Genomic DNA, 72,089 nt, shown 5'->3' with positions numbered 1-72,089 from the left:
TTTAATCTGATAATTAATGCAAAACAATAACAATATATACATGGCTGCTCATAGACAGATAATGATTTATGCTGCAGATCTTTCACAAAACAAATAAACAGATAAAAACACACATGAATGCAAACAGCGATCTTTTATTTAAGGCAAACCTACCATAATTATATTACGTTTAATTGTACAGTTAGTTATAAATTATGTTATGAAATAAAGTTAATAAAACCTCTGTGCGTCGTTTGACAGTCAGAAACATTTATCTTACATAACAGAACAAAACCAGCTCTTCGAAAATGAAAAGTATTGCATATTTGAGAGGTTTGTGTTTGAAAGAAGAAATCCCTGTGGACCTGAACTGACGCTGATCCGCATAATCAACAGAATAATAAAGCAATCTCCGCGTTGTATCTTGATGAATTATCACACAGAGGTACGCAAAATATAGGGAGGATGTTTCCCCATGTTTTTGATATACCACTATCGGCTGTTAAATTTGAAAAACATTAATTATATACATCTAGCCAAGTTTCGTATGTAAGTTTCCCTTACAGTCAATGCGAGCATCGCAAGACCGGAAATAAGTACGCACACACTCGCGTCGCCGAAGCTCACATGCGCCATCTTGTGCACCTAGCCCATTGTTAGTCCAGGTTAAGTCTCAATGTGGCGCTATTGTGATGTTTAAGGTGGTTGCACTCAGTATTAACAAATGTGAAGATATTTTTCATAATGTTAAACCGGATTTTTGTAATAATGTTATCCAGTCTGTGGCCAGTTACCGTTAGTGGTAGTCGAGTCACAGATGTACGCTGTACATCAATACTGATTCTAGAACAGTCTGCTTTGTGCTCTCGCTGTACTTTGACATCATACGCCGTTTAGTCTGAGCAGCGCTGTATTCATATTATGTATATTCAATCTATCCGTGTCCTTGTCGACGTTACACGACACCCACGTCGTAATCGACCTCTTTCCAAAGTCTGGAAAAGCAGTTTACATTAACAACTTCGAGATAAAATTCGACTATCCGAATATCACGTTGGTTTGTTGTGTGTGTGACCGAAGCGCCATTTGGAAGGCATTGTAAGTTCACTGACTACGCAATAGATGAGACTAACTGTTACTCGCGAAAAGAAGTTGAATTTGTTCGTCCAGCTTCGTACTTACACTCTTAAACTCTTTTTTTTTAATGGTATGTACATGTGAACAATTAACAAAACTATAAATCTGCTGAAACCTATAAATATTTCACCAATGACTGGGTACAGGATTTATTTACATTTTTACCAAACTGTAATTTTCTGTACGTTTTTCTCTGAAGCATGCTGTTTTCCAAAGTGAAGAGACTACGGTGTTATTTGCTGTACTTGCTTAAATATCAGTTTATAAAATTTGCTGACATTGACTTAAAGTACTCATTTGATAATATATTTTGTCTGTGTGTATCAATGCACACTATTTTAGTTAGCACTTTTGTAATTAGTTGTCACCAAATGATGTCTACAATGTCTTAAGCAGTAAACCTTAACCCATTTTGGTTTCCATAGTGTATGTAAGACAATAAAAAACATCACATTTATTATAAGTGGCATAATACATTATTATTCCTCATGCAAGGCTGGTCAAACATGAATTAGCGCAAATTATTTTCTGCATCAAATAAAAGGTATAATGAAATCGAAATAATAAAATGTATAAAATAAATATATAAATTGGAACAAGATCATTATCATGTTTGACATTAGTTAAAAATGTTGAAGAATATTACTATTTTAAGTGCAATACATTTTCAAATTGATTTTCAAATATGTTTTGAAATGAGGTTGTAACTCATTCATTTTTCTATTTTCCAGGATTATAAAAATACTTAATGCAGTGTAAAAACTGCAAATTCAGCATTTCGAGTGAAGACGTCCTTCTAAAGCACTATCGGCTGCATCACCCAAGCATTTCCAGCTGGCCTTGTATTCATACGGGGTGTGTTTGTGTCTTCAGGACAGCAGGTGCTTTAAAATCCCACCTATCTAAATCACACCAAAACGCCTATTAAGACAGTGTTTCTCAACTGCAGTCCACGTGACCCACCTACCACAATATTTTTTACAGGCCTACCTGTAAATATAAAATATAAAATGCAGGATTCAACTTATCAGTCTGTTAGTGTGTTAATTATGGAAACAGAATTGTCCATCTTTTACATAGAAAGAAAACAAAAATGTTCCGGGAGGGGGTCATGAGGACTGACTGTATTAAAGGACATCCTGACTGACTTGTGAAAACTTGACATTAGATTCACGCTGATATTGCTACAAGAAGTAGTGTTTCTGCATGAATAGTATTTCTAGTTTAGACAAATGGTTTTTTAATTCCGGTTTATGCTTTAAGTTTTGTTACTGTTACTACAATATGTTTTTGTTATAAACAGATTGCTGAGGAATTCTTCAGAATCATGAATAAAGACCTTCTTGATGTTTTTTACCTCTGTATGTTTTGAAGGTGAATGATGTTGTTAATCACAGAAGGACTACTGCTTTGAAAGGCCTGCCTTTGTTTCTTCGAGAGGATCCAAACGAGCTGTTCAAGACATGCAAAGTAAGTAGTCAATACTTCAAAAGGCTTACAGTTTTGAGATTTGATTATTTTTGTTCATTAGGTTTGTTTAAAAAAAGTGAATATTTACTTTAGGGGTGGGACGATACAGGTACCTCACGATTCAATTCTGTGGCGATATGTGGTCCACGATATGATAATATCACGATTCGCGATATCTACGATATTGAATATATTGGAAGAAATTTCATCAACGATATATCACGATATATGTGACTGAAAAGAAAAAGAAGGAATAAGGAAATTTTATGCATTTATTAATGCCAACATTTCCAACATTGTGCAAAGAAATATGCATTTGCATAATAACTCACTGACTCCTGGTCTTAAATGTAAACACTGTACATCTAGACAGATAAAAGTGCATGAACATTACAAAACAACATGAACATTAACATGTGTAAACCATAATACTGAAACGTCAGTAGTAAGTTACTGTAAACAGTGGACACATCAAGGCATATTCTTCTTGAGGAACACTAACTGATCAGCATGCTCAGCACACCTCTGAGCAGAGATTATGTCAAATAAATTTGGCGATGGATTTAGTGATACTCTGTGCCCTCGGCGACCCAAAGGGGAGCTTTGCTTTGAACGCAGTAGTGATTGTCGGCTGACTTGGTTTGCCCTCATTATCACCAGAGAGTAGTTCACCGTGATAGCGAACGAGGTGCATTTGCAGATTCGTAGTGTTGCTGTTATATTTCATCTTTGCAAAGCAGTTCTTGCAGATCGCATAGTCTTTATCCAGTGCCTTTCCGTCGACTGTCTCGTAAAACCCGAAGTGTCTCCACACTTTAGAGTGGAAACTAGCGGGTGGGTCTTTGATTTAGTTTTTTTTCTTTCACCATTCTTCTCGCTTCTCTTTTTTTCTGCAATTCTCTGTTGTTGTTAGTTAACTTGTGTTCTTCACCGGCCGCTGTTTGCGCCACTTTACCCCTATTTACTCGAACAGCGCGCCCCGCAAACAGAATGGTAGATATTGGGTAGTGACAGTGACACTGACAACGGGTAAATTAATCATTTTGTGTTGTAATAAAATATCGATATTGGGCGTTAGTGTATCGATTATTTATTGCGACAGAGAGCACAACAATATATTGCAATATCGATTTTTTTTCCCACCCCTAATTTACTTGTTCTAGTCTTATGTTTGTCAGTCTGCAAGTGTTGACTGTTTAATGACTATTACTATTATAACAGTCTATTATGGATAGAATGCAACTACAAAATATCTGTTCTAGTAGATTATTGTTTGTGTAACAGGACACCGAAGATGGGGCAAAAGGAGTGTCTATTGCCATTCTGTGTGTTTTGGCAGATGACACCCAGGCGACATCACCCGAGGTTGTAAATATTGCTGTTGTGTTGGAGCAGGTCGTCGTTTTGAAAGATCTCCCATGTCCTATCCTCAAGCTCTTAAGTACACTTTTGACACCATTCAGAATGTTTTCATAGAGCTGGGATCTTGATGCACCAAACGTGTACTTTCTCTGAAGAACAAACTGTTATAAAGAAAATCAGTAATCAGAAAATCAAAAATCAGTTGCAGTAAGCATGTCTGTTCTTATAAATGGTTGTTTAAAATTGAGGGATAGTTCATCCAAAAATGAAAACTCTTATTTTGTTACATTTATACAGGTTTGTAACAACATGGGAGTAACAAAATGACATGATTTTCATTTTTGGGTGAACTATCCTTTTAAATAAAACTGTAAAAAAGTGTTTTAAATGTGGTAATTTGAAAAGGTTTAGATTACAGAACATGTCAAGACATTAAACACATTTTATTGTTGGATACAAAGAAAAATCCTAAATTGATACCAACAAGTTTTATGCTGTTTTTGTGTACAGTTAAGTGATTTAATGAGAAATTGTATTGCACTGATTTTGTTGGTGTTTCTCAAAGACTTACTGTTTGTCAATTTTATTTGGGTAACACACATATTCTGAATGCCTTCGGCAGAATTTGAATGAGCAATTTTAATCTAGATTAATTTCAAGATCACAGTGAGATTAATCTAGATTAAAAAAAAATTAATCTATGCCCACCACTGATAAATATATATATAAATATATATATATATATATATATATATGTATATATATATATATATATATATATATATATATATATATATATATATATATATGCAAAAACTTTAAAATATAAAATTAATATTGATCTCATGTTGGTGCTGCACTGAAACCAAGATGGCTCATTTTTACCTCCTTTTTGCCTGCATTTAGTATTTTTGGGTTATACATTCTAGGGTTTTTTGCATCCCTTTACATGCCCCAATTTACAATTCTTATAATATCAAGAGAAATGCATGACAAAGAGTCATCATAGATTTCTCACCCAGGGACATGAGCTCATCCAAAAGGCTGATGCCCATCTCTTGTGAAGACAGTGTCTTAGAGGGAAATTCACAGAAAGACTGAGCTGAAGGAGAGATATCCAGCCCTGTCAGATCCAAGAGAGCAGTACTGCGGCCTATGGACACCATGTCCAACCATGAACTCTATTACACAAGAAATTCCCACGAGCCAAAAACCACAGAATAAATTTATCTTTAGACTTCACTGAGCTTAAGGAAGGCATTAGTGCTGTACCTGTGAGTCTGGCAGTGCTGCTGGTGTCTCCATTCACCTCCTCACCTTTCACCAGCTGTATGATTTATCACCTGATTTATCACCTGTGTTAGGCTGTCATTCGCCTGTAAGATCTCAGCTGAAGACAGACACAAAGCAAGCATCAGAAACTGACTAATTCAGTTTTGAGTCAAGTCACCTTTATTTTAATAGTGCTTTATACAATAAAGGCTGTCATAGAAGCTTCCAGAAATATGTGAGGCGCTCTCTTTGCTGTAATCTTCCAGTAACTGTGTGAGAAGCCCAACACTCTCCTTTACTTCCTGAATTGCATTCACTCTCTGTGACACCTTCTCCATACGCTTCTGATCCTGAAAACAAAATATATGAATTACACACTGCAGATCGTCAGAGCTCACACAGTAAAATGTACAAGTCACTGACTAATTCTTACTTAATGTATACATTTTCGATACTTTGAAATTCACCATTCACAAAAAAACCCCTCAAAAGACGTTAAACCTGTTAAACGTCAAGAATGTAAAACTTGTATATCCTGGTTCTGTTCTTCTGACAGCTGGATTAAAAAGAACAGATATATAAATAAATATTATATATATATATATGCTCTCACTATTTTTAAATCTGAGTTTTTAGCCTTTTCCCGCATTTGCATACTAGAGAGAATCGGGTCTGGCTTCATTGTACAGAATATGTGTTAGAAATGTGTGTATTGCTTGTGCTTCCACTCGTTATTTTATTATTTTACTTTAGATATGCTTTCCTTTCTGCTTTTTGGAATCACTGTAAATGCAAACATGCTATTTAATTAAAAATATTAATTTGACTTTAATCAGTTTTTATCAACCTGCTATTTACACTTGCTTTTAGTAAGTTACTTGTACTTTGAGGTTGAAAAATCTTACCAGCTCAGTTTACTTGAGTTAGATTAATTTAGAAAAAGTAAGTTCATGATCTGTGGGCATGCGCAGATCAGTCCTCTCTACGCTAGACGGCGATATTTGTTCACCACTATGGCCCCTCCCTTCAATAGCTACTATTGGCCAGGCGTCCATGCTTACGTACCTGATTTGTACAGGTCATATCCCCTGACTAACCTTAACCAATCCAGGTGAAATGCCTAACCCCAACCAATCAAGCTGCTTCGTAGGGCGGGTCTTGGCGTGGCGGGATTCGTAAATTTGCAGAGATGTCACATCGTGCCTGCAACTGAACTGACCAGGTGGAGCTGGACCTAAACATCGCTTCAACTGGGCTTTTGTTTATCTTCATCATATCAGCGATTCTTGTGCTTGGCACACTCATTTGGTGAGTAAATATTTTAACCTTGTGCAGACCGTTTTGTTTCTGTACGTTAAATCAGCGTCAGTGTGTGCTTGCTAGTACTGATGTGTGTGTAGTAAGTTAATGTCGGTTAAAGCTAGCTAACTAACATGGACATAACGTGGCTATATTTTGATGAAACTTGGTCAATACTTCATTATTTTTTCAATCCAAAACTTCCTCTGTGTTGAAAATAGGTAACTTTAAAGACTAGTCACGTTCAAATTGAGGAAAAACTTTAGTGTAACGGTCGCGGGCGTGCTCGTCATGCGAACGTGCCCGTGCCCGCGCCCGCGCCCATCTGCCATGCCAGTAACTTTTGTCGAGTACTGACTAGCATGATGACAAACTGATCCCGGTGGTTTGTGAGTTTACTGAGCTTTATAACTGTTGTTTATAAACTCAGGCAGAACATCAGAACAAGTCTGGATGTATCATTTTATTTTAAGATAGGCTGTAAAGTTAATAACAGTCTTGTCTTTATCAAAGACAGGATTACCACTGTTTCGACATATGATTGGGGATATCACCACAGTCAACTACGTTAACTTTGTTATTTTATTTAACACTCAGCACTTAACACTAGTCGATATTCGTAGCTGTGCCGTTTCCATGGTTACCATGTGTAGTACCTAGATCAGACTCGGTACAGAGGAGTAGAGTGTCTCCCTGTCTGAAAATATTTTTACACTCCGTTTATCATAGCCTGTTATGAATGTATTTGCTGGCATACTCAGTGGCTTACATTATTCTTTAAGGTCATCTTGTACATATGTACATTTTAATACTGGGAACTGTCATTGTGGGTTATAGGCTTATGTTATAGTTTTCACATGTACTTGTATTTGAGTTGTGGTGAGCTATGGTTGTGTTAAAATGTTGTATTATTTTTTAATTGTCCCCTTCCAGGCTCAAGCAGATGGTGATCAATCCACACATAGGTAGTCCCAGCAGTAAAAGGTATTTTAAAATAATAACTGTATTATTATTGCATGCTAAAGTAAAAGTTATGCTTCCATCAGAGCAGTTGGATTACAACAAAAGAAAATCAAATTAAATCTTTCTTGTGTGTTAAAATTAATTCATCATTATAGTATATTTCATCATACAGAATATTTTGTGCATATTTTGAATTTCAAATATTTGATGTAATTAGTATTTCTGGACTGTCTCTATAGATACTGTGGGTTCGACTTATAGCCCATCAAGATGATTACTTCAGCAGTGTTGCACAAGCACTGATCAGAAAATACCCCTGCCTCGCTGAGCCTGGACCACACAAATGGTATGGCTGGAAAAACAGCCTTAAATTTAAGATGGCCAATTATCGCACAAAGCTTCGAAAAGCTGGATGTGAGGATGTAGCAATCCTGGTTGAAAATGGTTGAACGATGGCCAGCACTCTTCACAGAGAGACAGGTAAGCTATTTTAATTCTCAACCAATAAAATAATGCAAATCAAAAATAAATTCAAGGTGTGTGGCTAGAAATCCAAACACTTGTTGGAATGTTAATACCTCTGCCACCTCTCCATCCCTACCCACCCCTCTCTCTACTTCAGGTGTTTGCTGAGTTTAATAGAATCGCCAGTAAGAATCTTGAGGGAGACTTTTTTGAGGCTCAGGACCAGTACGCACCACGTTTCATCGAACTCTTCAAAACAAAGAAGGGAACTGTTGGTCAGAAACTCAGGGAGCTGATTCAGCACATAAGCTGTAAGGTAAGTAGGTTCATTTTGCTTTTGATCTGTATGATAGTTCATCAAATGAGCCGATTCAGACCAACCTATTTTATTTCCTGTCTGCTTGTGTCTTGCAAATTACTCTGTTAACTTGTCTATTCTCTCTCTGTGTATCATTAGACACCAGACGTGACAGTACTCCACTCTGTTGTCCTCAAAGGCATTCCCATTTTACTCTGTGATGAATCCAGTGAATTCTATAAGACCTGCTCTGTAAGTACTTGCACATAAGAAAAAGTTTGTCTAAATGAATATAAAACTATACCTGTGTTGACATAGAATATGTAATTCTATCCGCTCGATATACAATATACATTTTGTACAGTGACTGATGTATTTTGTATAGCAATACCTCTACAACTAATCTGAGAGATATGTAAACAGCCAGTAAATAAAAATAAAATTTTCCACATAAACGTTATACACATTCATTAATTTAAAATCTAAGGAGTTGGAGTCTAGGTTGAAAAGTTTTTGTTTGCTTTATTGTAACAATCCAGTGTGAAAACATATTTAAAGCCATATTCTCTGATAACATTACAAAACTAAAAATAAATGTTTTAGAATAGCATAAATTGCAATGCTGAAGAATGTGTTTCTTTGTAGGATACAACGAGAGACGAGGCCCTAGAATGCATCACTGTTGGTGTGCTGACAGTTGTCAGTGAACATAGTCCTCATGAGGGTCAAAGCTCAGTGGACCTCCAGCCCATCTCCACTGCCATCATTCTGGAGGGAGGTATTGTCATGGATCATATTAAAAACTTGCCTCAGGCAGTTTGTCTGTTGTTTGGACTTACATATGTATTGCATTTGGATTACCCAAAATGCATGGCAAATACACTCCACTTCATTCAGACTGTGATGCTTGGACTGGGAAAGAAAAAAACTCCCATCAAAACTGTTAACTCTGAAGAACAGTCTTTTGGGTTAGAACAGTAAAGAGCCGTCAGCTGTCAGATAGCACTTTGTAAGCTTTGCAGCCATTAATGTTCGATGCTTTCATGCAACTGTTCACGCTAATTTACGATCTCATTTTAAAAAAGAAAAGAAAAATTCCATGGAAGTCTGTACCATGTTATGCAGGTATGCTAATGGTGGAAATAGAACTGTTTGCAAAGTGTTGTTAGTTGTTATTAGATGATAATGACAGAAAATAACCTAGCAAGGTTGTCCTGTTTACATTTGTGTTTTTGGAAAACTTTTAATAGTTTTAATGTAGCACAAATACAAACCCCAAGGAGTGATTTTTTTTTTCTTTGTGGTGGTTTAATCTTTGGACTGTTCAATTTGGGAAACAAAAGCATTCGTTGTACTTATAGCTTTGATCAGAAATGCACTGATTTTTCCATACACTGAAGTCCTGTAGTTATCAGGTTTTTACATGTTTAATATTGGGAGACTCTTATTAGCTCACAGAAATGTGGTTTTATTTTTTTATATTTTTCCTTTATTTTCTACAGTTAAATCAAACAACAACTTTGTTGTTTAACTGCTGTTTGTACTCGAATGTGCATTGAATAAATGTTGTAATGGAGCTTAATCAACCCAGTGAGTGTTCTTTTAAAGTATATGTTTGTGGTTTGTTTGCTTTTATCAGATAGTAACAGCAAAAATAGATAAAGAGAGAAAAAAGGCCACAGGTTGGACCTAAACCTGGGCAGCTGCAACAAGGACCCATTCAAGGAAATTGGTTTCTTTAATTTAAGTGAACTTGAAAAAAGAGTGCGCAGAACTAAAAATGTTAAGTTGTAGGTATTTAGTAATTCTAAGTGGGGTTAAATTTATATCAAGCAATCCACACAACATGAAAAAATTAAGTTAACACAAATCATGTCTATTAAGTTACATGAACATAAAAAAAACGTATTAGTGGTACTACTTGATTTAGTACTGCACACTTAAAATAAACAAGCTTTTCTAACTCACTAATCTTAAGCTTACTTTGCTTAATTTTTTTGAGGCAATGAGTTTGCATACTTTTTTTAAGTAAGGTCAACTAATTACATTTTACAGTGGGAATGCAGTACGTATTAGACGCAACAAAATACAAAATAAATCACATACTGACAGACTTTCACGTGCACTTTGTGTTTGTTTGTCCTGAAGCTCGATCTAAGCTTTGGTTAAATGCGCTTGCATCTACTTTTATGATAAGAAATTGATGCAAACAGTCAGTTATGTTTTTAGAACAGGACAAAACATCTGATATATGGAAACCGATCTGGGCATTAGTGTGAATGCAGCCTATTAAAACTGCCACTGTTCATGAACTCATCAGTAATAATCAAACAGCAATAATGCTAAGGAAAACAGAAAAACCCATAACTATGTTTGCCTGTAAACTTTATGCTTAAAGTACTCTTTGATACTGAAACTGATTTTTGTTTATCACTTGTAATTGTCTTTTCCCCCATTTATTACTTTATGTTGGCTTGTATGTTTAAAACTATATTTACTTTGTTTAATTCTTAACAGTAATTAAGAAATTAATTATTACTATTAATTAATATAATTATTTTAAAAAGTAGACTACTTATATACATACTTGAAAGGTCCCATTCCTCGTGATCCCACGTTTCAAACTTCAGTTAGTGTGTAATGTTGTTGTTAGAGTATAAATAATATCTGTAAAATTATGAAGCTCAAAGTTCAATGCCAAGCAAGATATTTTATTTAACATAATTCGCCTACTTCCTGCAGTAACGACGTCACTAGAACCATTTTTTGACTAACCTCCGCCCACAGGAATACACAAAAAAGGGGCGTGGTCTTGTTGCTCTCCGACGGAGAAGAGGAAGAGCTGCGTTTGTCACCATGTCATCGAAACGCTGTTATTTTCATCTCGGAGTCCAATCATCTTTGTTTGGCCTTTCCAAGGACACTGTACTCAGAGATCAATGGTTACAATTTATGTTTAACTGGGTTCCCGAAAATTATAATCAACATGTAAAACTATGTGCAGCACCAGTTAGAATTTTTAAAGCATCGAAAATACATTTTGGTCCAAAAATAGCAAAAAACTATGACTTTATTCAGCATTGTCTTCTCTTCCGTGTCTGTTGTGACAGAGAGTTCAATGCAAAGCAGTTTGAACCATTTCACCAAATCGAACTGAACAGTTTTAAATGGTTCGCGTCTCCAATACGCATTAATCCACGAATGACTAAAGCTGTTAACTTTTTTAAATGTGGCTGACACTCCCTCTGAGTTCAAACAAACCAATATCCCGGAGTAATTAACTCAAACAGTACACTGACTGAACTGCTGTGAAGAGAGAACTGAAGATGAACACCGAGCCGAGCCAGATAACGAACAACAGACTGACTCGTTCTGTGTTCCGAAGATAAAATGAGGTCTCACGGGTTTGGAACGACATCAGGGTGAGTTATTAATGACATAATTGTGATTTTTGGTTGAACTATCCCTTTAAGTATCAATCACAGTACACATAATAAAACTATAGTAAAATAAACAAAACATCATGACATCCTAAACTGTATCTCAACAACCTTTGATTTCTCCTCATCCTCAAAGATGGCATTTTTGGGCCGGGGTGGTGGAGGAGGGCAGGGCTTGTCATCAGGAATGTCTGGGTCCTGTTTAATGATTCCTAAAAGGAGATGCATAAACAATGTAGATCATGTATAACTAAAACACTCCACAACACTAACATAGGACAAACAGTGAGTCCCATGTGAGAGCTTTATCATTTTACACATAAGCACATTGTTTTTTGTTTACCATTACTTTTAAAAGCATTCACAAAAGTACCAATGTCAGAATAGCTTTTGACCACACGTGTATCAGCTGTAAGATGTAGTTAAATACATATTCATTTTGACAAATCGGGCAGGTTACCTTGTTTTTTAAGCATCTGATAAGCATCAGAAATCTTTGTCTCTTCTGGTAAACTAACAGTCCAGCTGTACATAATTTCTAAAACTTTTTTCTTCACTGGTTCTGGGGCTCGAGAACCAAGATACTGTAACAAAAATTTAGTACAGGGACAGTTACTGAAACTGAATTTAAGTTAAAAGAAATATTTAAGACTATTTAGCAAATTAAAGATACTGACTACTAATAATCCCATTCTAAGCAGGAATTCTCCTCAGTATAAGGTTCATAACTGCACAGGTCTGCATTTACTAGATAAGCCTGCTTTCGGCACCAATTTCTTTGTCTTAATGCTTCTCTTATCAGATGCTCTTATCATCTGATCGTGGTTGTATCTCTCTATAAGTTCTATTGGATCTTAGTGCTTTTGACCACAACATTCTTTTGCATAGACTTTAACACTTTGTTGGCATTAATGGAAGTGCATTAGCATGGTTTGAATTTCTTCGTATTAGTCGATATAAAAAACTGATTGACGAGTAATTTCTTACTGCTAAATTCTGGAAAAACAGAGGTGTTAATTATAGGACCTAAAAACTCGGCATGTAATATCCTAGAACATTGTCTAAGACTTGATGGCTGCTCTGTCAATTCTTTTTCATCAGTTAGGAACCTAGGTGTGCTATTTGATCGCAATCTTTCCTTAGAAAGCCACGTTTCTATCATTTGTAAAACTGCATTTTTCCATCTCAAAAATATATCTAAATTACGGCCTATGCCCTCAATGTCAAATGCAGAAATGTTAATCCATGCATTTATGACCTCAAGGTTAGATTATTGTAATGCTTTATTGGGTGGTTGTTCTGCAAGCTTAGAAAACAAACTACAGCTAGTCTAAAATGCAGCAGCAAGAATTCTTACTAGAACCAGGAAGTATGACCATGTATCATACATTGTATAGATTTTAAAATATTGCTTATTACTTATAAAGCCCTGAATGGTTTAGCACCTTAGTATTTGAGTGAGCTCCTTTTACATTATAATCCTTTACATCCGCTATGTTCTCAAAACTCAAAACTGCGGGTGGCAGATCCTTTTCCTATTTGGCCCCTAAACTCTGGAATAACCTACCTAACATTGTTCGGGAGGCAGACACACTTTTGCAGTTTAAATCTAGATTAAAGAGCCAGTAAGATGAAAATTCTAAGCTTCCTATCACTGTTTATAAGTCCTGTACATTAGGTTTAAATCCATCCAAGGTTAAAAAACATTGTCATTTTGTCAAAATATCATTTTAAAATTCTCAGAGATCCCCAAACGGTTTGCGCGAAGCTGTTCAAAAGATTCAGTTTCCTTAAACCCCACCTTTCGGTAGCATACTGTGTTCTGACTGGTCAACTAACATAACCAGTTTGGATTGGTTGTTCCGCACACACCTCCACGGTAAACTATGCGTTAGCATCTGTTTGGGGTGAATTATGTCTTATTCCTCTCATCGCGAAGCAAACAGTAAAATAAAAAACTTGAACAGTCTCGCTGCTTTTTCTTCTGTGTGGGTGTATTCAAGCCGCGCGCTTCAGTTTGAATCTGAATAGCACGTTGAGCACGGGGGCGTGGTCACATTAGAATGAAGGGAGACATGAAAAACAGACATTGCGTTGTTTTCATATGGATTACTTTATCACAGAATATTTGTTAGCACCACTTGTTTAGTTTTAAAGTAGACATGTCAAGCTTTCTATAGATATCTCTCTCATGTCTCTTCGTTGAGAATTCACGGAGTTACACTTCATTTTAATGACGTGTTTGTACATGACGATCAGCACAAACAAAGGCTGCAGACAGCACACATACTGATAAGACGCTCGGGAGAAAACAGACACATAACTTCATAATCATACTTCGCGTTGTGATTCGGAGATGCTCGTTGTTCTAAATAAAGTTGGTTATGAACCATCTTTTATGGCCAAACGCTTTGAAAATCCCGCTGTACTCACCGAGATTAGAAAAGCAGTCATCAGTGAAATGTTGTGAACACAACAAAAGGGATTTGTTGTACTGCTCTGGTAATGTGGTGAAAATGAATTTTAGCCATTGGTTCTTCTGATCTTCTATCTTTGGCAGTGAAAATAAAACAAACAGTCTCCTCAACATGATGCTATCACACCAAACAGAGCGTCTGTGTGTGGGGGTGGGGCAGGTCAGAGTTCCGTTTCTCCCAACACGGTAGGCGGAGATTATTATGCAAAGTGCTCCTAGTGACGTACATAGAGATGGGCAAAAGATTTGAAATCTATAAAGACTTGTTTCAGCGATTCAGAGTCGACTCCTTACTTTAGAAGCCAATAACTTTATAAATCGTGTACTATTTGGTTTAATTATTTGCACATTGTTTACACAGATGGACAGCTACATCATACACTGTACACAGGTAATTTTTGATTTCCCATCTGTGTGGCTCTTTAAAGACATCTCCATCTCTTTAAACTGGCTTACACATAACATGCTAATATGCTTTTAATATCCAAATCCGTTAAAGGATTTTTAGGCTGCATTAATTAGGTAAACCGGAAACACTTCCCATAACACCGGATGTACTTGCTACATCATTAGAAGAATGGCATCTACGCTAATATTAGTCTGTTTCTCTCTTATTCCGAGGTCCCCATAGCCACCAGATCCAGTCTGTATCCAGATCACAGGGTCCCTGCAGTTACCCGGATCCAGTACGTATCCAGACCAGACGGTGGATCGGCACCTGGAAAGGACCTCTACATCCCTGGAAGACAGCGGAGACCAGGACAACTAGAGCCCCAGATACAGATCCCCTGTAAAGACCTTGTCTCAGACGTCCACCAGGACAAGACCACAGGAAACAGATTATTTTATAGCACAATCTGACTTTGCCGCAGCCTGGAATTGAACTGCTGGTTTTGTCTGGTCAGAGGAGAACTGGCCCCCCAACTGAGCCTGGTTTCTCCCAAGGTTTTTTTCTCACTGATTGCGTTTCAGTTCCTTGCCGCTGTCTCCTCTGGCTTGCTTAGTTTGGGTCACTTCATCTACAGCGATATCATTGACTTGATTGCAAATAAATGCACAGACACTATTTAAACTGAACAGAGATGACATCACATCACTGAATTCAATGATGAACTGCCTTTAACTGTCATTTTGCATTATTGGAGAATATGATGTACGATCTTAGAGCCAGGATAAGTTTCCAAAGGGACATTAGGGACTGTAACATCCTTTGTTTGTCTGAAACGTGTCTCACGCCCCTGGTCCCGGATGCTGCTGTAACGCCGTCTGAAAACTTCTGTTTCACGGATGGACAGGACAGCCGAGGCCGGCAAATCCAAAGGCGGAGGAGTGCGTTTCATGATTAACAAGAAATGGTGTGACCCCAGGAATATCTCCACTCTGTCGCGCTCCTGTTCGCCTCATCTGGAACATTTATCCATTATTTGCCGCCCATTCTATCTGCCTCGGGAGTTTTCATCGATCATCATAACTGCTGTTTACATCCCTCCACAAGCAGACACTGGCTTGGCTTTGTCTGAGCTTCCCGATGCGCTCAGTGGCAATATCAACAAACATCCTGACGCTGCTATTATCATTGCCGGGGACTTTTACAAAGCCAAACTCAGGCAAGTTATGCCTAATTTTTATCAACATGCATTCTGTCCAACCAGAGGACCAAATACACTGGATCATTTCTACACTCAGTTTAAAGGGGGTGAAATGCTATTTCATGCATACTGAGTTTTTTATACTGTAAAAGAGTTGGATTCCCATGCTAAACATGGACAAAGTTTCAAAAATTAAGTTGTACGTTTGATTTTTGTTCCAAAAATACTCCTTCCGGTTTGTCACAAGTTTCGGAAAGTTTTTTTCGAGTATGGGTCTGTGTGACGTTAGATGGAGCGGAATTTCCTTATATGGGTCCTAAGGGCACTTCTCCCGGAAGAGCGCGCGCTCCAGTATAGCAGAGTACTGAGAGCACAGACATTCACTGATCAGAGCGAGAGCGTCGCGAAATGTCACAAAAGAAGTGTGTTTTTGGTTGCGAGGGCAAGACAACCCTGCACAGATTACCAAAAAAAAAACCAAAAAAACATTATGGGACCAGTGGACGGAGTTTATTTTTAAAGAGCATCGACGGAGTTGTGCAAGTGTTTTTGTTTGTTCCCTGCATTTCGAAGATGCTTGTTTTACAAACAAGGCCCAGTTTGACGACGGATTTGCGTATCGTTTATTTCTTAAGGATGATGCAATCCCAACAAAAAAGGGTCACGATCGTGTGTTGGAACCGCAGGCGGTGAGTAAAACTGCTTCAAATATCTCTTCCTCCTTGTTAGTGTGTCCGCCTTCCATGCCGGAGACCCGGGTTCGAGCCCCGCTCGGAGCGTGTCATTGCTGCTGCTGCTCTCGTTCAGTTTCAGCCTCGGGATCTGATTCTGGATCATAAATAAACGGCTGAATCTGACTGTTAGCCATGGTTTGTTTTGGATGATGTTTTTTTTTCCTCACGGTAAAGTCACAACTTCCAAACGCTCTCAACGCAAAAGCCTACTCGCGCTCTTGAGTCTTTAGCTCCGCCCACACGTCACGCCTCCAGCGGCTCGTGTTTTTCCAAAAAAAAAAAGAAAAAAAAATCGGCACAGAGTATTTTTCTCTTATAAATATAATAAAACTAAAGACTTTTTGGAGATATGAAGGATGAAGTACTACTCTATAGGTATCCAAGATTAACAGGAGATTGAGTGAAAATGAGCATTTCACCCCCCCCCCTTTAATATATTTTTGTAATGTTGATTTTTCTTCATTGTTACTACCTTATGCACTTCAAGTGTTTTGAGATGAAATATTTAACCTGGAAATGGTCTTTATGTATTAGCCAGGGCTCGACATTAATGCTTGTCCAGGACAAGTGGATTTTGTGACTGGGCAAGTGAAAGAGAATTTTAATTGCCCGAACGGGCAAGTAACCTGATCAAAATTTTAATAAAAAACAATAACTAGGGCAACACATTTTGGCGAGAATGATTCCGATTTTATTACTTTCAGCGTAAACGGTGACTAATAACGGATAATGCTATTGACAGTCTCAAGGTGACTCACGGAGAAATCAACACTATTAATGCAACAGCATGAACAATACTGCGATAGAAAAAAATCTAAATAATCTGTATAATATGTGCAACATCACACGACCAGGAGTGATGTTTTCCCAACTTTCAGCTCAATTGCAAATGTGATACTGATTTTATACATCTTCAGTTAAATATACAAGTAATGTTAACTGGCTTACATTTAAGAGACATTGTGGATCGTTTTTGCTCCATTTCAAACAAAAATAGTTCTAAGCAAAGCCACAGCAGAACGGTCGCGCATCTCCGAGCAACACACGTCTTTCGTTACTAAATTATTCTTTTTTGAATGAGTCAATGATTTGAAACTTGAATTGAATCGAATGATTCAGTGAGCAATTTATAAAAACGGTTACTTGCTTCATTTATTGAACGAATCAGCCGTTTGAACGAATCGGTTGAATCAATGATTCACTCATTAAGACAGTGACTTGTCACCACCTACTGGTGGTTTAATGTCATAATTAAAAGTATCATTGCATTTTTCCAACATTTCATATTTTGTATGTCAAAAAAGTAAAACATTAATCGGTTGCACTTTATTTTACAGTACGTGTACTAACATGTACTTATAGTGTACTTACAGTGTATTTATCTAAGAAAATTCTGGTAATACAAGGTAACTACATGGGGTAGGGTTAGGTTTAGGGGTAGGTTCAGGGTTAGTACCTAGTTATTACATAGTTATTGTTATAATTATAATAAGTACATAGTATGTACATGAGGAACAGGACTGTAAAATAAAGTGCTACCCATTAATCTAATAACATTATTTATGCATTTGGACAGATGGAGTTTTTTTTAACTGATTTCATTTTAATAATAACAACCATAATATCTTATTATAATTTAATGTATTGATTACATTTAAGAATTCAACGTAAATGTAGACATCTACATTTAATCAGTTTAGAAAAATAAGTTCCTTCATAAAGTTAAAAAGTGTAACAGAGCACTGATGAGACAGTTTCAGAATAAATTACATTTGTGAAAAAAAAACAAGTTCATGCAAAAGCTTAATGTTGAGCCCTGTATTAGCAATGTTATTGCTGTTTCATCCTCTTTAATATATTTATTTTTGTAATGTTGTTATTGATTGTCTTTTCCTCATTGTTACTATGCACTTAAAATGGTTTGTGATGGATAGAAATGTCATCGCTGTGTGAGTTTAGTCTTTTTCAAAATTCATGTTTGCAATGTAGCTATTGTTTGATGTTTTTCATTGATTCAGTCATATACATTCCTAGTGTGTTTTTTTTTTTGGATTAAATATTCTACCTAGTAGTGATAATTGCTGTGAATTTAATGTTTTTTTTTTTTTTATATTGGTTTTCTAAATTTACTTTATAATAAGTAAATATGCTTAAAAATCATATGATGTGATTTTGTTTTTTTCAGTGTTACTACACTGAAAAAAATGATACTTTGGATTAACTTAAAAAAATTGCTGTAATTTGTTACAGCTAATTTTTTTAGATTTTCTCAAATTGTATTTATGATTTAGTTAAAACCATAAATTTTGATTTAACGTCAAACCAAAATTTTAATTTTTTTCCAACACAACGTTTTACTTTAACCCAAAGTAATAATATTGTTTGTTACAAAAAACATGTCATTTTTTTGCTTTGATACAACCTAGTGTTTTTATTTTAGAAAAACTTAACATTTACAATTACATCCAAGTTAAGTTTTTACTTTGAAATAAACTAATTAAATAGATGTAATTAGTTTCTCAAATAATTTTTTTTATTTAGTTGAAACTATACATTTTTACTTGATGTAAATCAAAATTTTGCTTTGGTTCTAATTATTTTTTTTTTTCATTTTGGAAAAACTAATATTTTCAGTTCAATAAAATAAATTGAATTTTTACTTTGGAAAAAATTAATAAAATTGATGTAATTTTGTTACAAGTTATTAGATTAGGTTTTCTTAAGTTGAATTTTTTACTCAGAACAAACTATCAATTTTAATTATAACAAAGTCAAAAAATTTAGGTCAATATTATAATGCCTCAATAAAAAACCCAAAGTTGCTCCCATATTCAAGTTTTGTTGTACAAAATACCTTGTTTGTTTCGGTCTGTAGCTCATTTTCCTTAAATAAAGACACAAAAATTAACTTCAAAAGGACTGAAATTTAATTCTGCAAGAATTACATCTCTTTTTTTTAATGAATGAATGCTTTATTTCGAACATAAACATAAAACAAGTAACAAAAGAAAGTAAACTGAAAATAAAAAGACAAACAAACCAAACAATTAATGATAATAATATGAAACCAACATGTCCGAAAAGGAGTAGGATGAAGCATAAGCCTATTAAAACCTACCCCTTCTCCACTATTCAATAAACAATCAGTTTTCCCTAATGAACATATTTACATAATACCTATCTACAAAAAATAGAAAATAAATAAATTAAGAAAACAAATTCATAAATTATTTTTTACCGATTGCTACATGTTTTACTTTTAAAACATGTTCGCAGACCATGTAACATCCACAGCTGTGACAGTAAATATGGTATGACCTTTTTTGTAACAGCAATTAAGTGCAATACAGTTTCTACACTGTACAAACTTGGCTAGATTAACAAAAAAAAAAAAACAAGTGCTTAAGAGTCCCACATCAATATTGAGCACATTACCAATCAATGAAACAGTAAAATATGTAAAACCTGAGTAATGTAATGCAATAGCCTTTAATAACTGTAAAACTGTTTAAAAGTTAAAGGGATAGTTCACCCAAAAATCATAATTATGTAATTAATAACTCACCCTCATGTCGTTCCAAACCCGTGAGACCTCCGTTCATCTTCAGAACACAGTTTTAAGATATTTTAGATTTAGTCCGAAAGCTCTCAGTCCCTCCATTGAAGCTGTGTGTACGGTATACTGTCCATGTCCAGAAAGGTAAGAAAAACATCATCAAAGTAGTCCATGTGACATCAGAGGGTCAGTTAGAATTTGTTGAAGCATCAAAAATACATTTTGGTCCAAAAATAGCAAAACTACGACTTTATTCAGCATTGTCTTCTCTTTCGTGTCTGTTGTGAGAGAGTTCAAAACAAAGCAGATTGTGATATCCGGTTCGTGAACGAATCATTCGATGTATCCGGATCTTTTTGAACCATTCAGTTCGATTTGGTGAACAGGTTCAAGAAGATCCGGTTACATCGAGTGATTCGTTCTTTGATGATGTTTTTCTTACTTTTCTGGACATGGACAGTAGACCGTTCACACAGTTTCAATGGAGGGACTGAGAGCTCTCGGACTAAATCTAAAATATCTTAAACTGTGTTCCCGAAGATGAACGGAGGTCTTACGGGTTTGGAACGACATGAGGGTGAGTCATTAATAACATAATTTTGCTATTTGGGTGAACTATCCCTTTAATGTTAACGATGTGCCCAAATATCTATACCACAAAACAACTTGACAATAAATTGAGTTTAACATCAGTTTAAAGTTTTTTTCATTGAACAGTAATTCATTAACCTGCAATGTTTTTGAGTACAAGCTCTAAAACAGAACCAAATACAACGTATTCAAATGTATTTCTCTTTGCTAATTTACTTTCACAGCTTAACACTGAGGCTGAGAACTTTGTGCATCATTTTCTTTGGTTCAATCTCCATAAATAACTTTTGTAGTGCATCAAAGGTGTGTTCCAGCTCACCTGGATAGCTCAAGTTCAGCACATAAATTAGGCCAAATAACATCGCACATGCATGTGCGACTGATGGCAACCTGTTCAGCACTTTCACACCTTCAATCACTATACCAATGTCATGTGGTGGTTGGAGAGAATCACCCTCTTCCCTGATGACGAACACAGCCATTGTGGAACTTGCAAGCTCTGTTTCAGCTTCATTCCTCTGGACAACTGAAAAAAGACGAGCTACAAGTTATTCTGATGAAACCAGTTTCCAATGTACCGACATAAAAGGACACAGACAGTTCCCAAAATCAAATAAAAAATGTTGATGATGAGATTAAGCTGGTTTATATTACATAGACAAGACTCAGGATTCACATTCGTCTGATTGCCAGAGACAAGCAAGTTTTCGACTAGGATGATTATAAATTGTAAGTAAAACGCCCTGCTGACGACTTGGTTTTGGTCTCTAGCTAATTTAAAATTTAATGAAATAATGCACAAAAAAAAGCAGCATTTTCTCATCAAAATATGACCAAATTAGCATTTTCCCAGCAACACTTTCTTTTGCTTCCACATGGGCAAGGGTGGCAATGTGTCAGATGCATCCTTTATCATTATAAAAGCTTATGGATTCATGCAAAACTACTCACCAGATACTCCTTAATGAGTTGGTCCAGGTCTTCCCCGAAGTAGAGAATTAGATACTTCAGCAGACAATCTTTTTTCATCTTTTCATATTGACTTCAAGGCTCTAGAGGAATACAGACACACAAATGTATATTTTTACATTTTAAATCGGAAACATGGACAACACTAAGATGGGGACAGAGTTACAGTAATTGTGATCATATTTAGGTCTTTACCTGAAGTCTTAAGGTATAAAGGTAGCATGAAAAGACATAATTGTGATGTTTTGCAGGAACAATATAAAAGAAGATTTATCCTGCTTTAAGTCTTTCACAGTCAACTATAGGTACATATACAAATGATAAAATGTTACCTTTGGCACAACATAGTTAGCACGTGGGCTTTCTCGCTAAACACAGAGACCGTCATGTTGCGAATGGAAGAGAGAGAAAAGTGTGTGTGTGTGTGACAGTGACCGTGTATCCACATGCTGTATGGTTGTTGCCAATGAAGTATAGCCCCATCGATGTGGTTGTGTATGATTTGGCAATAGGGGACAGTTGGTGAAAAAACATGTTTAAAAATTATCGGGAGGTGCTTGTAACGTGCTAGGCTCGGCTTGTAATTCCGCTCACACGCTGCAAGCCGCGACCATGCGAGCATCACCGATTCCACTCGATTTCTCCCGAGTGAAAAAAATCATCTGCAGCAAAACAAAAATAGTGTCTGTGACTGTTTTGTTGCAACTGATAAGACAGTTGTTTTTATTATGAGATTCATTTAATTAAAAAGAAATATATTCTTATTTCTAAAAACATGATATATTGTGAATTATTACTGATAATATATTGATTATTGCAGTATTGCCATATCGTGATATTATCGGTATCGTGATATATAGCCTTGCATTTTGACCCAGCGTCAAATCATAAATTTAACCTCTTAAGCCCCACCTAAACAGAGCACATTCTCTCCAGTTTGGCATCACCCAAAGCTTAAAAAAAAAGCATCAAAATGGTGACAAAAACGAGGATGAAAACGCAACAAAAATGTGACAAAAAAAGAGAGTAAAACCTGAAATAAACATACTGGAAAAGCAACAAAAGAGGGACAAAAAAACATGACAAAAAAATAAAAAACATGACAATAAAACCATGAAAAAAAAAAGAGCGATGAAAAAGCCAAAAACACAACAAAACACTGCAAATCCATTCAATGTTTAGTTTTGAAAAAAGTTATGTGGTTCTGTCCACACGGTGAAGGTGGGAGTGGTTCAGGATGGATTCTCGTGTGTTTGTAAACTCACAAATACAGCAGAATTCAGCTTGCTGACAAGGTAACGATCTAACAATACTAATAGGAAAATATCTTTAAAAAATATTTTTAAGTTTGACATAGAAAGATACTGTTAAATGCAGAGCCCAGTGCAGTGTTTTTGGATGTTAATATTCGCATGAATCAAGTAAAAATAAAAAGTTTGCATGATATAGCTCCTTTAAGTGACCAAACTGGACACATAACCAACATATGATAACTTCTCCGAGGGAAATAAAACCATGAGAGTGTCACTGGATTAGAGTGCATTTACCATTTCCAGTAAAATGGCACTTAATTATAATTTTTTTAAACTAATTTCAATCCATAATTGTAACATTCTAATTCAGAATACAGAGATGTACCGAGACGTCACGTGATCACATGACACCCCAAAACTTTGGTTTAACCTTAAACTACAATTCAAGTTAAAGTAATATTTTAAAGTTTGTCTAAAGGGCGTAACACTTACTTTGAGGCAAAGTAAAAACAGAAGGTATAAACTGAAAATCACAATTTTCCATTGGACCAATGTAAATATATATTTTGAATGGATTGCACTGATTTTTCACTTTTTTCAGTGATAGCAAACACTAACAGCAAGGTACATTAGTGTTAGTGTTTTGCAAGTATCAACTGTCCATACATTGCACTTGGAAAAATAAGATTTTGTGGTTCCTTTTGGTGAATTAAATATATATATATATATATATATATATTTTTTTTTTTTTTAAGTACAAGGCTAACTGAATATATGTGATATCAAATAAGGGTTAGCACAAAATGTAATCTAAATGTAATCCAAAAGTAATCAGATTACGTTTCCAAAAATGTGTAATCTAAGAGATTATATTACTGACTACAAATGTAGTTTTTCATGTAATCTGTAATCAGTAACTTATTACAATTCATAAGTAATCTACCCAGCTCTGTTGGCGGGAAAGTAACTTATCCAACAGAAAAGCATTAAAAACTGCTAGATTCGATTACTTTTCTACCCCAGGTATTTAGTCAATACAGTGGCTAAATTAACGAAAAATAAAGCCTCAACAAGTGTTGACATTTCCCATTCCGATCAAATCATTAAACAGGTTCTCCCCACTCAGTGATGCACCCACTGAGAAACCTGATGAAAGTGCTCTAGTTATTGGTGATTCTATTGTACGGAACATGAATATAGAGACACCAGCCACCATAGTCAAATGTTTACCGGGAGCTAGAGCACCTGACATCTTGGCAAATTTAAAAGTGCTGGCTAATGCTAAACGTAAATACAGTAAGATTGTTATTCATGCCGGCGCTAATGATGTTCGACTTCGCCAGTCAGAGATCACTAAAAATAACTTTAAAGAGGTGTGTGAACTTGCAAGCACGATGTCAGACACTGTAATATGCTCTGGTCCCCTCCCTGCTTACCGTGGTGACGAGATGCATAGCAGATTGTCATCACTCAATGGCTGGATGTCTAAGTGGTGCCCACAGAATAACATAGGTTTCATAGACAATTGGACGAGCTTTTGGGGCAGACCTGACCTGTTTAAAAGAGATGGTCTTCATCCCTCCTGGGGTGGCGCCACTCTTCTCTCTAGAAATATGGCAAATAGTCTTACTTGACGCAGACAGACTGGCTAAACCGACCGTCTGCTAGCTGCCTCCCGTCACAGAGGTCAGTTAATTCTCAGCACATAGAGACTCTTTCACCTAGATATCACACAATAGAGACTGTGTCTGTTCCCCGAACTAGAAATTACAAAAAACGTCCAAAACAAGTTAAGGTTAACAATTTAATTGAGGTTCAACAAATAAAAAACAAATGCAATATGGATAAACAAATGATAAAGCTTGGCTTATTGAATATCAGATCCATTTCTACGAAAACACTTTTTGTAAATAATATGATAACTGATCATAATATAGATGTGCTCTGTTTGACAGAAACCTGGCTAAAACCTGATGATTACATTATTTCAAATGAGTCCACCCCCCAAGATTACTGTTATAAACACGAGCCACGTCTAAAAGGCAAAGGGGGATTTGTTGCTTCAATTTATAACAACGTTTTCAGGATTTCTCAGAGGGCAGACTTCAAGTATAACTCGTTTGAAGTAATGGTGCTACATATAACATTATCCAGAGAAACAAATGTTAATGATAAATCCCCTGTTATGTTTGTACTGGCTACTGTATACAGGCCACCATACAGACTTTATTAAAGAGTTTGGTGATTTTACATCCGAGTTAGTTCTGGCTGCAGATAAAGTTTTAATAGTTGGTGATTTTAATATCCATGTCGATAATGAAAAAGATGCATTGGGATCAGCATTTATAGACATTCTGAACTCTATTGGTGTTAGACAACATGTTTCAGGACCTACTCATTGTGGAAATCATACTCTAGATTTAATACTGTCACATGGAATTGATGTTGATAGTGTTGAAATTGTGCAGCCAAATGATGATATCTCAGATCATTATTTAGTTCTGTGCAAACTTCATATAGCCAAAATTGTAAATTCTACTTCTTGTTACAAGTATCGAAGAACCATCACTTCTACCACAAAAGACTGCTTTTTAAGTTATCTTCCTGATGTATCCAAATTCCTTAGCATATCCAAAACCTCAGAACAACTTGATGATGTAACAGAAACTATGGACTCTCTCTTTTCTAGCACTTTAAACACAGTTGTTCCTTTACGCTTAAGGAAGGTTAAGGAAAACAGTTTGACACCATGGTATAATGAGCATACTCGCACCCTAAAGAGAGCAGCCCGAAAAATGGAGCGCAGCTGCCTAAAAACTCTGCTTGTAATAACCTAGAACATTGTCTAAGACTTGATGGTTGCTCTGTCAATTCTTCGTCATCAGTTAGGAACCTAGGTGTGCTATTTGATCGCAATCTTTCCTTAGAAAGCCACGCATTTGTAAAACTGCATTTTTCCATCTCAAAAATATATCTAAATTACGGCCTATGCTCTCAATGTCAAATGCAGAAATGTTAATCCATGCATTTATGACTTCAAGGTTAGATTATTGTAATGCTTTATTGGGTGGTTGTTCTGCACGCTTAGTAAACAAACTACAGCTAGTCCAAAATGCAGCAGCAAGAGTTCTTCGTAGAACCAGGAAGTATGACCATATTAGCCCGGTCCTGTCATCGCTGCACTGGCTCCCTATCAAACATCGTATAGATTTTAAAATATTGCTTATTACTTATAAAGCCCTGAATGGTTTAGCACCTCAGTATTTGAATGAGCTCCTTTTACATTATACTCCTCTACATCCGCTACGTTCTCAAAACTCAGGCAATTTGATAATACCTAGAATATCAAAATCAACTGCGGGCGGCAGATCCTTTTCCTATTTGGTGCCTAAACTCTGGAATAACCTACCTAACATTGTTCGGGAGGCAGACACACTCTTGCAGTTTAAATCTAGATTAAAGACCCATCTCTTTAACCTGGCTTATACATAACATACTTATATGCTTTTAATATCCAAATCCGTTAAAGGATTTTTAGGCTGCATTAATTAGGTAAACCGGAACAGGAAACACTTCACATAACACCCTATGTACTTGCTACATCATTAGAAGAATGGCATCTACGCTAATATTTGTATGTTTCTCTCTTGTTCTGAGGTCACCGTGGCCACCAGATCCAGTCTGTATCCAGATCAGAGGGTCACTGCAGTCACCCGGATCCAGTACGTATCCAGACCAGATGGTGGATCAGCACCTAGAAAGGACCTCTACTGCCCTGAAAGACAGCGGAGACCAGGACAACTAGAGCCCCAGATACAGATCCCCTGTAAATACCTTGTCTCAGAGAACCACCAGGACAAGACCACACGAAACAAATGATTCTTCTGCACAATCTGACTTTGCTGCAGCCTGGAATTGAACTCCTGGTTTCGTCTGGTCAGAGGAGAACTGACCCCCCAACTGAAGCCTGGTTTCTCCCAAGGTTTTTTTCTCCATTCTGTCACCGATGGAGTTTTGTTTCCGTGCCGTTGTCGCCTCTGGCTTGCTTAGTTGGGGTCACTTCATCTACAGCGATATCATTGACTTGATTGCAAGTAAATGCACAGACATTATTTAAACTGAACAGAGATGACATAACTGAATTCAATGATGAACTGCCTTTAACTATCATTTTGCATTATTGAGACACTGTTTTCCAAATGAATGTTGTTCAGTGCTTTGAAGCAATGTATTTTGTTTAAAGCGCTATATAAATAAAGGTGATTGATTGATTGATATATGTTACCCTTGGGAGATATCATCAGGAAACATGGTGTTAGCTTTCACTGTTATGCTGATGATACTCAGCTCTATATTTCTTCACGGCCCGGTGAAACACACCAATTTGAAAAACTAATGGAATGCATAGTCGAAATAAAAAACTGGACGATGAGTAATTTCTTACTGCAAAATTCTGAAAAAACAGAGGTGTTAATTATAGGACCTAAAAACTCTGTTTGTAATAACCTAGAACACTGTCTAAGACTTGATGGTTGCTCTGTCAATTCTTCGTCATCAGTTAGGAACCTAGGTGTGCTATTTGATCGGAATCTTTCCTTAGAAAGCCACGTTTCTAGCATTTGTAAAACTGCATTTTCCCATCTCAAAAATATATCTAAATTATGGCCTATGCTCTCAATATGTGGTTTTATTAACAAAGTTCGGGAGGAGCACGATCAGATAATCATCCAATTTGGCACAGGTGCATCTCGTTTAGCTAATCATCTTAAATAGCACACAAGCATATATATATATATATCCATCCATCTTCCTACCTCATTTCCCACGACAGTTTTTTGGCATGGACGGTTTGTCTGCATTCGGCTCGCTCTGTCTGCATTCGATTCGCTCTGTCTGTCATCTTATCACAGGCCCAATCTTCCTTCCGACTAAGATATCTATCCGTTGAACACCAACATCATCGCGTCAGCTGCTCTTCTCGCCAAGCCACACGTTGTGGCCAAAAGATCGTGCAAATCCCCGAGCTCGCCTCACTCGACAACACGATTGTCCCGCCAGGACTGGGCTCTCTTATAATGCTGGATCGCAGCCGTGCTCCAGTTCTCACCACAGCAAGCCTTTCTCACTTTTTCGGCCGTGGCGCAATTCGATGCTGCCTCCACTAGCGGCGAAGACCGTACGTTGTAGTGATATGTCGTTCACGAAAGAATCATTTTTTGAATGAATCTTTTAGGCGAACTAATCATTCTCAGTTTACACTCATTTATGAAGAATTTTCCAGAGTTTTCATCCACACTGAGTGAGTTTCATATGAGTCTCAAAGAGATCGAGAGCTCTCATTCGTGAACGAAAGGACTAAACCGGTATACATGTCAAGTTGATTAAACGGATACATGTCGTTCGTAAACGCAATGAACTGGAATATATCTTATCTTAACAAAACTGATGAGAGTAAACAGGGTCAGTTAGCCATTTAGCATGTCAATCTTGCAAAATGCAAAGCGCAGTTATAGGTACTGTGCACATATGCTTGTTTACATATTTAGCATACAAAACATAATTCCACGTTTAATTCCCGATTTATGATCGTGAATATATAGACCAATATATATTATACAACAATATATACAACAAACAATTAAAATGCTAAATATGCAAGAAAAACCTTGTGCTTTGCTCATCTGAACAATTTAAATAGACTTTATATATAGAATGCGATTATGAAGACACTAAAGTTTGTTAAACGACGTTATAACTTAACTCTGTCAGATGACGATGCCACTTTTTAACCACGAAGCAAAGGCATTTTTCCAGATTTGTCATCCACACCGAAATGTCAACATTACAACATTAAACATAAAACATTACATTTGCTTTACTGTGCATGTTTAAACCTCACTGAGATGATACAGACATCATTTTCATGCAATTATTCTGGCAGGATCAATTATTTAGGGACATATTTCACCATTTACTGGCATGATTAATCAGAATTTTTCAAAAAAACGCAACTACCTGTTTGGCTGCAGAACCGCAAGTGTGAGTAAATTTTCTTTCGTCTTTTTAGGACTGTAATATGAAAAGCATGCAAAGTAAATATCTTTAGAAATGGCTTGAATTTGAATATCACATTACTGCAATTAACTTTACTGCTATAGACATGTCTATTGGTACAATGGTTTATAAAACTAAACATTCTACTTCGTTTCAAAAGCCTCTATTTCCACAGTCCATACTACAACAGGAAAACAGCATCCCAAATGAATCTGCTCTGGAGGGCGTTTAAAAGGGCCTGAAGGCCAAAACGAGAGGAAAAGATGCTTTTCCAACATGATTGTATTAATTCAGACAAGGTTTGAGCAATTGTCAAATCAGCCAACAACTACAGCAGCCGAAGCAAGCACAAGCTACTTTTACTTGCAACACGGGCCTGCACATCCCAGTATTTCCATCCTGTTACTTCTAACCCCCTTTTCTTTTCGGTTGCAGGGTCATTCTTCAGTCTGTCGTTCTGAGTATGATGCATACTCGGCGATGGACGGGGGATCTCCCTCCCGGTGCAACAGAGCCGTTGGCTCCCTTCGGTCACAGTGGGAGCCCTCCATCCGACGCTTAAAATCATGCCTCATATCCAGTCGCAAGGGGGACTCTCCCTTCCGGTGCAGCAGAGCCGCAGCTCCCTTCAGATGCAGTGAGAGTCCCTCCATCAGTCACGTCTTCTTGCCTACTCTGCATCGGATGGGGCTCCCCTACCGGTGCAGCAGACCCACGGCTCCCTTCGGTCGCAGGGTGAATCCCCCCGTCTGAGTTATGTTGCATGCTCAATGGAGGACAGGGATCTCCCTCCTGGGGGAACAGAGCCGCTGGCTCCCTTCGGTCGCAGCAGGAGCCCTCCATCCGATGCATCAAACCGTGCCTCGAATCTTCTTGCCTATTCTGCATCTGACGGGGCTCTCCCTTCCGGTGTAGCAGACCCACGGCTCCCTTCGGGCGCAGAGTGAACCACCCCCCCCCCCCTCACTTCGGTCACAGTGAGAGCCCTCCATCAGATGCATCAAGCCATGCCTCGCATCGCAAGGGGGACTCGCCTTTCCGGTGCAGCAGAGCCGCAGCTCCCTTCAGATGCAGCAAGAGTCCCTCTAACAGTCGTATTCCAGTTAGCGTCAATCAGGGCTCTCTCCTCGGGGCAGCACTCCCGCTGCAGAGTTGCGAACCCCCTACGGAGGCTGGGAGAACCCTCCGAGGTGAAAAACCGTGCCTCACATAAACCCGCAATGGGGTACTCCCCCTTCCGGTGCAGCAGAGCCACAGCTCCCTTCGTATGTAGCGGGAGTCCCTCCATCAGTCGCGTCTCAATGCCTTCTCAGCATCGGACTAGGGCTCGTCTTCCGGTGCAGCTGACCCACAGCTCCCTTCAGTCGTAGTGTGAACCCCCCATCTGAGTTATGTTGCATGCTCAACGGTGGCTAGGGATCTCCCTCCCGATGTGGTACAGCTGCTGGCTCCCTTCGGTTGCATTAGGAGCTCTTCATCCGACACGCCAAACCGCGGCTCGAATCTCATTGCCTATACAGCATCTGACGGGGCTCTTCCTTCTGGTGCAGCAGACCCACACGCACGCAGTCCAGGAGAAGGATCGTGAGAGTGATTTTGAACTTCTTTGGGATGGCGCCACAAGGCGTCCTTCACTTGCAGAGTGCAAACTTCTGGAGGGCACATAAGATTTAACCAGTGAGTTTAGGTATGTTGGTGCCGTGCCAGTGGTCGTCTTGTAAATTAAATTAAAATAAAAAATTTATGCTTTTATCCAAAGCGCTTACATTGCATTCAGGCAAACAATTTTTTCCTAACATGTGTTCCCCGGGATTCGAACCCCCAACCTTGTGCAATACGTTAGTATTGCTCTACCACTTGAACTGATGAGGAGAGGAGTAACATGAGCTTTTTTTGGCTCATTGAAGATAACCCTTGCTGCTGCATTCTGGATCATTTGTAGAGGCTTAACAGTACATGCAGGAAGGCCCGCCAGGAGAGCATTACAATAGTCCAGTCTGGAGAGAACAAGAGCTTGGACAAGAAGTTGGGTGGCTTGCTCTGACAGGAAGGGTCTAATCTTCCTAATGTTGTACAAGGCAAATCTCTAGGACCGGGTCCTTGTAGCTGTGTTCTATGAAGCTTAACTGATGATCCATCACAACTCCTAGGTTTATAGCTGTCCTTGAAGGAGTAATGGTTGACGAACTCCGTATAGAGAAGTTGTGATGAAGCAGTGGGTTAGCTGGAATCACCAGGAGTTCTGTCTTCGTAAGGTTAAACTGAAGGTGATGGTAATTCATCCAGCTAGAAATGTCACTCAGACAGGCTGAAATGTGAGCAGCTACTGTCGGGTCATCTGGTTGGAATGAGAAGTAGAGTTGCATCAGCGTAGCAGTGATAAGAAAAGCCATGTTTCTGAATGACAGATCCTAATGACGTCATGTAGATGGAGAAGAGAAGTGGTCCAAGTACTGAGCCTTGAGGAACCCCAATAGCAAGATGTTGTGACTTAGAAACATCACCCCTCCAAGACACACTGAAGGATCTGTCAGAGAGGTAGAGTGCAGTTCCATAGATGCCCATCTTTATGAGGGTGGACAGGAGAATCTGGTGATTACCGATGTCAAAAGCAGCAGACAGGTCCAGTAAGATGAGTACTTTTGAAGAATTTTGAAGCTGCTCTTGCCAGTCGCAGGACTTCAGTTACCGAGAGCAGAGCGGTCTCAGTTGAGTGGCCACTTTTGAAGCCAGATTGGTTGCGGTCCAGGAGGTTGCTCTGTACAAGGAACATAGAAAGCTGGTTGAACACTGCAATGAATGGAAGAAGGGATACCGGTCTGTAGTTTTCAAGAAGCGATGGATTTAGAGATGGTTTCTTATGCAGTGGGCTTACCCGAGCCTGCATGAATGCTGAGGGAAATGTTCCAGAGTGAAGAGAGGAGTTGATAATGTGAGTGAGTGAAGGTATGACTGAAGAAGAGATCACTTGAAGGAGGTGAGTGGGGATCGGATCAAGTGGACAAGTAGTAGGATGATTGGACAGGAGAAGTTTGGAAACATTTAAACCAGGGATAAACACTGATTGCTCCCGAAAACACTGATTGCCTTGTTCAGGTGTGTTTAATAAGGGATTGGAGCTAAACTCTGCAGGATAGTGGCCCTCCAGGAGCGGAGTTGCCTATCCCTGGTTTAAACTATTTAGTAGACCGAAACTGGGCAGTCCCGCTATAAGCAAAGGCGAAACCAAGTGCCACTTTCAAAATGTATTTACCAGGGTAAGACACACAATTTAAACCAAAACTTTCCTAGCAATGACGATCACACAGTAGTCTAATGAGAAAACAAGACAAAACACTTACAAGCTGCTATCCTTCTCTGTTGCTTTCCTGTTTTTTGACAAGTGCTTCCAAAACAGCTAATTAAGTACTTTCATTGGCTTTGGCCACGCCTCACTATTTAGCAGACCGAAACTGGGCAGTCCCATGATAGGCAAACACGAAACCAAGCGCCACTTTCAGCACGTATTTACCAGGGTAAGACACACAATTTAAACCAAAACTTTCTTAGCAATGACGATCACACAGTAGTCTAATGAGAAAACGAGACAAAACACTTATAAGCTGGGGTCCTTCTTTATCGCTCTGCTGTTCATCTTTGTTCATTTTAATTTTGATGAAGCTGAGACTAAATCTCCCTCTGAAACAGAATTTCAAATTGAGTGGCCAAAGCGGCATGTACTTCAAGCTACAATGCTAATGGCATTCAGATGGTTATTTTGGATTTAAAGTTGCTGTGATAGTTGATTGTTTCGAAGTTTTTATTGAGAAGCCCTCTAATTTACTAGCTCAAACGTGGTCAAATTACAAGCATCACCATACTGTAAAATTTCTCCTTTTCGTTGCACTCAAGGACGTTGTCACTTACATGTCTTGTGCCTGGGGAGGGAGAGTCAGCGATAAACAGATCTGTTACCTGTTACCTGGAGATATTGTTCTAGCAGACCGTGGGTTCAATATTGGTGAAAGTGTGGGATTTTACTGTGCTTCACTACAGATACCTGCATTTACCAAGGGGAGAAAACAGCTGTCAGCATATGAAGTGACAGAAGCTAGAAAAATAGCGAATTTGCGTATTCATGTTGAGAGAGTAATTGGTTTGTCAGAAGAAAGTATCAGATTCTGCAAAGCAGGGCTATGCCCATAGAGCACATGGCAACAAAACCAGGTGAGGCACTAGCATTGATTAACAAGATTGGGGTTATTTGCTGTGTCTTGTCTAATCTTTGGGAGTCTGTCGTTCCATTGGAGTAAGGAGGAAGTAAAGCAGAAGAGAGAGGGACATCATTTTGTTAATATGTTTCAAATGAAATATTTTTATCCAATAATCCAATTGTACTGGTGATATGAATTATATCTAATGAAATTGATTCCAGTTTATTACTGCACACCATATTCTTGTAGTTGTTATAACAAATTGTTGAAATTGTCTGTATTCTCAATCACAACAATATTCAAGATGTCAAGTCTCATACAACAGTATTAATATAACGGCAATGTATCACACAATCCACTTTCAAGAGTGCCTGGAACTAAGTACATGACGTTTCATCATATTTTACATATGTAAGTTTGTTACTTGGTGTCCCAGTATTTCTTGAAGTATATAGTTTCTAAAAAAAACTAAACTTTAGGAATCACATCATCCCAAAGTTCAAAATCAGGCAAAATCCTTTCCACAAAAATGTCATTACAGTTCCACACAACTAAGTCACAGTACTCAGCATCTACAATGTGAAGCTGTTGCCTGAACTTGGTAGTAGTAGTAGTCATGACTTCGTTCCAGTTTAACATTATCCCCATCATTGATGAGGCAGAAATACTCTTCCCCTGCACACATGCGCAGATTGGCCTCATCCTCGTGAGAGTGTGGGCACTAAAATCACAGTGAGAAGGACATATCGTCGCTGTCGGGTGGAAAACTCCTATGTCCACATTTAGTAAATTTCATATGTTTTCACAAATCCATGCTATTGGTCAGTCCCCACCTGGGTATGTTAATTTTACAAATTATTAACCAATCTAATGTCTTAAAAATCTCGTAACTCCATTGGACACTTCATCTGTCTGGGAAGTCTCATAACTCCAGCTCTTCTTCACACCGCCGGAGCTTCGCAGCATAATCAAGACTGAGAGTTGCAACGAATCCTCGTCGAGCAACACATCCTCTGAGGTAAATGTCCTTAAAACAATGGTTATTCATGATTCAGTTATATGAATTATATAATAAGATTATTTATATTATATATAACAGTTTTATCTCTAAGTAATTATAGGTGTCATGTATAGTTTCTGAGGATGCTAGTTTTTTCTTTCTGCTAGGTCTAGCATTGGACAATCTTGTTGACTGAAATCTTCCATGGTTTTGTTTCTGACGAGGATAATGAATTTAATGCACAAAAATAGCATGCCGTTGACTTAGTTAGCCACTATGCATTGGTTCTGTCATCACGTTTTGTGAGATAGCTAACGTGATTTTCGTAGGGCTTAAACAAAATCTTGACCACCACTATTTCTGGTGCTCGTCTGAGGATCTGAATTTAGCACAAAACAATCTATTGCAATGCAGACTAAACCCTTTGCATTGCAGATAAAACAGGATTGTATCTTACAATGTCAAGGCATGCCGTCATGCTCAGCAAGCTAGCTGGCTTCTTGCCTCGTTATCATACATAATCATGCCGTAATATTTTAGGGAAACGATAATTTGACTTTTATTCATTTTATTTTTTGCAGGCAACCTTGTCTGTGTCCTTCGAGGAACTCTGTCAGATGCAGAGGTGTCAAGTAACAGAGTACAAATACTTAGTTACATTACTTAAGTAGAAATTTTGGGTATCTATAATTTACTTGAGTAATTATTTTTCAGCCGACTTTTTACTTCTACTCCTTACATTTTCATGCAAGTATCTGTACTTTCTACTCCTTACATTATAAAAATAGCTTCGTTACTGATATTTCATTTCGGCTTGTTTTCATTCCGGCTTAGATTAATCATTCATTTTGACAGCACTAAAATTTTTATTGTAAATAGACTTAACATACAAGAGTAATTGTTACTAAGCCTGCACCAATGTTCTTGTCCACCCTGGCAGATTCCTGCAGCTAAGCTTGGATGTACATTAACATTCCAATAAAGGTTATTGATGACATGCCTCTGAATTTTGACTTTTTCCACCATAACAATACTTATAGATGTCACGGTTGGTAAACCATGATCTCTGGGTTTTCACTATGTGGGTGAAGTTTGTGTGTTTCGCGTCAGCATTGATTGTTTCATGTGGGCGTCTCCACTAATTGTCATCAGCAGCAGCTCTCACTCATTACCTCTCCCTATATATTGCCCTGTCTAAAGTCTTGTGTTTGTCAGAGTGTTGTTTCAGTTTTCCGTGTCTCATGTTCTGCCCTCCTTGTGTTTGTTTTTCTTTGTTGGATTGTCTTGTCTTCCCGGAACCATCTCCTCTCCTCTCCTCTCCTCTCCTCTCCTCTCCTCTCCTCTCCTCTCCTCTCCTCTCCTCTCCTCTCCTCTCCTCTCCTCTCCTCTCCTCTCCTCTCCTCTCTCCCTGTCTTCATGTGTATTGTCTGTTTACCTCATTAAAAATCACTAACTCGCACTTGCTTCCTGCCAGTACTTGGACCTGTCGTTACAATAGGCCACTAGTCATTATATCTCTATTCCTTTAATGTATTTGCATTAACCTAGTAACCTAGTGCATCCCAAATTTTTCAACATGAACATTTTAATATAACATTATAGTCATTATGGCCTATGGCCTTTAGAAAAATGAGGTGGGGTAGTGCACATTAGGCCCCTGTGGCGCGGCCTAAGCTTTTGTTCTTAATGGCATTTTTTTTCCTTACATTTACTTTTATACTTTAAGTAGTTTTTTAAACCAGTACTGTTACACTTTTACTTGAGTAAAAAGCTTGAGTTGATACTTCAACTTCTACAAAAGTCTTTTTAAACCCTAGTATCTATACTTCTACTTGAGTAATGAATTCCAGTACTTTTGACACCACTGGTCAGATGCAACCTTTTATTGAGACCACCTGAAGATCAAAGAGCTGAAATTCGAACACCTCCAAGACCTGAAGGAAGTCGTCCCAAAAGATTTTACGCAATGTTATCTGTGTTAGTTACACTATGATATCAATAATTTATGCATTTCAAATATCTACTTAATACTAGGCTTGTTATGCATGTTCATTGAAGTTTTAAAATGTATTTGAATTAAATTGGATGTTTTGGATACCACCATTAAATTATTGTTTTTATTATTTTATTGACTTTAAGTTCAACTGTTAGGCCTACTTATAGACTATGCCTCACTTTGCACTGTGCATGTAAAACACCGCAAGTAGCAAGGTTTTTATTTATGGGAGAAAAAAAGGCTATTTACTGGCACCAAGTAAGCCTCTTTGGATACAATAATGAGTGAAAATAGTTAGGTCAGATACATGCTTTGGTGCAGAAGGAAGCCCGTGAGCCTCAAAGGTAAGTTTGCAAGCAGATTAGGCAAATTTCCGCCTATTGGACATCTTAATCAGCTAATCGTTTTTTTGTATTGCATCACTTACAGCTCTCGAACATTTAAAATATAGTTTAGGAAGATGTTTGTAACCATAGTCGTTAGCTTTGGTTTACTATTCAAGCATTTTCTCTTGTCAAAAGGTTCAACGCGATCACCAATTTTGCGTGCAGAATAAATTCTGCCTATTAGATTTTGGTATTGCATCACTCATAGCTCTAACATATAAAATAGAGTTTAGGAAGATGTATGTAACCACAATCATTTGCTTTGATTAGCTCGTAAAGCCTTGTCTCCTGTCAAAAGGCTCAAAGTGACCGCAGACTTTGATGAACACCCCTACAGCAGCAACGTCTGTGTCTGTACCATTCTTATAAATGAGAGCGTTAATTCGTATCTCTCTGCTTCCAAGTAATAAAACTTGTATCTCCAATAAAACATGATTTTGGGGAAATGTTGTGTTAATGTTGGTACACAACAGTATATGATTGCAATATAAAGGTATAATACCAACTTTAACAATACAATGTTGAATAACTAAAAAAAAAAAAAATGCAGTTTTTTTTATTTCCTGAAAAATTATGATTTTGGAGATACAAGGATTCTGCCCGACAGTGACGATATGAACAATAGATTAAAGGAAAACACCATAGTTTTTGTATATTTTACTATGTTCTTACCTCAATTTAGAGAAATTAATATATACCCATCTTTTTTCAATGTGTGCACTTCATCTTTGCCCAGTGCGTTGTGAACGTGTTAGCATTAAGCATAGCCCCATTCATTCCTTAGGATCCAAACGCATGAATTTAGAAGCCACTAAACACTTCCATGTTTTCTTATTAAAAGACTGTTACATGAGTAGTTATGGTGGCACAAAATAAAATGTGGCGATTTTTTAAGCGGATAGAAAAATTAGAACTATATTGTATGGCAGAAGAGCACTTAGTTTGCAGCACTTCGACCTTGGCATGCAGTAACATCATCGCTCCTGACTTCAGAAGTTTGAGTTCCGCCATATGATATAGTTATTTTTTATCCGCTTAGCAAATCATCACGTTTTATTTTGTGCCACTATACTTACTCGTACAACTACTCATGTAAGAGTCTTCAAATAGGGAAACCAAGAAAGTGTTTGGTGGATTTTAAATGCAACCCTGTTTGGATCCTAAAGAATGAATGGGGCTAGGCTCAATGCTAACACATTCACAACGCACTTGTCAGGTGGGAGATAGAGGACAAAAAGGTGAGATTCTCAATCACAGTCTTTTTAATGAAAATGAGAAACAGTCATAGAATCAGCGGGAAACATAAATCCACTCCAGAAACAGAGGTATTAGTCAAAACAGAATTCTTCGCACGTAAACCCTGAGCATTAACAAAAGGTAGCAGAGAAACTAGTTACTGGGATTCGGGATGTGCGGCAGCTGCGCCAGGTGCAGTGGAAGATCCCAATAGAGAATACGGCGAGAGGCGAAGCACGCAGAGAGAGTGGGTACCGTAGGCTGGATATTGTGTCTGTTCAGGACCACAGCGTCTGAATTGGTAGAGCACAGTAAGGAGCGTGAAGGAGAAAGGCTTCCAGACAAACCACACAGGACAGGACAGCATTTGACTCAGCAGGTAGGAGATGCGTCTTCAGCACAGATAGCTAGGAACAAACTGACAAAAGGGGCAGAGAAAGCAGAGGTAGAAATAGAAGGAAGAATCAGGGAAAAGGGGAAACAGGCGAAAGGATTGGGTGAGATAAGTGTAAGTGGGAACAGCTGGGACTAATGAAGTTAAAATGATGGTGTAGAGAAAGAGTGTGTAGGATGACCACAGGAGGGGGACAGAGAATGGAGGAACCCGGATCATGACAGCACTGGGCAAAGATGAAATGCACGCATTGAAAAAAGACAGGTATGTATTCATTTATCTAAGTTAAGATTTGTTTTCCTTTAACAAATGTACTTTCTGTCTTTTTGCTCAGTTTAGGACTTGAGTCTTGACTCGTACTCGAGATGTAGGGAATTTACTACAACAGAGACTGTCATGTACCCTTTATCTCGCAGATACCAGTTCCATGACAGTCACAAGCAACAACCCCATCAGGGGAGGACCCCATGTATGGCAACTTGGGGTTCAGCCAGAGACCACTGTCTATACAGGAGAAGCCTGCATGCTCCAGAACCATCAGCTTCACATATGGTCCTCTGGCTTGTGCTTCATGTTTGCATCCATAACTGTACACAGTACACATGCAACACATTAAATGGAAATTCTTACTTTGTATTGCATGTATAGAGCAAGTTCAGTGATTTAAAAAGCAGTCTTTTGTTGTAGAAGTGATGGTTCTTCCATACTTGTAAAAAGAAGTAGAATTTACAATTTTGGCTATATGAAGTTTGCACAAACCTAAATAATGATCTGAGATATCATCACTTGGCTGAATAATTTAAACACTATCAACATCAATTCCATGTGACAGTATTAAATATAGAGTATGATTTCGACAATGAGTCCTGAAACGTGTTGTCTAACCCCAATAGAGTTCAGAATGTCTATAAATGCTGATCCCAATGAATCTTTTTAATTATCAACATTGATATTAAAATCCCCAAATATTAAAACTTTATCTGCAGCAAGAACTAACTCGGATGTAAAATCACCAAACTCTTTAATAAAGTCTGTATGGTGCCCTGATGGCCTGTATACAGTAGCCAGTACAAAAACATCACAGGGGATTTATCATTAACTTTGTTTCTCTGGATAATTTTATATGAAGCACCATTACTTTAAACGAGTTATACTTGAAGCCTGTCCTCTGAGAAATCCTGAAAACGTTGTTATAAATTGAAGCAACTCCTCCCCCTTTGCCTTTTAAACACGGCTCATGTTTATAACAGTAATCTTGGGGGGTGGACTCATTTAAAATAATGTAATCATCAGGTTTTAGCCAAGTTTCTGTCAAACAGAGCATATCTATATTATGATCAGTTATCATATTATTTACACAAAGTGTTTTCGTAGAAATGGATCTGATATTCAATAAGCCAATCTTTATCATTTGTTTATCCATATTGCATTTGTTTTTTATTTGTTGAACCTCAATTAAATTGTTAACCTTAACTTGGTTTGGACGTTTTTAGTATTTTCTAGTTCGGGGAACAGACACAGTCTCTATAGTGTGATATCTAGGAGAAAGAGTCTCTATGTGCTGAGAATTAACTGACCTCTGTGACGGGAGGCAGCTAGCAGACGGTCGGTTTAGCCAGTCTGTCTGATTCCTGACCTGGGCCCCAGTTAGTCAAATATAAACACTAAGACTATGTGCCATATTTCTAGACAGAAGAGTGGCGCCACCCCAGGAGGGATGAAGACCATCTCTTTTAAACAGGTCAGGTCTGCCCCAAAAGCTCGTCCAATTGTCTATGAAACCTATGTTATTCTGTGGGCACCACTTAGACATCCAGCCATTGAGTGATGACAATCTGCTATGCATCTCGTCACCACGGTAAGCACGGAGGGGACCAGAGCATATTACAGTGTCTGACATCGTGCTTGCAAGTTCACACCTCTTTAAAGTTATTTTTAGTGATCTCCGACTGGCGAAGTCGGACATCATTAGCGCTGGCATGAATAACAATCTTACTGTATTTACGTTTAGCATTAGCCAGCACTTTTACATTTGCCAAAATGTCAGGCGCTCTGGCTCCTGGTAAACATTTGACTATGGTGGCTGGTGTCTCTATATTCACGTTCTGTACAATAGAATCACCAATAACTAGAGCACTTTCATCAGGTTTCTCAGTGGGTGCATCACTGAGTGGGGAGAACCTGTTTAATGTTTTGATCGGAACAGAAGAGCAGTGTTTTGACCCATGACTATGCTGCCTCACTGTCACCTAGTTGCCCTGCTGCAGAGGCTCTGTTGCTGGAACTGAACAATGTACAGTAATCCCTGAGCTAGACGCATCCAAAGCCGTATCTAGAGGCCTGACATTCTTACTGTCCTCAATTAAAGTTTGGATGCGTGTCTCTAATTCTGAAATCTTCTCTGTCAGCCTAACTATTTCCCTGCATTTATCACATGTGAATCCCTCATCAGCGACAGAGATAGTAGAACTGTACATGTGGCAAGAGGTGCAAATAACAATAGCAGGAGAAGCCATAACTCACAGTGCTTGATGAAATATTCCTACCACAGTTGTTTGATGAACTTGTGAAAAACTTGATTGTCCGGGGCCTTCGCGTTGTTATCACCCTCTTCTATGTTGATTCCACCTGATCTTGCACACACCACAACTCGCTGTTGTCAAATCGTCTCCGCTGTCGCAAAACCTCAACTGTGCGCAATAAAGTGCTCAAATGTATCACTTATATAATGTCTAAGTTTCTGTCTAGTGTTTTATAATTGAAAAAAAATGCAGTGGTATGTTTAATGACTAAATAGTTTGTAAAAGCCTTCAATACAGTTGGTAAATTTTTTTTATATATATTTGGGGGGTGGGGGTCTAGACATAGTCTTATAAAAATATTTGCAGGAGCCTCATTTTTCATGATATCTTATTCAGATTTGAAATAGAAACTCATGAGACATGTGACTTTTTAACCCATTACTATTCTAGATTGCTCCAGGACTGATTTAATGTATTTTTATATCAAATAATAATAATAAAATAAAAAAAATATTTAAGTGTGGTTAAAAAAAAATCAATGCACTTCAGTGTATATAACTTTTAATATTTTTGAGCATTATCAAATCTGGTTGATAAAAAGTTTTTGTCTTCTTTCCAAAGACACCAATTTTTTTTTATTTATTTTTTTAACACAGAAGTAGGAAACTGTTACAATTTTAAACTAGGTAGAGCACTTTCAGCTGTGAGTCCCATAATGGGGGGTCAGGTTAACATTCAACAGCCTATTTGCTAATCTTCAACATGTTTTACACTAAACATTAATTTTGGATTTAACTATTTTTAGAGTTTACCACAAAAAATGCTGTTTTATAAAGAGAGGTCACATACTTTTTGTGACAGGTGGGATTCAATTTACAGTACTTCCAATTCATTCCTATGGAATCTGTAAATAGTAAGTGAGTGTTGTACAATTCTGAATGACATTCAATGACGTCAAGGCTGTAATGTCATTGATTATCAAGGCAAATGTGATCCAAACTAGCTGTATGCTTTCTTCAATAGTAAATTATAAAGACCCTCTAATTTACCAATAGTAAATTAATCTCTAGTATAACGGCCAATGTATATAGCTACAAAATGAGCTGGCCCAGATCCGGCATAGTACTGGATCAGATTGAGAACAGAGCTGGACCAAATTTGGCCCACATTTGGGTCAGATCACTATATAGGAATTGTTGTGCCAGAAGGCCTACAATTAAAAACATTACCATACTGTACATTTCAATTCCATTCAATCTCTTTTAAATTAAAACTGAAGATCCACATCTCTCCCACCAATCTCTTAGAAATGACTTATTCCTAAATACAATAAAGCCTATATAATGTCCCAAAACGGTGTGTTATGTGGGGTGAAATTATGCTCATGAATCAACTTTCAGTATGAAATAACTTAGCTGTGAGAGCCTGACTGTTAGATCCTGAATGATGTCATTTATTCAATTTAGTTTAGGAATCATCCTATCCATTAAAAACATATATTCCTTCAGTGAACTTTTCACTTACGTTTTCCTAATTAACTCTCGACTAATATAATTTGCTTGTATGAGTCTTGAGGATGAAAATATATCAAAAGCAGTCAAAATATTTCAAAAGGGAGAGGCTTAAGTAAGCAAAAAATATAGACAATGCGAGAATATGAGCGGAAAGGATTCTACAGCCGATTACCGTCATGAATGAAACATTATATGATTTAGGATCTCTGTTATTTGCATGTACGGTGCAAAAAACATTACTTATCAATCCGACCCAGATGGGACTCGAACCCACAATCCCCAGCTCCGGAGGCTGATGCCTTATCCATTAGGCCACTGGGTCAACATAATGTACAAACGAAAACATGCTATTTTGAATATACAAAACTGTATTATTATTTTTAAAAAACTATATTATTGGGAGAGTAGATTTTGTATTTTTTTTTTCCTGTGGACATTGGCTTTGTGAGATGATCATCTGATATCGCGAGAACCATGTCAGTTGAAAACACCCCTTTGCTTGTCTTGTGTTTATCATTACCTTAATAAATAACATATCTTAGAACCATTTCAAGCAGTCAAATATGTATGTATGTATGTATGTATGTATTACATTAACAGCAAAATCCGAGAGTTAAACAAATACAAAATTTGCCATACATTAACTACATAACATAAACTGCCGAGATATCAGGGAAAATGTAACATACTTCCAATAAAAACATGCAGACACTGAGGTATGCGTTTCTATGGTTTTAACAGTGCTACGTCACTGCTAGATCGAGCGCGGTAAAGTTAGTTTTAGGTATTGATATTTGATATTGATATTCGCTGGATATTCGCCTAGGCTTGCTTTAGGGACCGTCTGGAAATTAGAGTTGTGACGTTCGCGAACGAACCGATTCTTTTGAACGGCTCATAAACATGAACGATGGGAGCCGAGTCGCGACTGGAGAGGAGCCGTTCTTTCTATCGTTCTTTTTTCCTATGCGTGTTCATACAAATGAGCTCCTCCAGGAGACAGAACAGTTATAGGGGGAGGGGCGCACCCAGCGCAGGCCAACCCTTTATAGCGTGATGATATTAGTTATTAGTTGTGCATGCATTTACATTGCATTTTGTGTTCATTTAAAACTTATTTTAAAATCATTAAAAATGTTCTTTTGTGATACTGTACTTGTATAGAAATGTTTCACTAAAAGCTGTTTTCCACAGACATTCATTGCAGCCCACTTTGTTATTGTTCATTGACTTGAAGGGGCTGATGTCCTATTTGCAAAGTTTACAGTAGTAATAGTATGTAGTATGTAGACATTTCCATTTTATTTATTCTAATTTTATCTACTTAAAAAAAAAATTAGTTTTCTATCAAAATGTTCTTGTGTGATAACAATGTTCTTGTGTGGAAGTGTTTGTAGTAAAAGCTGTTTTGCACAGAAATTCATTGCAGCCGGCTTTGTTTTTTATGTTTATTTGTGAGTAGGTATTGTATGAATAACATAAGTCAACGTAGTTTTACACACACACACACACACACACACACTTTGTACTAAAGGTAAATCAAAATAATGATGTCACTGTCTAAGCAGAGGGATTTGTGCAACCCTATGGAATATAGTCGACACATGAGAAATGAGGTAATAATCAATATTTCAGAATAATTCAAACTCAGATATTGGTGTGTGATATCTGAGCTTTAATTATTTGACTACAAATCTCACCTCATAATACCTCCCAGTGATTATTTCCAGGATAAACTGAGATGCTCCCAAGCTGGCTTCTTAAAACTGACTAAATATTTAAAAAGAGCCAAAAGAGCCATTCTTTTGAACGGCTCTTTGAAAGGAACGGATCGCGAAGATCCGGATCCCCTCAAAGAGCCATAAATCCCATCACTACTGGAAATATACCTCTCAGTACAAAACGAAGTCCAATAATTAATACAAATTATGTTTCCAACATCACAGTAAATGTCTTGTGGGCAAACTGACACAAAATATTTAGCCAATATGTCCCTACTAACAATATCTCCCTTACTGCATGTACAGTACAAACAAATTATTTTCTTAAAAAATTACTATAATTCACCAAAAGTTTTTTTTTTTTTTTTTTTTGTTAATGTTCCAAAGGTTGTAGTACGTTTGTAGTTACAAGACTTACTTACTACAGGTGAATTTTTGCCAATATCTCCCTTACTGTATGTACAGTATATAATAATTATTTAAAAACAATTACTGTAAATCACCAAAGGGTTTTTTTTTTCGTGTACCAAACGTTGTAGTAAGTTTGTTTTTTCAAGACTGACTTACTACAGGTGAAATTTTGCCATTATCTCCCTTACTGTATGTACAATATATAATAATTATTTAAAAACAATTACTGTAAATCACCAAAAGGGTTTTTTCATGTTCCAAAGGTTGTAGTAAGTTTGTTTTTTCAAGACTGACTTACTACACGTGAAATTTTGCCATTATCTCCCTTACTGTATGTACGGTATATAATAATTCTTTAAAAACAATTACTGTAAATCACCAAAAGGTTTTTTTTTTCATGTTCCAAAGGTTGTAGTTAGTTTGTTTTTTCAAGACTGACTTTCTACAGGTGAATTTTTGCCAATATCTCCCTCACTGTACGTCCAGTATATAATAATTCTTTAAAAACAATTACGTAAATCACCAAAAGGGTTTTTTTCATGTTCCAAAGGTTGTAGTAAGTTTGTTTTTTCAAGGCTCACTTACTACAGGTGAATTTTTGCCAATATCTCCCTTACTGTATGTACAGTATATAATAATTCTTTAAAAACAATTACTTTAAATCACCAAAAGGGTTTTCATGTTCCAAAGGTTGTAGTAAGTTTGTTTTTTCAAGACTGACTTACTACAGGTAAATTTTTGCCAATATCTCCCTTACTGTATGTTCCATTATTATAAAACGTAGAACTAATCAAGGAACATAATGGTAACAGGAAGGACCAAATAAGGGCATAAGGAAACACATTTGGTGTGCAAAACATGGAACAGGGTCTATATAAAAGAGACTCATGGGAAATGTAGTTAGGGTGTGGTGCAACAGATAAGAGGTGCTAGAGTCCGAGTGACATCTAGTGGTGAGTGTGGAATTGTCCTGATTGGAGTGCCCTCTACAAAAGTTCATGGGCACTCCATGAATGATCATGTGACATAGCCCCCCCCCCCCCAAAGGAGCGGCTTCCAGACGCTCAAAACAATCTAGGAGGGCGGTGGAGCGGAGGCGGAACAGGGGGAGGGACGGAGGGCCAGGTCCATGAGGAAGTGGAGTGGTCGAGGACCGGGGCAGAGCAGGCAGAACTGGGCCTAACATGGAGATCAGGAGTCTCTCCTGGACCTGACATGGGAAACAAGGGGCTTTCCTTGGCCTGACAGAGGAAACAGGAACCCGCCATGGGCCTAACTCGGTAACAGGAACCCGCTGTGGGCCTAACTCGGGAACAGGGGTCCACCAAGGCAGAGCAGGTGGCGTGGGAGCCCACCAGAGCGGAGTAGGTGGAGCTGGAGCCCACCAGGGTGGAGCAGATGACCACCACAGCTGAGAAGAGGGGACAGAAGCCCACCAGGGCGGAGCAGAGGAACACCACAGCCGAGATGATGGGACAGAAGCCCACCAGGGCGGACCAGACGACCACCATAGTTGAACATACATGACAGAGGCCCACCAGGGCGGAGCAGAGGACCACCACAGTGGAGTTGATGGCACAGGAAAGCAAGTCTGGTCAGGTGGGACTGAAACAGGGAACATAAACAGGTTAATAGTGGCCTCCGTGGCCGTGATGAGATGGTAGCGGGCCTCCGTGGCCATGACAGGACAGACAGAGAGTTGGTGTATGGTCTCCGTAGCGCTGACCAGAATGAATGACAGCTCATTGACGGCCTCCCTGGCCGTGACAGGATAGGACGAGAGCTCTGAGATGTGACGAGGCTCTGGGAGTTCAGCTGAGATGTGACGAGGCTCTGGTAGATCTGTGGTGATTTGACTGGGTTCATGAAGATCAACTGTGACTTGAATTAGTTCATGAATATCGTTGGTGACTTGACTGTGCTCATGAAGATCAACTGTGACTTGACTTAGTTCACGGAGGTTAATGGTGACTTGCCTTTGCTCATGAAGATCGTTGATGACTTGACTTTGCTCATGAAAATCGTTGGTGACTTGACTTGGTTCCTGAGGATCAACTGTGACTTGACTTAGTTCACGGAGGTTAATGGTGACTTGACTTTGCTCATGAAGATCATTTGTGACCTGACTTTGCTCATGAAGATCATTGGTGACTTGACTTGGCTCCTGAGGATCAACTGTGACTTGACTTTGCTGATGAAGATCGTTGGTGACTTGACTTGGTTCCTGAGGATCAACTTTGACTTGCCTTGGCTCATGAAGTTTAACTGTTGTTTTACTTGACTCTTGGGTGTTAGAGGTGACTTGACCCATCTCTGGATGGTCAACGGTGACCTGACTAGACTCCAGGAAATCAACGGGGACCTGATCAACGGGGACCTGACTTGACTCTGGAAAGTCAATGGGGACCTGATCAACGGTGACCTGACAAGGTTCTGGGAAATCGACGGGGACCTGATCAACGGTGACCTGGCTAGGTTCTGGGAAATCGACGGGGACCTGATCAATGGTGACCTGACTTGCCTCTGGAAAGTCGACGGGGACCTGATCAACAGTGACCTGACTAGGTTCTGCGAAATCAACGGGGACCTGATCAACGGTGACCTGGCTAGGTTCTTGGAAATCAACGGGGACCTGATCAACGGTGACCTGACTTGACTCTGGAAAGTCAATGGGGACCTGATCAACGGTGACCTGACAAGGTTCTGGGAAATCGACGGGGACCTGATCAACGGTGACCTGGCTAGGTTCCGTCTCCTCCTCCTCCGCCCTCTATGGTGGCAAGTCGGTGGCTCCTTGTCTGGAGGCTCAGGCACTGAGTCGGCCATCTTGTGCTGTGGCGCTGGGCTGGCGGTCATCTTGTGCTGTGGCTCTAAGCTGGTGGCCATCTTGTGCTGTGGCGCTGGAGTGGCGGCCATCTTGTGCTGTGGCGCTGGGCTGGCAGCCATCTTGTGCTGTGGCGCTGGGCTGGCGGCCATCTTGTGCTGTGGCGCTGGGCTGGCGGCCATCTTGTGCTGTGGCGCTGGGCTGGCGGCCATCTTGTGCAGCAGTTTTGGGGCTGTAAAGTCCTCTGCCTCTCCCACAGTGAAAGGAGAACCACATAACAAGAGCGAAAAGTCCATTATATCCCTTAAGCTGCAATTAAACTCCCCTCTAGGTAACCATGATTTTACTGCTTCATTGAGTCCAAAACGGAATAAATCCTTAAACAAGATTCCATCGTCTAGAGGAACTCGATACACCAATTCACAGAACTGTTGAATATAGTCCTCAATGGATCGATCTCCTTGCTTTAGATTTAACAGCAGGTCAACTGGATCTGTGGTTAGGCTGGATTGGTGATATGCCGACATTGAAACAGGAACCGATACCTCAGTGACAAGGGGATACCGGGCTGCTGGATCCTGGTATGGCAAAGTCTTCTGTAATGATGAGACAGAGAAGTTCGGATCCATGTGCAGAACTTTTAATGAGAATGGTCAGACAGGCAATGATCAACAATGGCGTCAGGTATATAGGGATAACCAGAATCGAAAACAGCAACAAGCAGATGTCGGGGGCAGGCAGCAGAGAATCAGAGTCAGTATAAACAATCCAAAGATCAGGTACAGAGAGATCAAACACAAGGAAAACTCTCGGAAATGACAGACACAGCAAATCAAGACTTTGCAGAGAGTGAGAGTGAGTGTGCTGCTTATATGTGTGAGTAAATGAGGTGCAGGTGTGGCAAAGAGATTGACTGAGGAATGATGTGCAGGTGTGGTAGGGTGATTGTGATGCAGAGACTCATGGGAAATGTAGTTAGGGTGTGGTGCAACAGATAAGAGGTGCTAGAGTCCGAGTGACATCTGGTGGTGAGTGTGGAATTGTCCTGATTGGAGTGCCCTCTACAAAAGTTCATGGGCACTCCATGTAATGATCGTGACAGTAACGAGGTCTCTTAACAGAGACATCTTAAAAGTAATTTCCTCTGAGGTAAAAAAGGCTGCATCACTACATGACAATGTCTTGTTAGAAATGCATTTAACACAAAAAATTATGAAGGAATGTGACACCAGCTATAGACATTTGCCAGGTTACATTCAACACTTCCAGGTGGATCCTTTCAGCTGTCACATGTACACTGAAAAGGGAATTTCAATCTTAGTGACACATATGAGGAAAAAGTCACCAGTAACCCTCTATTTGGATGCCACTGGTAGTGTCGTGTCTGAAATACCAGAAAAGAAAAAGAGAGTTTTGTACTATGCCCTTGTTTTGGCAGGCCAGGGCCATGGCACACCACCTTTGCCCATTGCTGAAATGCTGTCAAATGACCACACTGTGCCATCTGTTTCTTTCTGGCTGATTCAGTTTGTGCACAACCTGTCAAAGTTCACTAAACTGACAATCAGGTATTTGGAAACAGATTATAGTTGGGCACTCATACAACCTGTTCTATTGGCTTTCAATAAAGAGAGCATTCTGTCATACCTTGACAGATGTTTTGATGTTTGCCAGGGCAAGAATGATGGGATGGACAGCAAAAGCTTCACAGTGATACACCTTTGTTCAGCCCATGTGCTTAAAGCTGTGGCCCAGGCAATTTGCAGGCATGTGACGGACAAGGGACACAGAGAGTTTATGATTTTTGTGTTCGCAAGATTGCAAAATAGCCAGACTCTAGATGAAGCAATTAGGATCTTTCAGGCTCTTTGCATTGTCCTTAATACAAGGACAAATACTGCTTCTGTACAGGACAGTATTAAGGCTCTTCAAGAACTCATTCAGTTCTTCATCCTTGACATACCCATGCCTGAAAACAGAGTCCAGGTGAACATTGCAGATGACAAGGATGAGTAGTCTAGAACAATTGTGGGAAGGTCTCGCTTCTCAACTGTGTTTAGAAGAGTGTTTGATGAGGCAACCAAAGTAGACACTGAAGAGGAAGAGTCTTCGGAAGAAAATCTGTACTACTGTCCAAGCATCATTCGAACACTTTTTAACACATACATGGCTATCTTTCCCATGTGGAGTCATGCTGGGTGACCTAAAAAGACATGCAGCAGACAAAGACATAACATCAATGGAGGATGCAGGACAAAGACAAGACAACAAGACACGAGAAACGAATTGCCATGTTGAAGGATGGTTTGCCATTGTAAAGCAACACATCCTAATGAAAGTTCGTAGACTGCGGCCAGGCAACTTTGTACGCAAAATGTACTCTTCTTTGCGAGGAAGATACATTGAGCATATAATGCAGCATGGCTTTCCTCTAAAACTTCTACAAAAACCTCTGAATTTAAAGGATATTAAATTTGCAGGGGATTCATCGGCCAAAAAAGAAAAACCGACTGCTTCAAAGATGGGAGAGTCTAAGTTTTACTCCGTCCCAACATCAGTACCACATCCTAAAAGGAAGTCAAGTAAGGCCAAAAGGCATGTCACAACTGCCGTGGATCAAGCAAGGAAGAGATATTTAAAGTCTCAAACAATCAAATGCAAGATATCTCAACAATTTCGGTACCACAAAAGACTGCAAAACAGCAAACTACTACTACAAACCTTAGAGAGGCATCTGCTTCCAAAAAGAAGCAGCAACGAAAGCCCAAAAAGCATGACCATTCAGCACATGAAAGTGAAACACAATCCAGAACATTCAGCTTTGAGAAGGTAGACTTGTCCTCCTTAACCGCCATAAGACCTACTGGACTTAAAACTCACACTCATAAGAACAAGGATGTTGCAAATACTTTGGAGAAAACACCACTAAATGTACATGATGAAGTATGTAAAATTCACAATGTAATAAAATAATGTTAGTCTGAAAATAGCATACTACAATATTATAAAATAATTAATGTAAAATCACAGCTTGTCTTGACTTTGTTATTACAGACAGAACAACTGTGGGGAAAAAAGGAATGTGAAGTGATTGTAGTTGTCCAAAAAACGGCACACAAAAATACTTGGATGTCTCTGAGACAGTGTGACTTTATTACATTGAAGCCTCACAATCTATTGAATGGAGAGGTTAGTACAACTTTTCTGTACTTAAATTATAAATGTTTTTCAAATTAGCCAAATTTTAATACTGGAACTAGAGTTGGGTCCGAGTCCACCTTTGTCGAGTACGAGTCAAGACCAAGTCCACAAACATCGAGTCCAAGTCCGAGTCCGAGTCCAAAAGGGGTCGAGTTGGACTCAAGTCCGAGTTCTTAAAGGCCGAGTCCGAGTCGAGTCCGCCCGAGTCCAGAAAGTAATTAAATTAAAAAAGATTATAAATTGGTATTGTACATTTTTACATTCTATTAATATTTTAACCTTTCAACCCATTAAACCAATGGCAATATAAAAATGTAATAAAAAAAATACCACTGTTACATCTAGTCATTGCCATTGAACATTTTTATTTTATGTCAACAGAACTAGTTTCCTATCAAAAAAGGTTTCAAAGGTTTTATTGTATTACAAGTGCATGAAAATACAAATGAACCTATTTTATTATTGTATCACACTATATTGTCCTCCAGTTAAAGATGACATTTCAGTTATTTAATGCCTCTCCCCCACATTTGACAGAGGTAAAGTGCAGCCAATGAGGAGATCCTTAATGATGACATTATGAATTTCTTGTTGTCTTGGAGAACTTGCATCATAAAGTTGCATTGCTTGTTTGGTCAGTTCTGGTCTTGCAAATCCTGCAATGCTGAGCTGTGCAGCATCTGTTGGTTGCTGCTGCTGTCTTTGGTAGTCGGTTGCATCGGTTTTCGGATCACCAGTACACTGAACCGAAAACTGTTTCTTTCGGAGGCGTCCGATTTGAGAACCGATGAACTGATGATACTGGTCATGCGTGTAATTTTTCAAGTATTTTGTTAAACATCGGAAAGTGTGATAAAACTATATATATATATATATATATATATATATATATATATATATATATATATATATATATATATATATATATATATAAATCATCCCTTATTCATATTAAACATGGAGTCTTTAGAGTCTTAATTATTGTCCAACTTCCCTTAAAACCCCTTTGGCCCATACATAATCTACAATATACAGATTAGAAACATGCAGCCCCTATCTAATAAAAAAACGTATATATATATATATATATATATATATATATATATATATATATATATATATATATATATATATATATATATACGTTTTTTTTTTAAGATAGGGGCTGCATGTTTCTAATCTGTAGATTGTAGATTATGTATGGGCCAAAGGGGTTTTAAGGGAAGTTGGACAATAATTAAGACTCTAAAGACTACATGTTTAATATGAATAAGGGATGATTTATGAAATATCTGTACTGTATTTATAGTTAATGATGACAGATTCACAAACTGAGTTTGTAGTAAACAGAACATGAACACGAGTAGAGTAGCTGATGATACTGAACTGCAGCATGTGCCGGTGTCCTGACATTTTATCCTACCCTGTCAGATTTTCCTACCCGGGTTTTGAGCGATTCGCGTTCTCGAGAACCGGTTGTATCAGTTTTCAGATCATCAGTAAACTGAACCGAAAACCGTTTCTTTCGGACGCGTCCGATTCGAGAACCGAGGAGCTGATGATACTGCGCATTCGTGATTCAGCGTGAAGCCGACTGACTCACAGCGCGTCTGAACCGAACTGATTCTTTTGGTGATTGATTCTGAACTGATTTTGTGCTAATGTAATGAGTGCGGGTAAACCGAGGGCTTGAATGAAGGGCAATCTGACGAAACGTAAGTTCATTTAATAACAAATACATCGCAATGGATTATGTATCCGGTGAACTGTTTTTTTTTCAACCGGTTTATTGAATCAAACCGTCCGAAAGAACCGGTTCGCGGAAAAGAATCGAATTTCCCATCACTAATCCACACTGATATCCAGTGAGTGGTGCGTGTGTTTCGTCTGCAAGCCTGAGACTTCTGCCTGCCGGTGTGGTGCAGTAAAATGACAGAAGGGGATATATTCATTAATTTATCATTTCAATTTTATGCTGGTTTTATTGTTACACATGACGTGGACTCGACTGTACTCGGAATATTTTCCGAGTCCAAAATGTTCAAGTCCGTGTCAAGTCCGAGTACAAATTCACCCGAGTGCGTGACAAGTCCGAGTTCATTCAAAATGGGACTCGAGTCCGGACTCGAGTCCGAGTCCAAGTTCGAGTACCCCAACTCTAACTGGAACTACAAAAATGTAAACATTGTAACAGATATGCAGATCATCGATTCATGGGTTAAATTCATGCATAAAAAAATTAAACCCATTTTGCACTAATTGCCTGGCTGGACTTAAATTAATTTACGATACCCGTGCAAGCCTCAAAGGAGAAATGAAAACCCCCAACCAAATTCCTGAAGACGAAGGAAACCTTTCTTAGAAGTTCCTTACTTTCATAATTGTATTAATAATATGTATTTTAAATATGTTTATGGATTGCATAAAATGGTTAATCCTTGTTATGTGAAGAGTATAAGTTGCTAGCTTATACTTTAGGAAATGTCTCTCCTCACTTTAACTTTCTCAAAGAGAGCCATGTTTCTGCAACCCCCACTCTGGACAACAGGACAGGAGAGAAGCCAAATCACTGGTTTCCTTTCCTTATGCATTCTAAACTTACCTTTTTGTTTTTATGTTTTATAAATGTATTACGTATTCCCTTTTGGTACATTTAGATGTTTCCCATATAAATTGGGACTATCTGCAGTGTTATCATGTGTTAAGCAAATCTTTAAATATGTGTAATTCTGCATTTGAGTGTAACTTCATGTTTTGATCACATATATATATATTATGTTTAGTATTGTTCTAATCGTCATGCTCTGACAGACCCATTTATCTAGAGCAAAGTAATGAAAAATGTATGTAATCTGAATTACAAACTTGCTAGAAATATCCCTGATGGAATCGGACAGGCCCTAGATCATCGGGGGGTTGTCTCCACAGAGACAAAGGAACTTTTCCCTCCGCTGAAGATCGCGGACATTCATTGGATGTTCCCTCGAAAAAGGGGCGTGAACCATTTCAAGCTATAAAAATCGACCGAACAAGGTCCGCCCTCTCTTCTTACGCTGACTCCCTTCCCTCCTGCATCGACCAACGTTGCTTCTGCACGGCCTTAGGCCGCGCTCATAGCGCAAGCCCCCTCAGCACAGGGGCTGAGAGAAAAAGCCATTTTAATGGCTCCTTTGGAAGCTTTCGTTTTTGTTGTTTCTTTTCTTTACTAAGTTTATTCAACTATTCGCCTCTCCGCGCAAGGAAGACGAATTCTGGAACATTGTTTGTTGAACCTTTCAAATACCGCGCGAGGACAGAACAAAAGACCACGTGCTCCAGTGTGCGCCGGTCTCACGCACGCGCACGCCGGTTTCAAAAGATCCAGCGCGCCCCGATGTCCAGCTCACGCACTTTGGACACTTTGCAAGTATCACTTTCTCTATGGAGATTTAAATGCTGCTTTAAATTGTTGCTGTGATCTGATCGTTGTTGGCTTCCAAAAGTTACTGACTATGATTTCCATACCTGAGATCCTTATGTGATCTCATTCGATTTTCTCTCTCTCTCTCTCTCTCTCTCTCTCTCTCTCTCTCTCTCTTTTATTTGGATTCCGTTATGTCTTGTATAAAGCTTACTGTTTGTATTGTCGTACGCATATTTACTCTGTGTGATTTGTAGTTTGATGTATTACTAGTTTAATTATTAAAAACCCATATACTGACGATTGGCTTGGACTCCACCCCACTCACATTATGAGTCACTGAGATGTCTGATCTATAGCTACAAGCTTTAAATTTAGAAACTAAATTTATCATAAGGATAGGATAATGTTTTCATGGCCAGAGAATAATTTTCCTTGAATTATAATAAGTGATAACTTTATTGGAAATTGATAGGTCAGTCTGGTTTGCTGGACAAACCACGGTTTGATTTGCAGTAATTTACAGTAAGGGATATCACAACAATTGATATGAAGAATGGAATATTGACATATTAATGAGTAAGTTACAGTGCCCTGTGATTATTTACTGGTATAGGCAATTGAGCTATTTTTCATAATCAATCAAATTTAATGTAACTGTCATCTGAGATATATATTAATCATATTCCTGATTAATTATTCAAATTCCCTATATATCATTTGAGTTAATTATTCTGTAAAACACAATGTTGTTACATTATGGTGGAGAATGCGGGCATTTCAAACTTCGTTTTGTGAGCAATCAATCTGTGTATATGGTTTTTAATAATTTCTGCACGTGCGCTATGAAATTATGTAACGTTACTTGTGAGATAAGTCGCAAGACGCGAACTCACTCAACTGACTGAGGCAAAAAGCTGGTCAGTCAGCGCGCTAGGTATTTGTAGAAACTTAACAGTATAGTCACTGTTATTTTTGATGAAAGTAAACTGCATAATAATGTTAAAGGTATCCTGTTAAGAAAGACCAAAATCTTTTTACAGTGAGAACATTTTAATATGAATAATTAAAAGATAAAGAAATCTTTTATTAGTTGCAACATGTAAATCTGAACATGAGCGATGTTCCTCTGATTCAGTTAAAAAGGCCTTGCTTATTAAATATCGTTATTGAATTCGTGGTAAACCACATGATATTCAAAAATATAAACGGTAAAAACTCCTGGTCTAAAATTGGCTTAGCTACCCGATTTTTAAACCTAAAACATTTAAATCATAAGTGCTATTTTGATAAATGTTTATTGGAGTCAACAGATGGAAAATTCCTGTTTTTGTTCTTAACATTTGTGTTATGGAAGTGAACGGGTCCTTCCTTCACCCTATGTTAATATAGCACCTCAGAGATTAAAACCTTTGGTTTGTTACTTGTGATTTTTGAGGCAGAAAATCAGCCTGACAAACGATCAGATAATTTCTAAAGTCATATTGAAATTGTAATTCCGCTATCTAAACACCAGAGGGAACGTGTGGGTTAGAAATTTCAGGGTACGCCCTGCTTTCTGATTCCAGCTTGCCATCCTGTGGCCGTTTCAGATAATGCGCTCTGATTGCTAATTTATAATCCCCTGTGATGTATTTGAATTAGAAGTCTAAATTCTCGATAATTATTTGCATTTACAGCTTTGCTCGTGCGAATATTATTACAGGGAAACAAAAGAATTTTTCCTGCCTTTGACTGTTTACATTTACTTTGAGTTTGGTTCAAACATGATTTGAATTAAAATGTAATTGTTTAATTGTGGAAATCTAGATGTTTCAGGTCAACCACTGATTGACCCACTTAGAAGGTAAGCCATCTAGTGGCAGTCTCCTGTTAAATCGACTAACAGACCTCTGTCTTTTCCATTCTGTTTTGAAATTGCATGTCCACTTTTATCCCTTTTGATTAATCTCACCCTGTTTGATTAATTTCATGATCATTAATGATAACTTACAAGCTATCAATGGTTATTATAGGATATTATTCAGATTTTCCTTTTAATTCATACATGCTTATTTTAAATTTAGATTTAAACCAGTTTTGAATTTTTAATTTGAATTAAGTTTTCTGCTCAGCAGGTTAAAGACAGAGAAGCAGTACTCCCCCCCCCCCCTTGTGGTGAAAACCAGCAACTCCTTCTCCCTTGTCTTTTAATTTGATGTTTATTATTTTGCTTCTCTCTTTTGACTTAGGTTATTTTGATAATTACCATTATTATCATAATTCCTTTGTTTTGTTTTATTATTATTAGGTAAAGCTGTTACCTTTCCTCTCTACATATATAGTTACTCAACTGATGTTAAACAAACCAAACCTTAATTAACTTTAAGTTTCCTTTGTTCATCCTTTGTGTATTTGATTGTAGAACTCCCTCGGTGATTGGACAGTCATCTCAGGTTTCCAGTGAGCAAGGCTGCCCGACCGGTGTTACCGATACTGGCTGCGAGTGAAACTCGGTTCCTCTTGTCTCAAGAGACATCAGCAATTTTGGCACTCCAAAGGTTGTGCTAAAAGTCACAAGCCGTTCGAGATGGCGCCACGCCAGAGTAACGGAGGACCGGGGACACTGCGGTTCAGTGTTTGGGGAGCACCGGGGAGGTTGACCAAGCCACTGGTTCCCACCTGAATGACTTCAATTCACCCAGGTGAACCAAATGTGATAAAACCCATCCACTTATTATAAGCCACAGAATATTAGATATTCCCCCGGATATATTTTAAGTGTTTTACCCTTTTGCTTCTTTAAGCCACACCATATTTCTAGGTTTCCTACCCAGATAGCCTACTCACCTGTTGGCCCTATCTTAAAACATAGCAGCAGGCTTAGGCCTCCTTATTCTCACTAACACATTGTGTTTCTATTGTTTTCATCTCATTTCAAGTGTTGTTTCACTTTGATCTTTTTCTACCCTCTGTTCTGTTGTGATTTGTTTCTTTCATTTCACATAGAGACAGTAAACTGTGAGCCACCAACGAATTTAAATAGTAGAGCGACCACCAGCAGCCGGTGTCATCACACGACCCGCTAGGCTACTGCCTGTCAAATCTCCATTTCAGGGCCTTCGTTGACCCCAGTTAATTGGCTACTTAACTGTCTGACTGTTTGCATCAGTTAGCCCCAAAATTCTCATAAACGGCACAGCCCGTATGAATATAGCTCGTTAAACATAGAACGAACTTGCATTGGTCTTTTTGTGTGTGTGTACTGTGTTTCTCTCACTGACAGAGAATCAGGATGTTCCAGGCATCCAGTCCAGCAATCCACGGAGGCCACCTCTCGACATGGTTGAAAGCAGTGACGACCCCCTTCCTGCCCAAGGACGCCAGTAACCTGCAGCACCCAGAGCAACTAGACACCGAGCTAGATGAACTGATGGCACGCGATCCAAACCAAAGCGACTACTACAGAGAACTCGCCAGGATCTTCGGAAGCCTAGTTCACATTCTCGTCGGCCAAGCACGGCTCGGTGAACGGAGCAACATCGCGGAGGAGGCCTGGAAGGACCAGGACCCAACCCAGAGTCATCTTGATCAGCTCCTCCTCGAGACCCAGAACCAGCGCGAGAAAGAGGACGACACAGATCCAGAGCTACGGAAAGGAGTTGAAAGACTTCACAATGCCCTGCAAGATCTTCGCCTCGACACAAATCAAAAAGAATAGCTGGAGAGAGAAGCCAGAAAAGACCTCAACAAAAAACTCCAGCAAGGTGGCGCTCTCCTAAAAAGAGCTGAGACTGAACTGAAAGAAAGAGACTATAAAACCTGGGCCTGCAAAACACACTTTCAAGCGGCCCGAGGTAAATTCAACAAGCTTATTCTGCAGAGAGACAAGCTCCAAGATGAACTTGACACTGTTCACACAGAACTGAGACAATCTCACAGATTACAGAGTGGCTGGATCGGAGAAACGCACACCACAAAGTTTCTCCTGGCCCCCCACTCCAACCCTTTCAGCCAAGAACCTAGAGCTGAAAAAGGGGGTGTAAGCTCACAGCTCAAGAAATCACCAGCCAGCTTACAAGAACACCTGTCAACAACGGAGGGAATAGAACCCTTCCAGAGAACGCATGACACTAAACCCTGCACTGCTCACAGAGAACTTCACAAGCTAGCCAGAAGCATCTCTACATTCAATCCAGATCCTGCAGGAGGACATGACGTTCATGCTTCTTTACAAGCCATTGACTTTCATTTGCAAACTGTCGCCAACGTGACAGATGTGAACACATTGTACCTGTTAAAAATCACGTCCAGCCGTGATCTGCATTGCTTTCTGGATCGTCAACCAGAGACTGTCAAAGCGTACTACCAGCAACTGCTACAGACTTTGATTCTTGAATTCTCTGATCCAAACTCAGACCATGGGCTCCTTATTGCTATGGACCTCAAACAGGGCCGATTTGAAAACCCACAGACTTTCTGTAGTCAGCTACGAAACACCTACTTCGGAGCATGCAACGAACCAGGTATGGAACAGGATTTCAACTTAAAAACTCTGTTCCTCCTAAACCTACATGCCAGTTGGAGTTTTCATCTCAGAGTCCCAGCGTGTCCCCGTAACAGGACTACACAAGAGTTACGGAACTTAGCCCACAAAGCTTGCACCAAGCAAAAGACTATTTGTGAAAAGACTGTGAAAAAACCCAAAGTCTCTGTCTCTGAGCACTGCTTGGAGTTAACCCTAGATGGCGCCCTACAACACCACAGTCACAGACATTTTTACAGAGAGTCAATACCATTCCAAGCCAGCAGAGGGCAACACAGTGCAGCCACGTCTGAGACAGCAGAGATCCTGAGGGTGCTGAAAGTGCTTCTTCACATGAAAACTCACAAGGAAGATGAGCCAAGCACCCAGAACACTGCCTGTCATCTACAGACCACAGAGCTAACTGTTACAGCACAAAGTGACAACAACACCCAAGCTCCACAGTCAACAGCTGCACACCCTGAACGAGACAGCACAGGTCCTCACACCAGGTACCACAAACACAAGGTACCAGAAAATGCTGTTTTGACTACCTGCCTTCGCAGCGAGCTACACAAGAACGGTCCTCACCACCCACCGATCGTCACACCTGCCCTGATGCCAACATTCCTGGGCAGCCTTGTCAAAAAGGGGGTGGGCCGAAAAGGAGTCAACAGGGAAGACCTGATCGACACAGGATCAAACCTGACGGTGATCTCATCTCACCTTTTCAAAAGACTCCAATTTGAAGCTAAGAGACAAGATCGAACTCTTACACCTCAAACTTATGAACTGAACGTACAGGTGTACAGACAGGATGAAATCCAGTTTGAACAGGTTGTTTCCATTCACCTGACAATCGGTCCGATGAGTCTAATACATCCCATGTATGTCCCACCAATGAACACTCATACATTGCTCATCGACAAATACCTGCTAGAACACTTTGACCCTTTTCTGAACTTCAAACAGCTAAAAGACTTTGCTCAAGTGCGAGAACCTTTTTCTCTCCAGCCATACAGGTTGCTAGAGCCAGACTGTCAGGTCGCAGAGGTCACGGGAACTCCCACAGAGCCAGACGGTCAGGTCACAGAGGTCACGGGAACCCCAGCAGCCAGCCATGAATACAACGCCCTAACGACAGGCCCAAGTTCAAGCCTCTGTACCTTAGTCAACAAACAGGGTACGGTGGTACCAGCTTACACCAAAGGGGTCGCTGTTCGGCTCAACCTGCAATGTGGTCAAACCTTACACCACACGCTGGGTTTCTTCCAATCCTCACCTGAATGTGTGGAACTCGGGCTCACACTTGCAAACAACAAGCATGTCAAACACCAACACCTGCTCCAGCAATGTGATAACATCACAAAAACACACAATGTGATCATGTACTGGAAGAAGGTAAAAGGACACTCGAAGTTACCAAGTCTAGACAAGGACTTTAAAGATAACACTGACACCCTTGCCAAAACTGGCACACTAAACAACATTCTGTGGTCACTCCCAACCCACCCACCCACATTCAAGGTTGAAGTGATTACACACAGCATAAGAACTTTACTAGCTAAACTGCCTACATCAGAATCGCTTACGCTGGCTCCGTTGTCTACACAGACCAACATAGCGGATATGCGGGCTTCTGAAACCTCGATAATGACTTTGCTTAAAACCCCACCGTACATGATACCCTTAAGCCTTGTGTTAACTGTGCCGTCTTACGCCATCACCATGCCAGCTAACCTGCAACAAATACACCTGGCCAACTCTCTGGATAGTGCCTTCCTACGGCACGTCAACCCCAAACAGAGAGAAGTGAATGGGCTCCTGAACCAACTCATCAGCGAGTCAAGCCAAGTCTACAGACCTAAAGACATTGTCAGTGTCAGGATGTGGAAAAGCAACACCCACACCAAAACACACATTCCAAATGTGGTGGCCTACCATGACAGTGACACACAGCTGTACCTGGCCCCAAACATGCACATGTGTACTTTAACCAAAGACATTCATTATCTCTGCCTTAGCAAACCCTTCCTCAGACACAACTCTGAAGGAATCTGCGAGCTGCAACCCTGGGTCAGGGATACGCGCTGCCCTGCCGAAGCCAAGCCTCGTACACAAGTCACAGAAACGCAAGCAGAGATTGTGGGTAACAGATGGTTCGTCAACACTCCTGTGAACTCAGCTACGCTGACCTACGACCAGCATGACACCGCCACCCGTGCCAACCTGCTTGACCAAGTACTGAAAGGTACCACCCAACACATTGACATTACTCCTGTCGACACAGCCCTCCAAGCACTGTCTCGACAGCCCATTCTGAACCAGTCATCTGCGGTCTGAGCCTGGACTGCTGCCGACACTGCACAGTGCATCTCCACCGTCATTGGTTCTGCCCTGACTCTTTGCGTGACCTTCATCCTATACAGGATACTCAACGAGATGCAAACCTCTACAGCCAAACTCACGACAACTGTGGCTGGAGGTCTCAGATGGAATCCCCGGAAAAGGGACACCAAGTCAAAAACAACACCGAACCTCATCAAGCTGAATCCTCAGCTTCAGGAACCACCTGCCGTCATGACCCACCTGCTACATGACCATCACGATTCACTTGTCATCTGCCCATCCTGATGATTGCCGTCCGATGATGTCCACACCGGGACTTCATCTGACGTAAAGGGGGAAGGTGTAACGGATATGCAGATCATCGATTCATGGGTTAAATTCAGGCATAAAAAAATAAAAACCCATTTTGCACTAATTGCCTGGCCTGGCGCCAGCCTGGCTGGACTTAAATTAATTTACGATACCCGTGCAAGCCTCAAAGGAGAAATGAAAACCCCCAACCAAATTCCTGAAGACGAAGGAAACCTTTCTTAGAAGTTCCTTACTTTCATAATTTTATTAATAATATGTATTTTAAATATGTTTATGGATTGCATAAAATGGTTAATCCTTGTTATGTGAAGAGTATAAGTTGCTAGCTTATACTTTAGGAAATGTCTCTCCTCACTTTAACTTTCTCAAAGAGAGCCATGTTTCTGCAACCCCCACCCCTGCAGGTAATAAAACTTTATGACCACTCTGGACAACAGGACAGGAGAGAAGCCAAATCACTGGTTTCCTTTCCTTATGCATTCTAAACTTACCTTTTTGTTTTTATGTTTTATAAATGTATTACGTATTCCCTTTTGGTACATTTAGATGTTTCCCATATAAATTGGGACTATCTGCAGTGTTATCATGTGTTAAGCAAATCTTTAAATATGTGTAATTCTGCATTTGAATGTAACTTCATGTTTTGATCACATATATATATTATGTTTAGTATTGTTCTAATCGTCATGCTCTGACAGACCCATTTATCTAGAGCAAAGTAATGAAAAATGTATGTAATCTGAATTACAAACTTGCTAGAAATATCCCTGATGGAATCGGACAGGCCCTAGATCATCGGGGGGTTGTCTCCACAGAGACAAAGGAACTTTTCCCTCCACTGCAGATCGCGGACATTCATTGGATGTTCCCTCGAAAAAGGGGCGTGAACCATTTCAAGCTATAAAAATCGACCGAACAAGGTCCGCCCTCTCTTCTTACGCTGACTCCCTTCCCTCCTGCATCGACCAACGTTGCTTTCGCACGGCCTTAGGCCGCGCTCATAGCGCAAGCCCCCTCAGCACAGGGGCTGAGAGAAAAATTTTAATGGCTCCTTTGGAAGCTTTCGTTTTTGTTGTTTCTTTTCTTTACTAAGTTTATTCAACTATTCGCCTCTCCGCGCAAGGAAGACGAATTCTGGAACATTGTTTGTTGAACCTTTCAAATACCGCGCGAGGACAGAACAAAAGACCACGTGCTCCAGCGTGTGCCGGTCTCCAGCACGCGCACGCCGGTTTCAAAAGATCCAGCGCGCCCCGATGTCCAGCTCACGCACATTGGACAGTTTGCAAGTATCACTTTCTCTATGGAGATTTAAATGCTGCTTTAAATTGTTGCTGTGATCTGATCGTTGTTGGCTTCCAAAAGTTACTGACTATGATTTCCATACCTGAGCTCCTTATGTGATCTCATTCTATTTTCTCTCTCTCTCTCTCTCTCTCTCTTTTATTTGGATTCCGTTATGTCTTGTATAAAGCTTACTGTTTGTATTGTCGTACGCATATTTACTCTGTGTGATTTGTAGTTTGATGTATTACTAGTTTAATTATTAAAAACCCATATACTGACGATTGGCTTGGACTCCACCCCACTCACATTATGAGTCACTGAGATGTCTGATCTATAGCTACAAGCTTTAAATTTAGAAACTAAATTTATCATAAGGATAGGATAATGTTTTCATGGCCAGAGAATATTTTTCCTTGAATTATAATAAGTGATAACTTTATTGGAAATTGATAGGTCAGTCTGGTTTGCTGGACAAACCACGGTTTGATTTGCAGTAATTTACAGTAAGGGATATCACAACAATTGATATGAAGAATGGAATATTGACATATTAATGAGTAAGTTACAGTGCCCTGTGATTATTTACTGGTATAGGCAATTGAGCTATTTTTCATAATCAATCAAATTTAATGTAACTGTCATCTGAGATATATATTAATCATATTCCTGATTAATTATTCAAATTCCCTATATATCATTTGAGTTAATTATTCTGTAAAACACAATGTTGTTACATTATGGTGGAGAATGCGGGCATTTCAAACTTCGTTTTGTGAGCAATCAATCTGTGTATATGGTTTTTAATAATTTCTGCACGTGCGCTATGAAATTATGTAACGTTACTTGTGAGATAAGTCGCAAGACGCGAACTCACTCAACTGACTGAGGCAAAAAGCTGGTCAGTCAGCGCGCTAGGTATTTGTAGAAACTTAACAGTATAGTCACTGTTATTTTTGATGAAAGTAAACTGCATAATAATGTTAAAGGTATCCTGTTAAGAAAGACCAAAATCTTTTTACAGTGAGAACATTTTAATATGAATAATTAAAAGATAAAGAAATCTTTTATTAGTTGCAACATGTAAATCTGAACATGAGCGATGTTCCTCTGATTCAGTTAAAAAGGCCTTGCTTATTAAATATCGTTATTGAATTCGTGGTAAACCACATGATATTCAAAAATAACAATGTTGTAACAATGTTGTTACAACATTTTAATATTTTATATTTTCCAGACAATTGAGTACTATATTCATGCTTCTATGAATAAAAGTGCAAGCACAAAAAAAAAATGACATACTAAATCACTACACGATCGGGGTAATCCTGTTTGGAGAACAACAGCAAATTACCCGCCAAACCTTGAGGAAAGTAAGTAAAATTCAAAAGCCTAGGACATGACCCATACAATATCTGCTTCAACAGATCATACTGAAGTAAAGACTCACAAGTCTATAATAAGACTAAAACAGAATGAATTGTTAAAATGTATTATGTTGTCCATTAGTTACGGTTAACATTATGTTTGTTTAGGGTGAAGTGTTTGTAGTACTGATTAGACTTCACATTAAATATGTTACAACAGCCTGTTAATCTGCAAATGTATAACTGCTTTTATTTTATTCATTGTAAATGTTTAAAATGCTTTACAGGAAAACTTTGAAAATTATGTTGGTGCAGTGGGATTTGTAATTGCAAATGGCAATCACTGGAAGTTTGTGGTAAGTAAAACCAGTTGTAAGTTGAAAATTTTTGTCATTCCTTAGTTTTAGTACTGTTAATTCAATGTTAACAATAATACTGTAGAGAACAGGTGAAACTTGTTTCATTTAGGATTGATTGTGGTTACATTACAAATAATAATAATACATTAACATATTTTTCCTTCTAATTTTCTGTTATGGGACCAACCTGGGAAATGAATCTGTAGTTCCTTCATGCCACGTCAGAGAAGATATTTGTTGTTGACCCAGCTGATGTCTCAAATGACATGAAGGACTCAAAACTAGCCGCCAGACGTTTTCAGTAAGATAAATGAGACAAAAACGCCTGGCAAGATCAACTAGGAATATTGTGTGCAATCTGTCCAATGGAAGGGTGTGACGTCACGGGCGGGGTGACGTAGCGACCAGGAAGCTTTAAAGGCACGTGCCACACAGCTGACTTAAGCTTCGAGTAGGGAAGCAAAACCCAAAAACCCTTTTTAGGAGGACCGTAGCAAACAAGCAATTGGTCAGATTTTCTCCATAGGGCAGCTCTGTGGACATATGCGTCCAGTGCTTGAACTTGACACATACAGTTTAGCTTCTCCTGGTCTGGCTCCCGAAAGGGAGGAGGGCAGAAGACCTGCAGTACTATGGGTTGTGGCTTAACAGAGGGAACTTTAGGAACATAAACCGCTCGAGGGTATAATAATGCTTTGGCCATACCAGGGGCAAAGTCTAAGTAGGTAGGGGCCACCGAGAGGGCCTGAAGATCTCTAACTCTCTTTAGAGAAGTAATAGCCAGTAACAGGGCAGTCTAAAGGGTCAGATGTCTATCTGAGATGTCATGAATCTCCAATGAAAATGAAAATGGAGCTTTACAAAGAGCCTCTAACACCACAACCCAGGTCCAGGGGGGAACACGGGACCGTACTGGAGGTCTCAGCCTCAGTGCACCGTGGAGGAAACGTGTAACTAGGGGGTGTCTACCCACTGACTGACCGTTGAAAGGGACATGGTAAGTAGCTATGGCCGCCACGTACACCTTTAAGGTGGAGTGAGTTAACCCTGCAGAGAGCCTAGACTGGAGAAACTCAAGAACTGTAGCAACTGGGCAGTTAACAGGGTCAAGCTGGTGATCTCTGCACGATGGGGGGAAAGGTGTACAGACAAAGCCTCGGCCAGGTCTGTGTCATGGCATCTAGTCCCAGTGGAGCTGGGTGAACTAGAGAGAACCAGAGGGGACATTGCGATGTCTCTTGTGTCGCGAAGAGGTCCACCTGAGCTTTGCCAAATATCTGCCTAGCTGCTCCACCACCTCGGGGTGAAGCATCCATTCCCCCGGGCCTCGGCCCCTGTCTCGACAGCATGTCTGCTCCCACATTCAATCTCCCAGGAATATATACTGTTCTTAACAAGAGGAGTTTGCCCTGGGACCACAGGAGGATCGGGTATACCAGCTTGTATAAGGAAGACCTCCCTGGTGATTGATATAAGAGACCACTGATGTGTTGTCGGTGCTCACCAACACATGACGGCCTCTCAGGTCTGGGAGGAAATATCAATGCTCGATACATCGCTAGCATTTCTAGACAATTGATGTGCCATGTCAGATGGCGACCACTCTACAGACTGCAGGCAGGGTGGCCACTCATGACCGCACCCCAGCTGATGAGGGACGCATCTGTCGCTAGTGTTACACAGTGACCATAGACATGAACAACCATCAATCACGTAATTAACCCCGCGCATTGAGCTCCTCAATGAGGTTAAAATTATATTAGATACACCAGTAAAGGTCAAAGTCTGGAGGATAATTGTGTCTCCTGTGAAAAGAGAGTCCCCTGTGTTGTCCAATGTCGCTGATTGGCTGGAAGTTCAGTAGTCGCTGAAGTGACGTCTTGGGAAGCCCTGGTTGGGCGTTGGCTGAAGACGGAGTTGTTTGCGGGTTGAAGTTGAAACTAGACCTTACAAATCTTAACTCAGAACACGAAACTCTCAAACGGAAAAGAAAAGAAGTAAAGTTTGACGAGACTAAGTTGTGTTTCTTCTCATCGTGGCTAAGTAGCAGCAGGCGTGCAGACTGAAACATGCTGGAACCGCGCTCAAAGAACAGTGATGGCAAACAGCATGGCTAAAAGCTAAAGCTAAGAAGCAAAGCTAAAAGCTGGCATGACTGATAGCAAAGCAAGGCTAGAACTAAAAGCAGACATGACTAATAGCAGAAGCATAGCTAGAGACTAAAAGCAGGCATGACTAGTAGCAGAAGCAAGGCTAACATCTAAAAGCAAGATTTTATGGTGTCCTGAGTATTTAAACTGGCCTGTTGGCCACACCTCAAATGTTGTCTTGACCAATCAGATATTGTCTTGGCTCCAGGGCATCATAAATCATATGTTTATCTTACCAAGCATGTGGTCCGAATTTTCCCGCTCTTGCAGGGTATAATTTTGGACATGATTCCTATAACCAGAATATGAATCAAATAAATGATTGTCTGGACTATTTCAAGCAAGCAGATTTGATTACATAGATACTAGACATGACTATGTATCCTTAAGCTATCCCATAGTTATTAAAAGACATACACAATAAGTGATTATAACATATTAGTCAAATGTGTGGGTTACACATAAATGAATATGGAGTGAAGCGATGGACTGATTCATTTATAAGTCTTTTTGAGTTCATTCTGGTCCATATTAGAGCTGTAATCGGGCCTTAAAAGTTAGACCCGACAGGACCCGAGCCCAACAGGTTTCGGCCCGAGCCCGACAAGTAAATTTTGATTGACAGCTTTTTTAAAGCCCGAACCCGTTTACAGCCCGACATTATTCAAATGAGCGCACACACACAGCTCTTTTGCCTTTTGTCAACGAGTAATTTATTCATGTTTTAACATAATTTACTCAAACCTAACATAGACTAGACCACTTGGAAGTTGGAATAAAGAAATAAAATAAGTCCTCTGTGACATCGTAACATCTCAGCATTCTAGACATAGACTCATTTAACCTATAAATAGACCAACCCACCAATAAAAACGAGTTATTTAAAAAAAAAAAAAAAAAAATTAAGATACATTTTTAATTAAGATGGGTATTTGGCAATAACGAAATTAAGATAAAGGCTCCGCCGGATTTGCTTTATTTAATAAAAGAATAATGCCAACATTAGCGTAAATACTCTGTCAACATTATGCATTTAAGACTCGATGAATATTTAGTTATCATTTGAAAAACCTTTACTCACAGAGATTAGGCTTGGTCTACATGTTTTTGTGGAGGAAAATGATTGAAACCACTGTAGATGTCTTCAGCGCACTCCTGTGCTCACTGATGGTGCGTCATTATTCTCATTATAAACACGGTCAAAACTTCTTCATATCTCAGACTTTGCTTTAGTTGCTGGTGCAACCAAAACGTAATCACCAGAGGCAAGCCTCCGTTACACCTGCTCAGCATTCATTTTCGCATCTTTCTCGCGCTAATCGAAACACATCACATGACGCTCGTTTACCTCGCAAACCGGAGCGCGAGCCCGAGCCCGGCCCGAGCCCGCGTAAGATGATAGAAATTAAGCCCGAACCCGACCGAACCCATCCCGGGTCCCATCGGGTTCGGGGCAAAGATCTTCAGCTCTAGTCCATATATATGTACAAAGACAGTTTCTTTGTCATTCTCTTGACAAAAACTTCTGTGAAGACCAGAGGTTCAAAGCCCCCTCCCCCACCTTAGGAATTTCAGTCTGGTTCTGCAAGGGGGGGGGGGGTCAATGGAAGTGTTTAACTCTCATGGGTTTACATGTGATGTCCAGCGCTGCATTTCCATTACGAACAACAAATTTGACACCAAATTTCTCTTCTTCGAATTGAAATTGTAAATAATTGTTCTAGTGGTGTTAATGTTGAAAGCTGTTCTGTGAAAGCGTTGGTTGGTTGGTTATCTTGCTTGGGACTTGTGACACAGAATGTTTTATGACTTCCTGTTGCCTTACTGAGGAATTCAGCTTGTGTTTCTGCCACAGCCCTGATAGACTCTTTAATTTGTCTGGTTTGAGTCATTTCTGCTACAACGCGAAGCTGAAGTCAGCTGCGTGGCACGTGCCTTTATTAGCTTCCTGGTCGCTACGTCACCCTGCCCATGATGTCACGCCCTTCCATTGGACAGATTGCACACGATATTCAGAATTGATCTTGCCAAAGGCATTTCCTCAAAGCGCTCGAGTTCCTGAAGAGGAACGTCATGTTTCCACATTTCTTTTTTAATTTTTCCTTTAATTTTTTACTTTCCTTTTAGACAATATTTCAAGACAAGGTTCAATCTACATAGCAAAAGGGACTGGTTGAAAATCAAATGGAAACCAAGCACCATTGACCACACAGTGCAACAAGATGCAACAAGTTGTGGGGTGTTTGTTGCACAGGTGATTTTTATTGTTTGTTTAAATGCATTTATGAAGTCAATACAAATTATTCATAATTTATACTTTTTTTAATTACAACTAATTACAACATTTTTATGATGAAATATACATTTTTTATTTGTCTACAGACAATATGAAACTTTTCTCCCAGATAAGTTTCAAGGTACATTTAACCTGGTACGCCAAAGTTAACAATTTTTCATTTAACATTTACTTCTTTTAAGATGGCAAGAGAGGTGATTGAAAAATTTCCATCAATTCCACATGCTTTCAACATTGATCCAAATCAAAATAGTATCAAGGAAGTGAGACAACAGATGGCACACAATATTCTTAATGGATCAGGTAATGTACCAAGCATCCAGTAATTTAAATATTTAAATTAAAGTAAATTAAAATTAAATAAAAAATTAAATAATAATAAATAAATAAATATATACATATATATATATATATATATATATATATATATATATATATATAGTAACATTTCAAGCAACTTATTGAATTGTATTAGTGTAAAAATAAGAGGGCTAAATAACAGTTTAGTACATTATTCAAATTATTGTTCAACATGCATGCATACATACATGCATGCAACATGCATTATTTATTAAATAAAATCTGCTGTAGAATCCAAGGAGGAGTACTGTTCGTACTGTGGATGTAAGGAGGCAAAATCCAACACTCTTTGGGTATGTATATTGAACTAAAATTTGATTAAACATGTACTAAACATGTACAATCAACTGTGCATGTGTTTACTTTTTAATGGTACATTTCTGTTTACTTTTGAAGATACAGTGTGAACAGTGCCAACGATGGTTCCATGCATGCTGCCTTGGACTGTCTCAGGACAATATACTTGGAAAGGATGCCCAGTGGTATTGCACAATGTGTGTCTAGTTTAAAAAAAAGTCCACTTAAATATTGGTAATGTGTTACAATATGGACATTTGAAAGGTAACTTAAACTTTGTGAAAAAGTATGTGTCATTTTGCACTTTAAGATTTGAAAAGGTTGTTATAACGGTGAGAATGTGATTTAATTTTTGAATTAAAAAATCATCTTTTGTGTATTGTTTTTGTTTTATGTATCAATTAAGAAAATATGTTGTAGAAACAACAGCAGTTCCAATACCTACTCGTGGCTCATGTATTTACCAAAAAAATATTCAGTAGTGACCAATAGACAGTATACAGTATATAGAGTAAGTGTGATAGTGGCAAAATCTCACTTGTAGCAAGTCAGTCTTGTAACTACAAGTGTACTACAACCTTTGTAACATGAAAAAACCCTTTTGGTATTTTACAGTATTTTTTTAAAAGAATTATTATATACTGTACATACAGTAAGGGAGATAATGGCAAAATTTCACCTGTAGTAAGTAAGTCTTGTAACTACAAACTTACTACAACCTTTGAAACATGAAAAAAACATTTTGGTGATTTAAAGTAATTGTTTTTTTAAGAATAAGTGTGTACTGTACATACAGTAAGGGAGATAATGGCAAAATTTCACCTGTAGTAAGTCAGTCTTGAAAAAACAAACTTACTACAACCTTTGTAACATGAAAAAACCCTTTTGGTGATTTACAGTAATTGTTTTTAAAGAATTATTATATACTGTACATACAGTAAGGGAGATAATGGCAAAATTTCACCTGTAGTAAGTAAGTCTTGTAACTACAAACATACTACAACCTTTGGAACAAGAAAAAACAATTTTGGTGATTTACAGTAATTGTTTTTTTTAAGAATAAGTGTGTACTGTATGTACAGTAAGGGAGATAATGGCAAAATTTCACCTGTAGTAAGTAAGTCTTGTAACTACAAACTTACTACAACCTTTGGAACATAAAAAACCCTTTTGGTGATTTACAGTAATTGTTTTTAAATAATTATTATATACTGTACATACAGTAAGGGAGATATTGGCAAAATTTCACCTGTAGTAAATAAGTCTTGTAACTACAAACGTACTACAACCTTTGGAACAGGAAAAAAACCTTTTGGTGATTTACAGCATTTTTTTTAAAGAATTATTATGTACTGTACGTACAGTAAGGGAGATATTGGCAAAAATTCATCTGTAGTAAGTCAGTCTTGAAAAAAAAACTTACTACAACCTTTGGAACATGAAAAAAACCCTTTTGGTGATTTACAGTAATTGTTTTTAAATAATTATTATATACTGTACATACAGTAAGGGAGATATTGGCAAAAATTCACCTGTAGTAAGTCAGTCTTGAAAAAACAAACTTACTACAACCTTTGGAACATGAAAAAACCCTTTTGGTGATTTACAGTAATTGTTTTTAAATAATTATTATGTACTGTACGTACAGTAAGGGATATATTGGCAAAAATTTCACCTGTAGAAAGTCAGTCTTAAAAAAACAAACTTACTACAACCTTTGGAACATGAAAAAAAAAAACCTTTTGGTGATTTACAGTAATTGTTTTTAAAAAATTATTATATACTGTACATACAGTAAAGGATATATTGGCAAAATTTCACCTGTAGTAAGTAAGTCTGGTAACTACAAACATACTACAACCTTTGGAAGAGGAAAAAACAATTTTGGTGATTTACAGTAATTGTTTTTTTTTAAGAATAAGTGTGAACTGTATGTACAGCAAGGGAGATAATAAATTTGACCTGTAGTAAGTAAGTCTTGTAACTACAAACTTACTACAACCTTTGGAACATGAAAAACCCTTTTGGTGATTTACAGTAATTGTTTTTAAATAATTATTATATACTGTACATACAGTAAGGGAGATATTGGCAAAATTTCACCTGTAGTAAGTAAGTCTTGTAACTACAAACGTACTACAACCTTTGGAACAGGAAAAAAAACCTTTTGGTGATTTACAGCATTTTTTTTTAAAGAATTAGTATGTACTGTACGTACAGTAAGGGAGATATTGGCAACAATTCACCTGTAGTAAGTCAGTCTTGAAAAAACAAACTTACTACAACCTTTGGAACATGAAAAAAACATTCTGGTGATTTAAAGTAATTGGTTTTTTTAAGAATAAGTGAGTACTGTACCTACAGTAAGGGAGGTAATGGCAAAATTTCACCTGTAGTAAGTCAGTCTTGTAACTACAAACTTACTACAACCTTTGGAACATGAAAAAAAAAACCTTTTGGTGATTTACAGTAATTGTTTTTAAAGAATTATAATATACTGTACATACAGTAAGGGAGATATTGGCAAAAATTAACCTGTAGTAAGTCAGTCTTGTAACTACAAACTTACTACAACCTTTGGAACATGAAAAAAAACCTTTTGGTGATTTACAGTAATTGTTTTTAAATAATTATTATATTCTGTACATACAGTAAGGGAGATAATGGCAAAAATTCACCTATAGTAAGTCAGACTTGAAAAAACAAACTTACTACAAACTTTGGAACATGACAAAAACATTTTGGTGATTTAAAGTAATTGGTTTTTTTAAGAATAAGTGTGTACTGTACGTACAGTAAGGGAGATAATGGCAAAATTTCACCTGTAGTAAGTCAGACTTGAAAAAACAAACTTACTACAACCTTTGGAACATGAAAAAAACATTTTGGTGATTTAAAGTAATTGTTTTTTTTTAAGAATAAGTGTGTACTGTACGTACAGTAAGGGAGATAATGGCAAAAATTCACCTGTAGTAAGTCAGTCTTGAAAAAACAAACTTACTACAACCTTTGGAACATGAAAAAACCCTTTTGGTGATTTACAGTAATTGTTTTTAAATAATTATTATATACTGTACGTACAGTGAGGGAGAAATTGGCAAAAATT

The 72,089-nt window shown here is 38.6% G+C and overlaps 1 protein-coding gene, 1 long non-coding RNA gene and 1 other non-coding gene across 5 annotated transcripts in view; 2 read left to right on the top strand and 1 right to left on the bottom strand.

Moving 5' to 3' along the window:
- The window catches only part of LOC113097639 (uncharacterized), a 5,243-nt gene extending 1,040 nt beyond the window's left edge, over positions 1-4,203 (top strand). Inside the window, exons 2-4 of the long non-coding RNA XR_003288903.1 lie at positions 1,848-1,997; positions 2,491-2,586; positions 3,871-4,203. This is a non-coding gene — a long non-coding RNA (uncharacterized LOC113097639). The remainder of the gene's footprint in view (positions 1-1,847; positions 1,998-2,490; positions 2,587-3,870) is intronic.
- A 1,796-nt stretch (positions 4,204-5,999) lies between these two features.
- LOC113097642 (uncharacterized) lies at positions 6,000-10,175 on the top strand. Of its 3 annotated transcripts, none has more exons than XM_026262913.1 (6): positions 6,000-6,528; positions 7,453-7,503; positions 7,722-7,962; positions 8,105-8,263; positions 8,405-8,497; positions 8,891-10,175. In XM_026262913.1, exons 3-6 carry the CDS (start codon positions 7,924-7,926, stop codon positions 9,224-9,226), a joined length of 627 nt encoding a protein of 208 aa, XP_026118698.1. In that variant the 5' UTR covers positions 6,000-6,528; positions 7,453-7,503; positions 7,722-7,923; the 3' UTR covers positions 9,227-10,175. The 3 variants fall into 3 exon arrangements, with proteins under 3 accessions (XP_026118698.1, XP_026118700.1, XP_026118699.1); XM_026262915.1 differs by lacking the exon at positions 6,000-6,528 and adding an exon at positions 6,564-6,908; XM_026262914.1 differs by lacking the exon at positions 6,000-6,528 and having other exon boundaries at positions 6,915-7,503.
- Positions 10,176-42,397: 32,222 nt separating this feature from the next.
- trnar-ccg (transfer RNA arginine (anticodon CCG)) lies at positions 42,398-42,470 on the bottom strand. The gene has a single exon. It is a non-coding gene; the product is annotated as a tRNA-Arg (tRNA).
- Positions 42,471-72,089: the final 29,619 nt, after the last annotated feature.

The sequence above is a fragment of the Carassius auratus genome, unplaced genomic scaffold (genome assembly GCF_003368295.1).
Source record: "Carassius auratus strain Wakin unplaced genomic scaffold, ASM336829v1 scaf_tig00216339, whole genome shotgun sequence".
Lineage (NCBI taxonomy): Eukaryota > Metazoa > Chordata > Actinopteri > Cypriniformes > Cyprinidae > Carassius > Carassius auratus.
The sequence above is the reverse complement of the archived record's forward strand: the minus strand, read 5'-3'. Positions and strand labels throughout refer to the sequence as shown.

Coding starts and splice junctions, on each gene's coding strand:
- LOC113097642 (XM_026262913.1), top strand. CDS start 7,924: ATGGTTGAACGATGGCCAGCACTCTTCACAGAGAGACAG. Junction 8,264..8,404: donor TTCAGCACATAAGCTGTAAG/GTAAGTAGGTTC, acceptor GTGTATCATTAG/ACACCAGACGTGACAGTACT. Junction 8,498..8,890: donor AATTCTATAAGACCTGCTCT/GTAAGTACTTGC, acceptor GTTTCTTTGTAG/GATACAACGAGAGACGAGGC.